Source organism: Eschscholzia californica, unplaced genomic scaffold (assembly GCF_041429995.1).
Source record: "Eschscholzia californica isolate CP2 unplaced genomic scaffold, dmEscCali1.0.p SCAF_1, whole genome shotgun sequence".
Taxonomy (NCBI): domain Eukaryota; kingdom Viridiplantae; phylum Streptophyta; class Magnoliopsida; order Ranunculales; family Papaveraceae; genus Eschscholzia; species Eschscholzia californica.
In genome coordinates, this window is record NW_028238198.1 from 74,760,004 (window position 1) to 74,832,092 (window position 72,089).

A 72,089-nucleotide genomic window follows, 5' to 3' on the forward strand; every position below is an offset into this window, starting at 1 on the left:
GGCCGCCCTCCATATTGCTGATAATCCCGTCTTCCACGAACGTACAAAACACATTGAGATAGATTGCCACATCGTTCGTGAAAAGATTAAAGACAACGTCATTGCCACACGCTTCACCAGTACAGAAAATCAGTTAGCGGATATCTTCACAAAGCCACTTGGGGCAGAACCGTTCAAGAACATTATTGGCAAGTTAGGCGTTACTTCCATTCCCGCTCTAACTTGAGGGGGAGTGTTGGAAGGTCCACTCCACTCGGCCAAACCGAGTGGACTTGGTCCGAATAGGAGTCCTACTACAACTAGGATTCCTTAGGTATTAGGATTGTAATTTAGATTAGTTTAGGATTAGTTTTAGTTTTAGATAAGTTTTGGTAACTTAAAACTCTTCATCATGTAAACCTATATAAGGAGATCATACACAATGTAATTAACAAGTTGTAGTGTAATAAAGCAAGGTATTTACCTATCTCTCTATCTCTCTCACACAACAACAACAACAAGCTCATCATCTTCATCTCTCGGCTTCAACCGAGATTGTCATCATCATCCCTCGGTTATAACCGAGAGCTCAGCTCATCTCTCTCTCTCTCGGTTATACCCGAGCTTCATCACTCTCGGCCTCACCGAGAGTTGACATACACCTCTCGGTTATAGCCGAGAGTGCCTCATTCTCTTCCTCTCACTCGGTCATCAACCGAGATAAAGATCTCCTTCGTCTCCACTCGTTCATACTCGAGTGTGTCCATCTCTCAAAGGTTTAACCTTTTCACAAGTTTGACCTCTTACAAAATTAGAATAGTAGTCTAGCTTGAAGTTATTGTCAGCAAAAGCAAAAGGGTAAGAGTTCAGAGAAAATAAACATCCTAGCTTACCAATATGCAATGATGAAAGTTGAGAACTGAAATCTTCTAGGGGTGGTGATCTGGATGTTCTAGTTCCCAGGAAATGTAGAATGGGCCACTCCATAAGAATTTCTTGAATCATTGGAACTAATTCTAGTTGTATCCTGGAGATATCATCTTGTGCCATTTGGATCTGCAATGGAGAAAATGTTGACATTTCAAGTGCAGCAATCCTCAAGTTGGTAAAGTATATAAGCTTCCTCTCAGTTTCTATACAGCTGCAGGAACCTTGACAAATACTTAATGCATATAAACTTAAAATAATGTCACTCCTTGTTAGCATTAGCTGTACTTGCGAACTTGTGGAAGGGAAACTAGTACCTGTCCGTTGATGTTTATCAAATAGCGTAATAGCAAAATTATGTCCAAGGCAGACTTGAACATCATTTTTGCAACTTGAGATGTAGACTGAACCACAATGCATGTATTGATATTAATATTCAATTGTGAATCCAATCTTTGTATGCTTTTACACGGAACAAGGAACTTTAGATAATTTTCTATCACATTCAGAACTTTGCTCCACTTGCCAGCTTTATTGCATAGAGAATGAAGAGATAAGAGCATCTCAGTTGAGAATTTTCTGATTTTTGTGATCTGTTAATTCCTTCTTCCAGGCAGTATCAACTCCAAGTTGTGATACATGGATTGCTGCTACTGACGAACTATATCCAGTTTCCAATATCTTCAGCAAGCGAGGGACGACTTCTTCGAACGAAATCATTGGCACACCAACAAGATTTTCTTAGAAAATTGCCAAAGAAGACCTGCCAAGTTTCTGATTGATACTACTAATGCATCTTAACACTTCAAAAAGTATCTCACAATCATAATTCGACAAATCCAAGCCAGAGCTAGCAAATTCATCGAATACGCCACAAGATCCTAACAAAGAGAAAAACCCGAGTACTTGTAGGGTTTGCTATATACCCTTCTCCTATAGGAACCACATCAGTATTCCCTAGCTTTACAGCAAGACAAACTCTGAAAAGCTTTACGTTCCCATTTAAGGAAATAAAATGCAGATTTACTAGTCAAAATTTTGTTTCATGCTGCTGTAATTGAGCTGAATATATTTCTCAACGGTTTACTCAGGTTGAGCATTACTAGAATATATCTAACCTCACAATGTTAAGCCACAATAACTACCTCGGAAATTGAATAGACTGTTAGTAATATCATTGCATTTGTCACCACACAATTTAGGAATATCAGTCCACCGACTAGCTGAGGTGAAATAGGCTCACTCCCGGCTTCTATCAATAGCTCTACAAGAGGAAACTTCACATGAAGAATGACAAAATAATGAAAGTAGGTGGATTGAACAAAATGCCATTTTTCATTGTTTCCTTCTATGTATTGTAATTTTTCTAAATTTGTCCTGAGAAGTTAATCTTACACTCAAAAGTTTTTCGTCTAACGTTTTGCACTACCTAAAAGAAAAAGAAAAAAAAAAGACAAGAAGAGGAAGGGTAACTGCTAAACTATGCACGTTATAGTTTGTACTTTTCTAAATTTGTCGTGACCAGTTAATCTATACTAACTCCGCCGGTGCTTGTACTTCTTCCATTTGTTGTAAAGGTTGTTCTGCAAGAATTCGCTGCCTCTCTTCTCTCCACAATCCCCATTGGACTAGTGAAAAGCCCAATATGATCAGTAATGATGCCAAGAAGCTGTAAACAATAATTTATATACATTTAGTACTTAATTTTAGATAAAGAAAAATATATAATGAGATGTTAAGTCTTATTAACTTACTTGCCAAAAAATATTAGATGGTTCTGGAGTAACCATTGGCCAATTGCTACAAAAATATGCATCAACGGAGTGAAGCTGGATACATAGAGTGTGCCTCTTGCTATAATGCACTGAGTCGTAAAAAAAGAGGCTAAAGAAGATCCAATGAGTCCCTACATTTATTTAAATAAGTATCATCAATTTCTGGACAGTAATAAGTAATTAGATATTTATTATTAAAATATAAGTAAGAAAACTTACACCATAAACCGCTGGAATCCATCGTAAGAGAGACAAATATCGAATGGGAGACGACAAAGACCAGTCGTCCGCATGGCGCTCCACACTCACCGCAATTATCCCACTAATGAATACTCCAAAAAATCCCGTCACAGCAGTCGTCGTGAACGGTTGGTTAAACGTGGTGGTTCCCATCTTCCGCTAAAACCAACAACAAGTTAAAGTTTAGTACCCATAGGCGTCGGAGCCAGGCCTGCATCCCACCCCTAGTGATGGAGACCATCAACATGGGCCTCACGACCGAACTAGTTAGAGGGCCTCATGGTCGAGTCCATTAGGGTTAGAGGTTAGAAGTTTCCATGTTTTAGTATTTCCTACTAAGTCTAGGTTTAGAAGTTTCTATGTTTGAGTATCTTTGATATTTAGGAATCCTAGTTTGAGTCTATCTAGAAGTGTCTAAGTTCCTATACAAGGAAGTCAGGTTTGTCCTTGTTATTCAGATTAGAAAATATTATCAACCAAGTTTATTATTAATCAGGTTTAACGTTTTGTTCTTTACTTTATCAGTTTATTTACGTATTTTATCAGTTTATTTACGTATTTTATCAGCTTATTTGTTGTAAATCTGAACACTTCATTCATTGAAAAACTGCTGCCTTTATAGGCTTACAGACTCCACTTTCTTCTCAACCACTCACCCACTCTCAACTACTCACAAGACACTACCACTTATCCACTAACTACGTACTTGACCAAAAGAATAGGACTAGACTAAAACAGAATAAGACTTCTTCAACTCACAACTGAATTACTTAATTGACCTTAACAACTAAATATGATTTTGAATCACTTCTCAACACTCCCCCTTGATTCAAAATCTAGGACACCAAGACGACTCATAAAGTAATTATGTTTTCCTTGAGGTAGTGCTTTAGTTAGAATATCTGCAACTTGTTCTTCCGTGCTGCAATGCGTTAGCTTGACTAATTCCTTACCAACCAGTTCCCGAATGAAGTGATGTCGCAAGTCTATGTGTTTCGATCTCCCATGAAATACTGGATTTTTGGTCATTGCAATTGCAGATAGATTATCACAGAAAATCTCAGTTGCATCTTCTTGCTTTTGATGAAGATCATCAAGCAATTTTCTCAGCCATAATGCTTGACATGCTGAAGCTGCTGCAGCAACATACTCTGCTTCTGATGATGACAATGCAACGGACGATTGTTTCTTTGAGCTCCACGTAATAGCAGCTGATCCAAGAGTAAAAAAGTTTCCAGAGATACTCTTTCTATTATCCAAAGATCCAGCCCAATCACTATCTGAAAAACCACATAGTGTGAAATTAATATTATGTGTGTACCATAACCCATAGGTCGTAGTTCCAGAAATGTAGCGCAAGACTCTTTTGGCTGCTCCAAGATGATGCTTTGTAGGAGTATGCATGAATCTCGAAATGACCCCAACACAGTAGGCAATATCTGGGCGAGTTTGAGTCAAATAAATCAAACCCCCAACTAAGCTCCTAAAATAACTCCCATCTGCTTCTTCAGTACCGTCAACAAGTTGAAACTTCTCATTCACATTCATAGGAGTACTCACTGTTTTGCAATTGGTCATGTTGAATCGTTTGAGAAGATCAGCAGTATACTTGCGTTGTGAAATGAAAATTCCATTTTTTTCCTGTTTCACTTCAATTCCAAGAAAATAGTGGAGTAGGCCTAAGTCTGTCATTTCAAACTTATGCATCATGCAAGATCTAAACTCATTTATAAGAGAGTTAGAGGAACCCATATATATCATATCATCAACATATAGGCAAACTACCAAGAAATCAGATTGATGTTTCTTCACATATAAAGTAGGTTCATTCTTACTTCTCTCATACCCATTTTCTCTGAAATATGAGTCGATTTTGCTGTACCATGCTCGTGGAGCTTGTTTGAGCCCATAAAGTGCTTTGTTTGGCCTATAAACTTTGTTTTCTGCTCCTTTTACTATGAAACCATCTGGCTGGTCTACATACACTTCTTCTTCCAAGTCGCCATTGAGAAATGCGGACTTTACATCGAACTGATAAACCTCCCATTTGAGTTGTGCAGCCAATGCCAATATAGTTCTCACTGTTTCGAAACGAGCAACAGGTGAAAAAGTTTCTTCAAAGTCAATTCCTTCTTTTTGTGAGTATCCTTTCGCTACTAATCTGGCTTTATACTTTTGCACACTACCATCGGCATCATACTTTGTTTTGAATACCCATTTCAAGCCAATAATGTTCCTGCCTTTTGGTAAATCCACCATGTTCCATGTTCCATTCTTCCATATAGCTGCCAACTCCTCTTGCATTGCATCTCTCCATTCCTTTTTCTTCACTGCCTCCTGAAAGCAAGTTGGATCTGCACCAAATAAAGCAAAAGTACAAGTTTCATAGATTTCTGCAAGTGACCTGAACTTTCGTGGAGGAGTCTCATCTGAATCCTCTTAGTCAGGTACTATTGGGCTACTACTGCCGCTGGTATTATTGTTATTTGAGTGCTCTGCTGCAACAATTGATGGTTGATCCACTGCTTCATTTTGAGTTTCTTCTTCTAAGAATTCAGCTGACTTGTTGTCACTTTTCCATTGCCAACACGAGGTTTCGTCAAACTGCACATCTCTTCTAATAATGAGCTTGCAAGTTGTGGGATTATACAAACGAAAAGCTTTCGATTGTGAGCAATAACCAACAAAAATGCATTTTTCAGATTTCCCATCAAGCTTATGACGTAAGTGAGGATTCACTAGTGCATATGCTATAGAACCAAAAATTCTCAGATGAGTCACCGATGGTTTTCTACCTTTCCACGCCTGAAATGGTGTCTGATTCATAACTGCTCTAGTAGGAGAAATATTCAGCAAGTAGACAGCAGTACTAACCGCTTCAGCCCAAAATTCATTTGGAAGATTTTGACACTTCAACATGCTTCTTGCCATCTCTACTACTGTTCGGTTCTTCCTCTCCGCAATCCCGTTCTGTTCTGGAGTATAGGGTGTTGTCAATTCCCTCTGAATGCCATGAGTTTCACAGAATACATTAAACTCTTGAGATAGAAATTCTCCCCCTCTATCTGTACGAAGAACCTTTATTTTGCTACCACTCTGATTTTCAACCAAAGCTTTAAATTTCTTGAAACTTTCAAATGTTTCTGATTTGAACTTCAAAAAATATACCCAACTCATGCGGCTATAATCATCAGTAAACAGTAGAAAATATCGACTTCCACTAAGGGACTCTGTATGCATAGGTCCACACAAGTCTGCATGAATGAGTTCAAGACAGCTAGAGGCTCTCCAAGACTTTCCTACCAGAAAAGAACGTCTATGTTGTTTTCCATATATGCAACCTTCACATACATTATCAACTGATTCTAATTTTGGCAGACCAACAACCATCTCATTTTGACACAACAACCTTAACCCAGACATGTTTAAGTGCCCATATCGCAAATGCCACAACTTAGATTCGTCCTCATGTTTTTGTCTAACAATTAAAGCATGATTAATATCAGAAGTTTTAAGAGGAAACATCCTATTTGCTGTCATGTGAATTTTGGCTAAAACATGACCAGATTTTTTGCAAGTAATGACACACATTCCATCATCAAATAAGACAGAGAATCCACTATCCATCATTTGACCAACACTTAACAGGTTATGAGCCAAACTAGGAGCAAACAAGACATTTTGAATTAGTTTTGTTTTACCTTGACTAGTGTGAACAGCAACATTGCCTTTACCTTCTACTTGTATTTGTTTGTTGTCACCAAGCCAAATCTGTTTTTTGTTAGTCTCATCTAACTCTTTAAAAGATGACTTTTTCCCAGTCATATGATGAGAGCATCCACTATCCACAAACCACACACTTGATTCTTCTTCGGTTGAAGAAGAATGAGCCATAAAAAGCATACCTTCTTCCTCTTCCTGCTCTGCATACTGAGCTTGTTGATTGTTCTGCCAACAGTTGGCAGTGTAATGGCCAAATTTTAAACATTTGAAACATTGCACTTCCCTGTTCCAACCTGTCCGGCCTCTGCCTCTGCCTCTACCTCCTCGGCCTCTGCCTCTAAAGCCTCCTCTACCACTTCTTTGTGCTCCTTGTTCTACTGGTTGCTCTTGTTGTGTTAAGTTTTCTTTCGCTTGAAAAGCTTGATCTTCATTTTTCTCCAATGACTTATTGATTCTTGATTCATGAGCTTGCAGTGAGCCCATTAATTCATCAAAAGAAAATACGGATAAGTCTTTTGATTCCTCGATTGCTGCGACCACATGATCAAACTTAGATGACAAACTCCTTAAGACTTTTTCGACAATGATTTTGTCACTAACTTCTTCTCCATATGCTTTCATCTGACTTACAATTCCAGTAACTCTTGAAAGATACTCTTGCACCAATTCATTATTTTTCATTAGCAACGTCTCAAACTCTCCGCGAAGAGTTTGCAATTTCACAATAATCACCTTAGAACTGCCTTGAAATTCCTTTTTTAATGTCTCCCATGCCTCTTTCGAAGTGTTTGCTGAGACAATGCGAGAAAAGATCGTGTCATTCACTGCATGTTGAATGAAAAACAATGCTTTAGCGTCCTTCCTTTTATTTTGTCGCAATCTCTCATCTTCTTCTTGATCTGGATCTTCCACATCAGGAAATCCATATTCAACCAAATCCCATAAATCTTGTGACTTGAATAAGGTTTTCATTTTGATACTCCAAAACTCATACTTCTCCCCAGTGAAAATAGGAATAAGTGGAGATGATGACGAACCAGATCCAGATTGTGCAAATGCCATAGCTTAATACTCTCTCTTTCTTAGTTTTATTTTCTCACACTTACGATTTCAAACCCAGCTGAAGGAACCTGCTCTGATACCACAATGTTGTAAATCTGAATACTTCATTCATTGAAAAACTGCTGCCTTTATAGGCTTACAGACTCCACTTTCTTCTCAACCACTCACCCACTCTCAACTACTCACAAGACACTACCACTTATCCACTAACTACGTACTTGACCAAAAGAATAGGACTAGACTAAAACAGAATAAGACTTCTTCAACTCACAACTGAATTACTTAATTGACCTTAACAACTAAATATGATTTTGAATCACTTCTCAACATTATTTACATATCTTATCATTGTTATAATGGTGGGTTCCATTACTTTTACGCTTCCGCAACAATCTACATCAGCTGGTATTTAGAGCTTAAAGAATCTGGGAACAAAAGATGATATTTTTTTTCATGGATACATCTCTCCTTAAATGCTGGAAATATTTTCCACGTTTAGGTTGAGACCTCTTTCGAGATTCAAAACAATTCTATGTTGATTGAAACGATCAAGAAAAAATTAATATTGTTTCCAAAATTCCTCTATTCGACGGTCAATATCATATAGATTTTTGGATTCAACGGATAGAGGATTGGTTCATAAATCGAGATGTACATGTCGAAAATTAGGTTTTTGTCATGGAACAACATATGTCCCAAAGAATTCATGAACAATTCAATGCAATGCAATGAAGACAGAAAACGGTTGAAAATATAATAGCTACTGGTTTTGATAGTGATGGTAATCTATTTCCATTATCGTTTGGGGTAGAAAAACTGATATTTGGATGTGGTCGTTATCTGAACTTCATAAAGTTATTCTTGGACCTGGTGATAAACCCATGACTGTCGTCAACTACAAAGGAGAAAAGAAGCAATTCGCATCTAAGGAGATTTCGTTAATGGTTAAGATGCGTGAAATTGTAGAGGCCTTTCTTGGTATATCAATAAAGAATGTTGTTGTCAGTGTCCATGCTTACTTCAATGATTCTAAGCAACAAGAGACAAAAGATGTTGGCGTGATTGCTGGTCTTAATGTATTGAGAATCATCAATGAACCCACAACTGTTGTTATTGCTTATGGTCTTGATAAGAAAGCATCAACTGTTGGCGAGAAGCAGGTTTTGATCTTTGATCTTGGTGGTACTTTTGATGTCTCTTTGCTCACCATTGAAGAAGGTATTTTCGAAGTGAAAGCAACTGCTAGAGATAACCATCTTAGAGGAGAAGATTTTGATAACATGATGGTGAATCTTCTTCTGCAGGAATTTAAGAGGAAGCACAAGAAAGATATAAGTGAAAATTCTAGTGCTTCCGAAGATTGAGAACAACTTGTGAGAGGGCAAAAAGAATGCTATCATCAACTGCCCAAGCCACAATCGAGTTTGATTCTTTATATCTGGGTGTTGATGTTTGTAACACCATTACCCGTGCTAGGTACGAGGAATTGACCATTGATCTCTTTAGGAAGTGTATGGATCCACTTGAGAAGTGTTTGAGAATTTCTAAGATGGATAAAAATATTGTTCATAATATTGTTCTAACGGGTGCTTTTGTCGCGAAGGACTTAGAGATTTTCATGGCTATGACAGATAACAACTTAGTTGCGTTAGCTGAAGAGCATTTCTCTTTTGTTATCGATCTCTTTTGTCGTTCGATGAGAATTACAAAGGCATATGATCTTATGCAAGAGATTGGTGTAGACGTTGATACCTGTCATATGTTCGATAAATTGATCCTTCGAGTTCTTGACACGACAACTTATGTTAGAGTTTTATTTTATACGCTTCACGAAGATGAATGTGGAAAGATAATTCAAGTTGTTCTTAGGTGGGAAGAAACAGAGAGAGTGATGAAGTGGATGAAGAAATTCAAGGTTGATTTTTCCATACAATGTTATGTGGTGTTTGTAATCTTCTTCATCAAACTAAAAAATGACGGGAGATGTCACAATTTGTTTTTGCAATATGGGATTGAAGCTAGTGATTAGTCCAAGTGGGTGTCCTTCGAACACAATGTAAATTTTGTGCGAAGTGGAAATTAAGGATCGCATTGTTGAGTCTCACTGGAGGGCAAGTTTGTTCTCGGACGAGGGGTATGATGGAGACCATCAACATGGGCCTCACGGCGGAACTAGTTAGAGGGTCTCATGATCGAGTTCATTAGGGTTAGAGTTTAGAAGTTTCCATGTTTTAGTATTTCCTACTAAGTCTAGGTTTAGAAGTTTTTATGTTTAAGTATCTTTGATATTTAGGAATCCTAGTTTGAGTTTATCTAGAAGTGTCTAAGTTCCTGTAAAAGGAAGTCAGGTTTGTCCTTGTTATTATTAATCAGGTATATCGTTTTGTTCTTTATTTTATCAGTTTATTTACATATTTTATCATTGTTATAATGGTGGATTCTATTACTTTTACGCTTCCGCAACAATCTATATCACTTAATAATAACGAAAAAAAAAGTAAAACTCTTACCAAAATAATAATCCATGCGGCCTGGGAGATGCAACTGCCAATTACTAATATGGTGCCCTCCCAACTTTGCTTATCTAGGTTCGTCAAACTTTTTACGAAGTACGGCCATATGATGCCTGACCGGATGTTGATTTGAGGGCCCTTATATAATGTGGTAATCGTGCCTCCAACAATGACTACCACAGTCCCCACTATTTTTGCTACCCCACTTCTAGTAGTATATTCGAACTTCTCTTGCCTAAGTATAAAAAGAAAAATAATTAGATACTAAACATAATTATTTAATGAAAAAGAATATGTAGATAACTATTTAACCTGAATATCACGCTCATCACAAAGGTGACTCCAGGCAACATGTTCGCTATAGCAGACGCGATAGTCGGGGTGGTATACATTAGACCAAGTGTATATAGACACTGGTTGCCTGCAACCCTACATATCAATCAAGTATTCAACCGTAAATGATTTTGCAACTTGAAAATACAATATAGGAATGGTTTTCAACTTGAAGGACAAACTAAAAAATATCTCACTTATGTAGTGAGCTCATTACAAAAAGTGGCGACAAACAAAAAATGTTTGTTAAACGGAATCCCATCGTACAAAGTAACAATTGCTAACACTTGACTTACACTTCACTTTCTTTCTACACTAATTTTGTGAAAAGTAAACACCTTACACCATCACCATCAGTTTTCTAGTACTTTCCTTCAAAGTGATGCAGGTGGGAAAATTACATTAGTTTATTGTAGAGAAAAGAAAACGGACTGTTAAGTTTATGGCCATCCAACTCAAAACCAATTGGCAATGAGTGGAGAGGACCTTGACCTTATATTCTTGGTTACTAGAATCCCATTGTCCAATGTGGGACTATTCTCACACGCCCCCTCACGTGTAGGGTTCTTTCACCCTAACACGTGTATTTCTTCGGGCGACGTGGAGCACGTGTGGCTTTTTACCTATCACGTGTGGACCTAGCTCTGATACCATGTTAAGTTTGTGGCCATCCAACTCAAAACCAATTGGCAATGAGTGGAGAGGACCTTGACCTTATATTCTTGGTTACTAGAATCCCATTGTCCAATGTGGGACTATTCTCACACGGACTAGGCGCCAAACCATTCCTAAACACTTGTTGATAAGTTGACACAAATTGGGGAAGAATCATCCCTGAGCAACGATATCTTGAACAAAGTGAAATTCAACCTTAGTGTGCTTTGCTCTTGCATGGAAGACAAGATTAGAAGCCAATTGATCGGCATCCGTATTATCACAAAAGAGGATAAATGCTGTAGAGGGAATAATCTCAAGCTCATTTAGCAAATAGGTCAGCCATAAGACCTCTGAGGTCCCAGACCACAGAGGCTTATACTCTGCGTCACCAGCAGACTTGGCTACTATATGTTGTTATTTGGACGACCATGAAACGAAGGTATCTCCAAGAAAAATGCAAAAATTTGAGTAAAGCATCCATCCTAACTGGAATCTGAATGTGTTGTGAGGAGCTCAAACCTCCCTTAACAATAGTGTACTAGATCCAAAAGTCTCACATAAGTTAGAAATGTATCACTAGTTGAAAATGGGTGGAGTGAGAAGAATAAATTAATTGGGCAACATAGTTACCCCAAAGGATATATCTAGTCGAGCAAGGTTTAATATTATAAAGACCCAACTAAGATGCGATACTCAAAGAGGTTAAAGTCGAGTACAAGTAGGTACTAGAGTAGCACATTTTTCATTTGAAACTAGAGTAGCACATGATTTGCTAACAAGTAAACTAACCTTGTCCAAAAGTTTCAGGGTGTATTTCTTTTGTGTCGACTCCAAGGGAAAGTTAGCGGTTTGCACCTCAATGCCTAAGAAGAAGCTCAACTTGCCCAAATTCTAGACAAATAGCATCAATGATGGAGGCTAGAAGCAACGAAGAAGTACAATCATGTGTTCCCATTTGTGAATAAAACATGGAGGGATCAACATCACTTTTTTAAAAACCAGATTGAAGAAGAAACTCACTAGAAACTAGGCAATGTGTGCCTGCTTGAAACATAGAGTGACCACTTTAAATGAAAGACATGATCAGTAAGAATGGGACCAGATGATTGCTGCTTAAGAAGTCATCCATTTCTAACAACCATGGTAAGAACCTCCCTAATTGTTATAGCCTTCACGACCGGAATGAAAATTTCATGAAAATCAAGTCCTCTTGTTGATGAAACACCTTTGCCATTAGCCAAGCATAATGCCTCCCAGTCGAGCCATTCGCTTTCTGTTTAAGTTTGTACACTCATTTAGATGCTACAATATTCATAGAAGTGTCAAAAGGAACCAAGTCCCACGTATGGTTCTTCTGTAATGCTTCAAATTTAGACTCCACTAATGATATTAGTAGGTCCTTTGTAAGAAGAAGGTTCCTTAGGCAGGTGTTTATGGATATATAGGCAGCAGGAAGAGGATGGAAAATTCAAAAGTGACGTACAAAGTCTGAAAGATACATAGGCCGAGAGTCCCCATTAGAGATCTAGTGACCACTCTTGTAGCAGGTACCAAGAGAACAGATTTAGCATCAGGTGTATAGAAGGTACAGTAGATGACTCAGTGGAGTGTGTTGGAGTTTCAATTTGAGTATCTAGTGGTAGACTCTTAAAAGAAGAGTTGTTGTTCCTTGATGGTAATAATATAAGCAGTTTCAGAAACAACAAGTATGGATCAAAACATCTAACTCCTTATGATGAACAGTAAAAACTGAAGATACAGACTTAGCTGATGTGGGGCTCAATTTGTTTTCCTTGTAAGCTCCGAAATAGAGATGAAACAAGCAACCAATAACTCTGTGAGCAGAGTAGTCAGGTGGAACACCATATAAAATCTCATAAGGTGTTTTATGTTCCAATGCAGTCTAACATTATCTTCTTTGGCACATTGGCCTGAAATAATAAGCTGATGCAGGGGCTTAATTTGTTTTCCTTATAAGCTATGTTCTGTTTAGGAGTTGATGACATTAGTAGTTATGATGAATGTCACATTCATCAAAAAATCGCGTGAAGGTTCCTTCGGATATTTCGCAAGCACCATCAATCTGAATGCCCTGATTTTAAAGATATGAAGGCAAAGAATTGTTTGTTTCAGGCTATCGATCGATCAATTCTGGAAACTATTTTAAACAAAGATACATCCAAAAGTATTTGGGATTCTTTGAAGCAGAAATATCAAGGGACAACACGAGTTCAACGAGCACAACGACAAGTTCTTCAAAAGGAGTTCGAGTTGCTAAACATGAAAGTAGGTGAGTCTGCGAATGAATACTTTGCTCCTACACTTGCCGTCGTTAATAAGTTGCGAGCAAATAAAGGCAAGATGGATGATGTAGCAGTTATTGATAAGATCTTGAGGTCTATGACACCCAAATACGATTATGTGGTGTGTTCTATTGAGGAATCAAATGACTTGGATGCACTTACAATTGATGAGTTACAAAGTAGCTTGTTAGTACATGAGCAACGTATGAAATCTCATGTGATTGAAGAGCAAGAATTGAAGGCTAATGCCGGGGAATCTTTTGGAGTAAGGGGACGAGGTCGTGGCGGAATACGAGGACAAGGTCGTGGAAGAGGAGGCAGACACAATTTTGACAAATCCACCATTAAATGCTTTGGCTGCCATAAGTTTCGACTATGCCCAAGCAAGGAGACTGAAACAAGAGCCCACTATGCTGAAAATAATGAAGAAATGTTGCTCAGGCCATACGTAAATAATGACAAAGAAGAAATGTTGCTCATGCAGACTGAAACAAGAGCACACTATACTGAAACAAGAACACACTATGCTGAAAATGACGAAGAAATGATGCTCATGGCGTACGTAAACAATTACAAAGAAAATGATGTAGAGTTGTGGTTCCTCAACTCTGGTTGCAGCAATCACATGTGTGGCAAACGAGAGCTTTCCTCAGACTTCGATGGAAATTTCAGGGAGAAAGTGAAACTTGGAGATGATTCCAGCATGGATGTTATGGGTAAAGGCAATGTACGAATGCTAGTGAATGGATTTGTACATATTATCACCGGTATGTTTTATATTCCAGGATTGAAGAACAACTTGCTAAGCATTGGCCAATTAGCGGAGGAGAGACTTGCAATCCTTATACAACAAGGAATGTGTAAAATATATCACCCAGAGATAGGACTAATAATAGAGATCACAATTTCCTCAAATTGGATGGTCAAACTGTTTGCTCGAACACAAGTGAAGAAAGAAGCTTGTTTTAGCTCTTTCACAGAAAATCCAGCTTGGCTTTGGCATTGCAGGCACGGTCATCTAAGTTTTAGTGGTCTGAAGACTCTTCAAGAAAAGGGAATGGTGCAAGGTCTGCGACATCTTGAAACATCGCCAAGTATATGCAAAGATTGCTTAGTAGGTAAGCAACGAAGAGATCTGTTTCCTAAAGAAAGCACATGGAGAGCCTCCCAAATTCTTGAACTCATCCACGCAGATATATGTGGGCCAATCAGTCCTATGTCCAACAGTAACAAAAGGTATGTACACAGCTTTATTGATGACTATAGTCGTAAACTTTGGGTATATATGTTGGTTGAAAAATCAGAAGCATTTCTCACTTTCAAGAAATTCAGGAGTCGTGTTGAAAAAGAAGCATATTTGAGTATAAAAGGGCTTCGGATAGATCATGGAGGTGAATTCACATCAATTGAATTCACTGGGTTCGGTAAAGATAATGGTATCCGAAGGCAACTAACGACCGCATACAGTTCACATCAATTGAATTCACTGGGTTCGGTAAAGATAATGGTATCCGAAGGCAACTAACGACCGCATACAGTCCACAACAAAATGGCATTGCAGAAAGGAAGAACCTGACCATTATGAATATGGTCCGTTGTATGCTTTCAGAGAAGAAAATTCCCAAGACATTTTGGCCTGAAGTTGTAAATTGGGCGGTTCATGTTCTCAATAGAAGCCTGACACTTGCAGTGAAGAACAAAACTCCAGAAGAAGCATGGCGTGGAATCAAACCTTCTGTTGATCACTTCAGAGTGTTTGGGTGTATATCTCATGCTCATGTTCCTGACTGCAAACGGGCAAAACTTGATGATAATAGTGTCAAATGCGTTCTACTTGGAGTCAGTGAGGAATCAAAAGCATATAGATTATTTGATCCTGTCTCTCTAAAAATAATAATAAGTAGAGATGTGGTATTTGAAGAAGATAACAACTGGGAATGGGATCAAAGACATAAGAATGTTTTTACAAACCCTAAACTTGAGGGACGATGGCGAGTTAACTGTTGGAGATGAGGAAAAAGTGTTGGAATCGGAGCCTATTTATGATCAGTTTTATTAGTCAAAGTCAGAAGATGGACACACCATTGTATTCGTCTCGTCGAGCTCTTCAATTTAGAGTCCAGAATCACTCAAATCCGATTTCGGATGAATGAGATATGCTTGATCAAAATTTTGATGGGGTTATGACTTGATTTAGGCGATTGGTGGGAACACTTCAGGATCATCCAAGGGATGACGTTTAGTCCGCCCTTTGCACACAAGATCTAACAGATCTTATTGCAACCGTCGCCTCCCTTAAGCCAACTGTCACCAATAGTGTCCTAAATCCAACAGACACGTCCCTAAAGCATGTATCCGTTCAATTCCTATTTATTTGACTCAAAACATCTCCGAATTAAGATCTGTTTTTTTCATTACATTGGTACTTGTTAAAGAGTCCATTCCAGAGCACTTAGAAAAGATAGTCAGTTCAAGTTAATGGGTCAATCTCTTCCAAGAAGTTCATATTACTTATAAGAGTTCGCCAGATTTTCGATAACAAGACGTACCATCTATACTTCGAAAGTGTACTCCGTTTTATCCTGGGAGACAAACGCCATTACTGTTGGTACTATATACAGGGTGTATATTGTCTTAAGGTAAGCGGTATCCTCGACTCGGAGTTAGTAAATCTTCTTACTATTTTCTTTATTTATTTATTTTTCTTTCAGTTTTGCTTGATCCAAAGACATAAATCTAGTATCTGGACAACCAGAATACATTAATATGATTTTCTCTAAGAATATATTCTTAACGATAAATTTTATGGTCTATCTCTCATTGATAGAATGAATAACCAAGTCTATCAAGACAAGATTATTGTGTTATAATGGAGCACCGTAAACAACAAAAAGAAGCTGAAGTCGATGAACATTCTGGAGTTGAAGAAAATGATGCTGCTGATCTTAGTATAGATGATGTTGCTGATCCTGACATTGAATAAAATGATGTTGCTGATTCGAATGAAGAAACTTCATCAAACTCAACTGAAAATTCTTCAATTGAACCTCGTGAAACAAGGCTGAGAAGACAACCTATTTGGATGAGGGATTATGTAAGTGGAGAAAGTTTATCGGAATAAGACATGGCACACTTTGCCATGTTTGTATCTGATGGCCCGATAATGTTTGAAGAAGCAGTAAAAGAAGCAAAATGGAGGAAAGCAATGGATACAGAGATTGAGTCTATAACTAAAAATGACACATGGGAATTGGCGAATCTACCTAACGGAGCAAAAAAGGTTGGAGTGAAATGGGTATACAAAACAAAACTTAACGGAAATGGTGAAGTTGAAAAGTACAAGGCACGCTTGGTTGCTAAAGGGTACACACAGAGACATGGTGTGGACTATACTGAAGTCTTTGCACCTGTGGCACGTTTGGAAACCATTCGTCTTGTTGTTTCTCTTGCAGCTCAAAAAGGGTGGACAATCTTTCAACTTGATGTAAAATTAGCCTTTCTCCATGGAGAACTAAATGAAGAAGTATTCGTTGAGCAACCGCCTGCCTATGTGAAGAAAGGAAATGAAGGAAAAGTATACAGGTTAAAAAAAGGCTTTATACGGGCTGAAACAAGCTCCACGAGCTTGGTATAGCCGAAGGAGGCTTTGTAAGATGTCCACATGGCATACACCTTGTTCGTCAAAACAGGAAAAGGAGGTAAAATTCTTATTGTTTGTCTCTATTGATGACTTAATATTTACATGCAACAATGAACTGATGTTTGCTCAGTTTAAAGATTCGATGATTCATGAATTCGACATGACAGACCTAAGAAAAATGAGTTATTTCCTCGGTATAGAAGTAGTGTAGAATTCAGAGAGTATTTTCATTTGTCAGAAGCGGTACACACATGAGGTGTTGAAAAGATTTAACATGGAGAACTGTAATTCAGTCCATAATCCAATTGTTCCAGGTTGCAAACTCATTAAAGATGAAAATGAGGTAAAAGTAGACAGCAATCGCTACAAACAAATAGTTGGTAGTCTAATGTATTTGACATTTTGACTGCTACCCGGCCTGACGTTATGTTTGTTCTAAGTTATTAGGATCCAACGGATCCTCCAAGGCCCGGCTATACTCGGCCACCCGAGTACCCGGTTGATTTAGTCATAGATAGTTATATAGTTAAGATTTAGTTTAGATCTTATAATTCAAATTTCAAATACTTGTATCCATCTATATATACTGTAATCACTTAACCAAATAATACAAGAGAAATCAGATTCAAATCTCTCTCTAACTCTATCTCTATCTCTCTCTCTCGGCTAACTATCTCTCTCTCCCTTCTCGGTTTTCTCTCTTAATTACAGAGGTACTAACCTCTTCACATGGTATAAGAGCTACCATTTTTTTTCATTGATTCATAATGACTAATCCTGGTGATACAACTTCTGAAACTAATCCAATCTCTGCTCAATCCAGTGTGGGTTTCGATGTCCATCATTCCGATTCTCCTACAACGGTTCTCATCACTCCACCTCTCTCTGGAGATAATTATTCATCATGGGCTCGTGCCATGAAAATGGCACTTCGAGCCAAAGATAAGTTGGGTTTCGTGGACGGTTCCATTCCCAAGCCATCTTCTCCAACCGACATTCATTCATGGGAACGATGCAACGACCTCGTTGCTAGTTGGATCATGAATTCGGTTGCTACTGATATTCGTTCTTCAATACTTTATGATGAAAGTGCTGCGGACATTTGGAGAAACTTGCATGATCGCTTTTTCCAAACTAATGCTCCGAAAATCTACCAACTCAAACGCGCCATTTCTAACCTCAAACAAGATGGTTCGGACGTTTCTTCATACTTTACTCAATTGAAATCTCTCCAAGATGAGCTACACTCTCTATTAGCTATTGAACCATGCGTTTGTGGCCACGGTAAGTCAATATTGGAACGCTCAAATCAAGAACGAGCAATGGAGTTCCTTGAAGGACTCCATGATCGTTTTTCGGCCATTAGGAGCCAAATTCTCTTGATGGATCCTTTCCCTTCCATTTTAAGAATCCATTCCCTCGTAAAGCAAGAGGAGGTTCAACAACATATTATTTCATCTCCTCTTCCCGGCGTAGAATCAGCTGCTCTTGCCGTCGGTCATTCCAATAGCAACTCTCGGGTTGACAAACCAAGAGGTAAGAGGCCTCGTCCTTACTGTGAACATTGCAAGAATCATGGTCACACCATCTCCACTTGCTATCAATTACATGGGTATCCTTCTCGCAATGGTCCACGTCCTCGACCTCAAGAACACTCCGGTCCACTTGCTGCCTCCATCGACACCATGGGAAGTTCATCTTCGGTGCCTTTAGCGACTTCTCTAAGTCCAGAACAGTACCAATCACTGCTTAACTTACTGGCCCAGCAACGATCTACTGAAGGCAACCATTCTGCAGGCACCTCATCGAATAGAAATGCTTCTGTTGGAACTCCGTCTACAGGCACCCCTGAGCCGAACATCAACCTAACAGGTATGAACTTCTCTTTTAACCCGTGGGTGATTGATTCGGGGGCAGCAAAGCATATTTGCTCGTCCCTCTCTCGTTTTTCTACATATGTTCCGGCTCCACCGGATTATTTTGTCCGTTTGCCCGACGGAACCCGTGTTCGAGTCCTCCACATCGGTTCGGTCCATTTCTCAAAAACATTTTATTTATCAAATGTATTACATATACCTTCATTTCAGTTCAATCTAATATCCGTATCTGAAATCTCATTATCTCTTTATTGTCGCGTTTCGTTTGATTCCGATTCTTGTGTTTTTCAGGACCGAGTAACGAAAGCGACGATTGGACTTGGTGATCCTCGAGATGGACTCTATTTCCTTCGCACGGAGCCTCGAATTTCTTTAGTTTTCCCTTTGATTAATAATTGTGCTAGTAATGTTAATTTTGATGTATGGCACTACAGATTAGGTCACCCTTCTATTTCTCGCTTCAAGTACTTTCGTAATAAACTTCCATGTATGAAATCAATTTCGTTTAATAATGTTAATAAAGCTCCGTGTTTCGTATGTCCACAATCTAAACATACCCGATTACCATTTCCTATTAGCACATCTTTATCGTCTCGTCCGTTCCAACTTATTCATGTTGACTTATGGGGACCCTTCTCGGTCCCCTCCCTATCCGGTTGTCGTTATTTCTTGACAATCGTAGATGACTTCTCACGTTGCACTTGGCTTTTTCTTCTCCATTGTAAATCGGAGACTACCAAGTGTGTTATACGTTTCTTTCATTATGTATACAATCAATTTAATTCAAAAATCTCAACTTTAACGTCACAAAATGGAACTCCCATTTTATCTCAAATTCAAACATTCCGATCGGATAATGGATCGGAATTTCTCAACAATGAACTTCAACAATTTTTTCATCATCATGGCGTTATTCATCAACGTACATGTGTATACACCCCTCAACAAAATGGGGTGGTTGAACGGAAACACCGTCATATCTTAGAGGTGGCCCGTTCCCTTCGTATTCAAGCAAATTTGCCTCTCTCCTTTTGGGGAGAGTGTGTTCTTACGGCGGTTTACCTAATAAACAAGCTTCCGACACCAATTCTCAATGGTATCTCACCTCATGAGAAACTTTTAGGTTCACCTCCAAATTTTAATCACTTACGAGTTTTCGGATGTTTATCTTTTGCTCGTAATCCATTAGTAAAAACTAAATTGGACTTCCGTGCTACTTCGGGAATCTTCATTGGCTATCCCCAAGGCCAAAAGGGATATCGTATTTACGATCCCATTTCTCGTCGTTGTTTCACGTCTCGTGATGTCACATTCCATGAAGACGTTTTTCCCATGAAATCTAACAATAATACTTCTTCATCATCTCGTCCTTTTATCTCCATTTCGGATGACACCTCGTTTCAATATCCATCACCATTACACACTTCCGCCACCACTCCTTCTACTCGGCTTCTGGAAACTCACTCATCCCAGCCGATGGTGCCTATAGTGCCTAACTCTCCTGTTGCACGTAGGGCGCCTTCAGAATCTTCCAACTTTACTGTTCCCACGCGCCCAGCTCTAATACGCTGGTCCAACCTGCTTCTGGGGACACTCCTCCAACTCTTGTTTCTATTTCGGGCCCTGCTAATGACATTGACATGTCTGCAGGCACCCCCGACACCTCTAATGTTGATCTTCTGTCTGCAGACACCGCTGAAGCTCCTGTCCAGCAACTTGTTCGTTCTCAAAGAACCCGAAGACCTCCATCTCATCTCTCGGATTACATCTGTTCCGTTCCCTATCCTCTTGAACGACATTTCTCTATTAATTCTTTGTCCACATCTCATCGAATCTTCTTGTCATCGGTTTTTTCTACATCTGAACCCACGTCCTTTGCCCATGCAATGAAATTTCCTCATTGGCGTGAGGCCATGGCCAAAGAAATCAAGGCTCTCGAATCAAACAACACATGGTCTATTGTTCCTCTTCCGCCTAATAAACGTCCCATAGGATGCAAATGGGTTTATAAAGTAAAATTTAAATCTGACGGTTCGATCGAACGTTATAAAGCCCGCCTCGTCGCGAAAGGCTATACCCAAATAGAGGGTTTAGACTATCATGACACTTTCGCTCCCGTTGCAAAATTGGTAACGGTAAGAGTCCTCCTTTCTATTGCGGCTATTAAAGGATGGTCCTTACATCAACTTGATGTAAATAACGCCTTTCTTCAAGGCGATCTCAATGAAGAAGTTTTTATGAAACTTCCTCCTGGCTTTTCCGTTCAGGGGGAGTCTCGTGTGTGTCGTCTAAATAAATCATTGTATGGCCTCAAACAGGCCTCTCGTCAATGGTTCTCTAAATTCTCCTCTGTTCTGATTTCAAAGGGTTTTCTTCAATCTAAATCCGACTATTCTTTATTCACCCTCATTAATGGTTCTACATCTATTTTCGTCCTTGTCTATGTCGATGATATAATCATCACTGGAAACAATGATTCTGCGATCTCCAGGTTTAAGCAATTCCTTGATCAAACATTTTCTCTCAAGGATCTTGGTCGCCTTCAATACTTCTTAGGTATTGAAGTTTCTCGTTCTTCTAAAGGAATTTTCTTATGCCAACGCAAATATGCGCTTGACATCTTAAAAGAGTCTGGCCTCACTGCCTCTAAATCATCCTCTTTTCCGATGGAACAAAAGTCACATCTCCGCCCTTCCGATGGAGATCCTTTGCCTGACCCCACCATCTATCGTCGTCTGATAGGTCGTCTATTATATCTTACTGTCACACGTCCCGACATCACATACTCAGTCAATAATTTAAGTCAGTTTATGCAGTCTCCTAGTCAAATTCATCTTGACGCAGCTCATAGAATCCTCCGCTATCTTAAGGGTTCTCTCGATAAAGGCATTTTTTTATCTGCTTCCAGTTCCCTTCATCTTTCGGGCTACTGTGACTCAGACTGGGCTGGTTGTCCAACCACTAGAAGGTCCACCACTGGATATTTCACGATGATTGGTTCCAGTCCCCTTTTTTGGAAATCCAAGAAACAACCAACGGTAGCTAAATCATCGGCTGAAGCCGAATATAGAGCACTTGCTACTGTTACATGTGAGCTTCAGTGGTTAAAATATCTTCTCAAAGATCTGGGATTTGACCACTCTTCCCCAATGACAATTCATTGCGATAATAAGGCAGCTCTCCACATTGCTGATAACCCGGTGTTTCACGGAAGAACAAAACATATCGAAATCGATTGCCATTTTGTTCGCGAGAAACTAAAAGACAACACCATTGAAACAAAGTTTACTCCGTCAACCGATCAACTTGCAGACATCTTCACTAAACCGTTGGGAGCTGATCCGTTTCAGAAGTTAATTGGCAAGTTGGGCGTCCTCTCCATTTCCGCTCCAACTTGAGGGGGAGTATTAGGATCCAACGGATCCTCCAAGGCCCGGCTATACTCGGCCACCCGAGTACCCGGTTGATTTAGTCATAGATAGTTATATAGTTAAGATTTAGTTTAGATCTTATAATTCAAATTTCAGATACTTGTATCCATCTATATATACTGTAATCACTTAACCAAATAATACAAGAGAAATCAGATTCAAATCTCTCTCTAACTCTATCTCTATCTCTCTCTCTCTCGGCTAACTATCTCTCTCTCCCTTCTCGGTTTTCTCTCTTAATTACAGAGGTACTAACCTCTTCACATAAGTCTTCTAAGTAGGTATATGGATCATCCTACTGAACTTCATCTTCAAGCAGCCAAAAGAGTGTTGAGATATCTCAAAGGAAGTTCAAACTTTGGGATACTCTATAAAAGGGGAGGAGATGAGAAATTGGCTGTCTACACAGGTAGTGACTATGCAGAGGATTTAGATGACAGGAGTACTTATGGGTATGAGTTCTTACTTAGCTCAGACGCCATTTCTTGGTCATCAAAGAAACAGCCAATTGTGACATTGTCTACCACTGAAGCTGAGTTCGTTGCAGCTGCTTCATGTGCTTGTCAGGCACTTAGGGTAAGGAGGATTCTGAAGGAGTTTAACCACAACCAAATTAACGGTACAATGATCTTTTGTGACAATAGCTCGGCTATTGAACTTTCGAAACATCTGTGCTACATGGTCGTAGCAAACATATAAATAAGGGTTCCATTTTCTCCGTGAGCTTACTAAAGATGGAGTTGTAACGCTGGTACATTGCCACAGCCAAGAACAAGTTGCACACATCATGACTAAGCCACTAAAGCTTGATGTATTCTTGAAGCTGAGAAGTTCATTAGGAGTCTATCCAGTACCAAGTATTAACTGAAATGACTATCTTTCAATTGAAGGATGTTGAAAGTAGTTCACCTACTATCTAGGATATACTAACTCAAATAGAAATTGTGTATTTAAATTATATCACGTCTAACCAGTAAAATAGAATGATATGCAACTTACCCAAATATCCCACATAAGCTTAAATATCCGATTATGGGCCATGTAATAGGTGGTAGATTATTCCTGTTTAATTCACATACATAAAATTAGAAGATATAAGAACTAATATCAATAAATTAGTAAAACAGAAAGGAAATTACTTACCATTCCTTGTAATACGCAAGTGGGGCTATAGACAGTGTCGCGAAGACCTGCCTATAGAAAAGCAAGACAAAGGGGTGTAGGCCCTGGTTGACCGCCACCTTGTTAAAGATCTGCATCAAACCTTGCAGCACTTGCACGAACACCATCGTGGCGAACGGCTCTCTCAATGCACTGAGACCCTGTAGAATGAGGGTCATCAGCTGAGTGAGCCGTTGTACAATAAGCGTCTTCATCGCACTGAGACGCTGTAGAATAGCAGTCATCAGCGCAATGAAAAGCTGGTGACACGTGACCACCAGTGCACTAAGATGCTGCTGAATGGTGGTCACCCGTGCAACAAGAAACTGGAGGAAGGTGGCCCCCAGAGCAGTGAGATGTTGCAATATCGCCATAACTGCATTATCAAACAAAAACTCATATAAATAATTGTTACACATATTTTTTTGAAAAATTACAATGAATATATTGAAGAAAACGAAAAATTACAAGGAAACTAAAAGTTGAAAACTTGGGGAACTTGTTACATCATCCCAGTTAACAACCATGTCAAAGAAAGAAACATCCTTAAAATCTTAGACCAAGTGAAAATGGTTCCCTTGATATCTTCTATGTCAGTTTTTTAGTTGATTGTCATATTTCTCGGAGATGATCTTAGTCCAAAGTTTGCCTTGTTCCGTCTCGAACCTCCACAGCCATTTAGAGAGGAGTGCTTGATTCATCTCCTTGAGATCTTTCACATCTACTCCCCCCTCATTCATGTTGTGATAGATGATGAACCATGATACCCGGCGCATTCTTTTCACTTCCACCCCACTATCCCAAAGGAAATTACTTATCTTTCTTTCCAAGTCTTTGAGTGTGCCCAGAGGAATGGAGAAAAGAGACATAAAGTACAGAGGTAACGCTTGGAGTACTAACTTCAAGAGGGTAAGTTTGCTTCCTCGAGACGGTGATTTTCCTTTCCAGGCAGCAAACTTTTTGTTGAACCTTTCAATCATGGGATCCGATAAGCTCTTAGCCTTGTAATTTGTTTGTAATGGCAGACCCAGGTAGGAGGTTGGGAGAGAACTTGACTGACAACAAAAGTCCTTTGGCTGAGCTGGGTTCAGTCTGCCATCTGCTCGGTGGTTTATGCGATAAAAGAGGGATTTTGAAAGATTGACCTTAAGATCAGAGGCCAGTTCATACCACACAAGAATGCCCCTAAGCCTCCTGAGCTGATGGTTGTCATCATTTAGAAAGAAACGAAGTGTCCTCTGCAACCTGTAGGTGGTTGATTGTCGAGCCATTCTCCGAAACTTTAAAGCCTTGAACCCAGTTCAACTCCTCTGCTTTTTGTAGATAATGACTGAGAACTTCTCCTACCAAGAGGAAAAGTATGGGAGAGATTGGATCTCCTTGTCGAAGGCCGCGGAAACTCTGAACATTTAGGAAGGTCTGCCATTGATGAGAATAGAGAAAGTAGCTGAATAAATACAACCATAAATCCAGCTCCTCCATTTATATTCAAACCCCATCTTTTCCATGAAGAAAATCCCAGCTTACCCTATCATACGCTTTTCCAGATCAACTTTAACCATTACACTCAGTTTGTTTTCCTCCATTCTAGAATCCAGCAGCTCATTGGCAATTAGAACACCATCTAGTAGTTGTCTTCCTTCCACAAAAGCTCTTTGATAGGGGGACATAATGTCTTCTAAAACAGGTGCCAACCTCATGGAGAGTATTTTGGTAACAATCTTATAAGGGCCCCCCACAAGGCTGATGGGGCGATCGTCAACGAAGTTTGCTGCTTTATTCTTGTGAGAGTCAGTTTGGGTTTCCAAATTGTGGTATTGTCGGTGGAATTTGGGTTTCCAAATTGGTTACCAAAAATTGGATAGGCGGTTTTGAATTGATTAATGGCAGTTTCTTGTTTCCAAAATTGTGAACAAGGGCGGTTCCAAATTGAGGCAATTTCTAATCTTGGGACTTCCTATGCCGGCTTATAATAATATAAATAGGGGTCTTGAGTTCTTTGTAACACATCAACCAACACAAGCAACAACAACTCTTCTTTAGAGAGCTAGAGAGAGAGCAAGAGTGAGAGAAATTTTTCATAGTTTTTGAGCGGTGTTAAATTTCTCGGTCGTCGAAGATTTAGTATAGGAGGTTATTACTATACGGTACCATCTTGGGACGAACTTGCGGGTTGTGTTAGTCGTCTTCATCTATCCTTCAATAAAGATTTCTTGTTCGCCCGAGGACGTAGGCTTTAAAGCCGAACCTCGTTAAATTCTGTTCGCATATTTGATTTTGACTTAGCTTTTCGATTAATCTTCGTAATCGGATCAATTTCTAGGATAGGTTCGATAGCTTCCGCGACTTATAGTTATAACAATTGGTACCAGAGCCTTGTTGAGATTGAACGAATAAGAAGATGGGATCGAGAAGTGGCACAGTCAAATCAGGGAAATATGAGATAGAGAAGTTCAATGGGAAAAACGATTTTTCTTATTGGCGGATGCAGATGAAGAATCTGCTAATCTCGCAGAAATTACACAAGACGTTGACGGGAAAGAAACCAGGAGATATGTCAGATGAGGATTGGGAAGAGTTAGATCTCGAAGCACGGGCTACCATTATGTTGTGTCTTGAGAGGGACGTGGCGTTCCTAGTAGATGGAGAAACAACGGCGGCGGGTGTGTGGTTAAAGCTAGAAAGCAGTTTCATGACGAAAACTTTAACGAATCGGGTCTACTTAAAATCCAAATTATTCACATGTAGAATGGAAGAGGGTTCTTCTATTCAGGAATATGTGAATAGGTTTGACAGGATTATCTCAGATTTGAAGGATATTGATGTTAAGGTTGAGGATGAGGACCAAGCCCTCATATTGTTACTTTCATTGCCTAAATCCTATGAGAACCTTGTTCAAACTTTGATGCTTGTTGGTGATAGTCTAAGCATGGAAGAGACGAGAAATTCGCTATTAGCGGATGACCTTCGTAAGGTTGCTACTAGCAGTATGGCGTCGGGTGGAGTAGACAAAGAACAAGCACAAGGGTTGTTTGTAACGAGGGGGAGGAGTAATGAAAGGGGAAAGGGAAAGGGCGGGAAATCTAGATCCAAATCTAGAGGCTCTTTCAAGAAAACGTGCTTTAGTTGTGGTGAGCTTGGCCACTTTAAAGCAGCTTGTCCAAAGAGAAAGTTGAAGCAAAAGAACGAAGGCTACAAGGAGAAACAAGAGATGCAAGAGGCGGGATATGTGTCAGAAGAGGCGGATGAATGTTTCTCGGTGACAGAGGTGTCTGAGAAAATCTTCGATAAGTGGATGCTTGATTCAGGGGCGTCACACCATATGTGTCCAAATAGGGAGTTGTTTACTACCTATAGGAGTATAGATGGTGGTACAGTTATACTGGGTGATGATAGTATATGTAAAACTGTGGGACTCGGAACAATACGTATCAAGATGCACGATGGAGTGGTGAGAACATTGACGGACGTAAGACACATACCCGATTTGCGGAAAAATCTAATTTCCCTTGGTGTGTTGGAGCGGAACGGCTGTAAGATAATTATAGAGAATGGCTCCATAAAAATCGTTAAGGGTTCTTTGGTGGTAATGAGAGGTACTCGTTACGGTAATTTGTACAAACTTTTGGGGACAACAGTTACTGGAGATGTAGCAGTAGGAATCAGTGGAAGGGATCCAACGGCTAGTACGAGGCTTTGGCATATGCGCCTTGGGCATATGTCAGAAAAGGGTCTATCTCTGATGTGCGGGAAAGGATTGTTGAAGGACATGAAGAAGCCTTGCATGGAGTTTTGTGAGCATTGTGTGTTCGGGAAGGCACACAGAGTGACGTTCTCTACAAGCAAGCACAGGAGCAAAGAGGTGTTAGACTACGTACACACCGATGTCTGGGGACCGGCAAAGTTACCTTCCAAGGGTGGTTCCAGGTATTTTGTTACATTCGTTGATGATCATTCGAGATTTGTCTGGCTTTATTTTCTGAAGCATAAGAATGAGGTATTCAACACATTCCTGGTGTGGAAAGCAATGGTTGAGAACAAAACTGGTCGAAAGCTGAAGACGTTAAGATCGGATAATGGGACCGAGTACACGGATGGGGCATTCAAGGAGTTTTGTAATCAGGAAGGCATTGTGAGGCACTGGACAGTAGTAAACACACCTCAGCAGAATGGAGTCGCAGAGAGATTGAACCGTACACTACTTGAGAAGGCTAGATGTATGCGCTCCAATTCGGGACTAGGCGTAGAATGGTGGGCAGAATCTATTGCTACAGCTTGTTATATTGTGAACAGGTCTCCACATTCTTCTTTAGATGGCGGCATACCTTACGAGGTGTGGTCAGGTGAACATGCAGATTACGGGAGACTTAAGGTTTTCGGTTGTACGGCCTATTACCATGTTAAAGGTAACAAACTTGACAATAGAGCAAAGAAGGCAATTTTCTTAGGATATGCTACAGGAGTCAAGGGTTATCGGCTATGGTGTACGGAAGACAAGAAGTTTGTAATCAGCAGAGATGTGGTGTTTGATGAGTCATCTATTGTAGCTATGGCGGAAGCTACGGTGCCTAGTTGTGGTGATGTTGGGTCTACTAAAGCTCAAGTAGTGGAAGTAGAAGCCGAAGACCAACGGGTTTCTAGGAATCATGATCAGGTGGAGCATCAGGATAATACTCAGGATGAGAAAATTGATGAACCCGATCATGAGGAGGTTCAAGGGGAAGGTACACAAGTTTTACAACAACAACAGCAGGATGTTTCGGTACACACTAGGCCGAAACGGTTATATAAGCCGGTACAGAGGTTAGGGTCAGACAAACCTCTTAGGCATTATGGGCAGGCAAATCTTGTTGAATATGCACTCTCGGTGGAAGACGACGAGCCGGTCACCTTCAAACAAGCTGTTACCGCGGAGGATAGAGAGAGTTGGTTGGTTGCTATGCAAGAAGAGATGGAGTCTCTTCACAAGAACAAGACATGGGAGGTTGTCCCATTGCCCGAAGGTAAGTCTGTTATTGGTTGTAAATGGGTGTACAAGAAGAAAGAGGATTCTTCCGAGATCATAGGTACAAGGTATAAGGCAAGACTAGTGGCCAAGGGTTATGCACAGAAAGAAGGGGTCGACTACAATGAGATTTTCTCACCGGTCGTGAAACATACTTCTATTCGGGTGCTATTGAGTATTGTTGCTCATAGTGATCTTGAGCTGGAACAACTCGATGTTAAAACCGCCTTCTTGCACGGAGATTTGGAAGAAGAAATTTATATGGCTCAACCAGAGGGATACAAGGTTGAGGGCAAAGAAAATCAAGTATGTCGTTTGAGGAAATCTCTTTACGGATTGAAACAATCCCCTCGCCAATGGTACAAACGATTTGATTTTTTCATGCTAAAGCATGGTTTTCGCAGAAGTGACTATGATTGTTGTGTATACATCAAGAAACTTCGCGAAGGTGACTTTATTTATCTCCTTTTGTATGTGGATGACATGCTTATTGCTTCTCGAAGCATGGTGGAGATAGATAAGTTGAAATCTCAACTCAGTCAAGAGTTTGAGATGAAAGACATGGGCGCTGCAAAGAAGATACTGGGAATGGAGATTAAGAGAGAGCGGTCAAGTAAGAAACTGTACTTGAATCAGAAAGGTTACATCGAACGAGTAGTTTCTCGATTCGGGATGCAGAATGCGAAGGCGGTGTCAACACCTTTGGCACCACACTTCAGGCTCTCGGGAAAACAATCTCCCACTACTACGGTGGAGAAGGATCATATGGATCGTGTACCGTATGCTAGTGCAGTTGGCAGTTTGATGTACGCTATGGTGTGTACTCGTCCAGATATTTCACAGGCGGTCAGTGTGGTTAGCAGGTTTATGGCAAATCCGGGGAAGACACATTGGGAAGCTGTGAAGTGGGTCTTGAGGTACTTGAAGGGTACTATTGATACGGGTTTGTGCTTTGGTGGAGACACATGTCAAGTAAGCGGTTATGTTGACTCGGATTATGCTGGCGATCTAGATAGAAGACGATCTACTACTGGTTATGTATTTAGGGTACATGGTGCTCCAGTTAGTTGGCGATCGATGTTACAATCTACAGTTGCGTTATCTACTACGGAGGCCGAGTATATGGCTATGGCCGAGGGTGTGAAGGAAGCACTGTGGTTGTGGGGTCTTCTGGATGATCTAGGGATTAAGCAGGAGTGCGTAGAGGTATGGTGTGATAGTCAAAGTGCGATCCACTTGGCGAAGAATCAGGTCCATCATGCTCGTACTAAGCATATCGATGTCATGTATCACTTTGTACGAGATGTCATAGAGGAAGGTGATGTTTCTCTCATGAAGGTACACACAGATGAGAATCCCGCGGACATGTTGACTAAAGTGGTGACATGTAGCAAGTTTCAGCATTGCCTGGAATTGCTACAAATCGGCTCGTGTTAAGTTGCCCGAAAGGGCGTAATGGCGACAAGGTAATCTTTATGTGAAGGGTTGGTAGAACTACGGTAGGCTTGATCCTGTAAAAGGGTACGTAGGCAACCATGGTCATATGGTGCAGTCGGATGAAGTTACAAGAAGCAGATATATCTTACAAGGAGTATCCTGGTGTTCGTCCAAAATTTGAAGAGTATCAAATTGTGTACGAGGTGGAGAATTGTGAGAGTCAGTTTGGGTTTCCAAATTGTGGTATTGTCGGTGGAATTTGGGTTTCCAAATTGGTTACCAAAAATTGGATAGGCGGTTTTGAATTGATTAATGGCAGTTTCTTGTTTCCAAAATTGTGAACAAGGGCGGTTCCAAATTGAGGCAATTTCTAATCTTGGGACTTCCTATGCCGGCTTATAATAATATAAATAGGGGTCTTGAGTTCTTTGTAACACATCAACCAACACAAGCAACAACAACTCTTCTTTAGAGAGCTAGAGAGAGAGCAAGAGTGAGAGAAATTTTTCATAGTTTTTGAGCGGTGTTAAATTTCTCGGTCGTCGAAGATTTAGTATAGGAGGTTATTACTATACGGTACCATCTTGGGACGAACTTGCGGGTTGTGTTAGTCGTCTTCATCTATCCTTCAATAAAGATTTCTTGTTCGCCCGAGGACGTAGGCTTTAAAGCCGAACCTCGTTAAATTCTGTTCGCATATTTGATTTTGACTTAGCTTTTCGATTAATCTTCGTAATCGGATCAATTTCTAGGATAGGTTCGATAGCTTCCGCGACTTATAGTTATAACAATTCTTCTTAGGAATGAGAACAATATAAGTCTGGTTTAGCCTTCAATGAAAAGAAGCAGTGTCCCAAAACTCTCGGATCATGTTAATCATATCTACTTTGATAACGTCCCAGCATACCTTAAAGAAAGATATAGGAAATCTGTCCGGACCCGGAGCTTTATCGACGGCTAACTCACCCACCGCACCTAAGATTTCCTCCTCCGAAACTGCCCTCTCTAAAGAGGATGCTGTAGAGGAAGAGATCCTTTTCAGTTGCATACTAACAATACCTGGTCTCCACCAGTTCGGTTCCTTATATAGTTTGCTACAATGATTGTTACACATATTTCCATCGTTTTTGTTGTACCCATATATCTTTTTCAGAAATTTGAGGGAATTCTTTTATGACGGTTCATTGGCCATATGGGTATGACCAAACCGTAATAATAGTGGAATATAAGCATAGTAAATTTAGGACCGAAAATTTGGCAAATTTTTCCCCAAATTTGACTTCTTATTTCTACCCCCATCATCTTCTTCTTCTCATAGTACAGCGATCTCATAGAGATGACTATTTTTCACTTCCAGCGTGTATTTTGATTACCAATTTTGTAGCATCTTTGGTTGGAGAATCTGGTTATCCTGTAATACCTATATCAATGTTTGTGGTTAAATCTGATTTTTCTTTTCTCCCAAAAGTCCAAATTAGTTTTCGTTTTCCTTTATTCTTTTTTTTATATTGATAAGCGGAGTAAGAGCCCGGCCCAATACAATGAAAAGGAAAAGAGACGAAATAAATAAACAACTAAAAAACAATCGAAAAAAACTCAAAATTACTGGGTTATTAGCCCCATCCCTTTCTCATTCTCACCGAGCCCCTAGTGTCCATGTTTAGAATGTCTTGCAAGTTTCAACTCTATCGTTAACTGATTATTATCTAGGGATGTCGTATTAAGCAGCTTTCGAACTAAGCCAGTAACCTCTTTACACGTGTCCAGATTCGTTTGGCCTTCCAAGGTACCTTCTAATTTGGTTTCGTGAGAAGGTCTTTAATATTCATTGAATCCAACCTTATTTCAATGTGATGGACTCCCTTCTCAAGAGCCAGCCTGAGCCCCATTTCTACGGCTTGGAGTTCATGAACAAAAATCAATTCTTTCGCCACTATAGTTGTGCCTACCCCCACCACTTCACCCTCTGAGTTTCTTAAGATTGCACCATATCCCGCTCTCTCGCTATTAAGTGCTCCATCCGTTGTTGAGTAGATATGTCCTGGGCTTGGACTAGACCACTGGCACATGATAAATGCAGGCCGAGTTAGAGAGATTCCCAGATTCCAAAGATCAATGGTACGCCTGTTGTCAATCTTTTCCTCAATCCATCTCGTCCCAAATGTTATCTTAATTCTGACTCTTCTTTGATGGATCCAATAATGCTAGCAAAAGATTTGGTAGAAGATTCCCCCATTGCATTCCTTCCATATGTGATAAATGTATGCATTCATGACTAACCGGCCTAAAGAGGCTTGTAGTGTGGTACCTTGAAAGTGATTCAAGCACCACTGGATTTCCTCCTCACAGCTAGTGTCACTCCCTGTCGTCTAAATCCCATTGACTCAAGAAGTATCACCCATATTTTCTTAGAAAGAAGGCAGTCAAACAAGAGGTGGTAGTCTGTTTCAGTTTCATTTCTACAGAATACACAGTTAGAGTCTTCTATAATCCCCCACTGGGTCAGTCGTGCTTTAGTTTTGAGTTTCCGACGAAGAGCAATCCACGAGATAAAGTTGTGTCTCAGTATACAGCCTGAAAACTACAGAAGGCCAGCCTATTCCACGTTTGGTCCACGATTTTGTCAACTTTCAGCCTGAAACTTTCAGCCTACCTTCAGCCCCCACTGGGCCACTCGTGCTTTAGTTTTAAGTTTCCCATGAAGAGCAATCCACGAGACAAAGCTGTGTCTCGGTATACAGCCTGAAAACCAGAGAAGGCCAGCCTATTCCACGATGTTGTCAACTTTCAGCCTGAAACTTTCAGCCTGAAACTTTCAGCCTGAAACTTTCAGCCTACCTTCAGCCAGACACAAAGGTAGGCTCTGGTTTCCACGTCTACCGTACGGGTCGGACCAGTCCCAAGTCGACTTGGCCCGATAAGCAAAACTACCTACCTTCAACATAAGTAGCCGAGGAATTTGGCAATTAACCCAATGCCTCCACATTGAGCCCCCGATATTAAAGAGCAATCAAAATAAATTTTGATGGTTTGAAGTGGAGTTGTTTACCATTTATTAGTGATATTTTCCTTAAGTCATGTTCTGGGAGGTAAGTTTCTACTAAATTTCCTAATGATCTATGAAGCAACTTCCATTCACAGAGATATTGAAGGAGATGAAGTGGCAATTGAGTTATCTAGAGATACTCATAGGAATAGCAAATAGAAAGATTCATCTACTACTTCCAAAATTAAAATCTAAAGACACCCATAAATTTCCTAGAGTGTTTGGCTGTGTCGGATATGCAAGAACAGAGGTTGTTGGGAGAAGAAAGCTAGACGACAGGTCAAGAAAGCTGGTACATCTGGGAACAGAACCCGGTTCGAAGGCTTATCGCTTGTATGATCCTATGACTAAGAAGATAATAGTCAGTCGGTACGTGATCTTTGATGAAAAGAAAAACTGGAGCTGGAACAATACCGATAGAGAAACAAGTAGAGATTTTGGAACATTTGTTATTAATTTGGGAGAATTTGGTAATAAAAGCATCAGAGGGATCGAAACTTATGAATAAACAGAGGAGAATAATCTTGATACTCGGGCAGTCAGTGAGGATGTGTTAAATAAAGAAGAGGACGAAGTAGTTGAAGAAAACCGTGGGGATGGAGATGAAGGTGGAGATAATAGTGTGGCTGAACCAGCCCAAGCACAACCACAACCACAGCTAAGGAGATCAACAACGACACGTATTAAGCCAGCTTACTTTTTTTTTTTTGATGAAAGAAGCCAGCTTACTTAAATGATTATGTTCACATCACAGAATATGAAGGTGAGCGTCTATTGTTGACAATGAACGAGGAACCGTGGAATTTTAATGAAGCAAAAGAGTTAAAAGTCTGGATAGAAGCGTGTGAGGATGAACTTTCTTCAATAGAAAGAAATAAGACGTGGTGTTGGAGTCAAGCCTATCGGACTAAAATGGGTATTCAAGATAAAACATAATTCTGATGGGAGTGTCAACAATTACAAAGCACGATTAGTGGCGAAAGGATATGTTCAACGACATGGCATTGATCATGATGAAGTATTCGCTCTCGTTGCACGTATTGAGACAATTCGTTTCATCATTGCTCTAGCAGCCTACATCGTCTTGATGTAAAAACCGCGTATCTCCACGGTGAATTGAAGGAAGACATTTATGTCACTCAACCAGAAGGATTTATAAGCTTGGGAAACAAAGATAAGGTCTACAAGTTGAATAAAGCTCTTTATGGTTTAAAACAAGCACCTAGAGGTTAGAATGATAAGCTAAACAAGATCTTTAGAGAGTTGAAGTTTCATAGATGTTTAAAAGAGCCATCGTTATATCAAAAGGAAGAAAAGGATCATCTTCTTATCGTGGTTGTGTATGTCGACGATCTACTTGTCACAGGTTCATCGTTGAAATTGATACATGAGTTTAAAAAGGAGATGGCAACCAAGTTTGAGATGAGTGATCTTGGAAAGCTGACCTTTTATCTTGGGATTGAAGTACATCAGTTTGAAGGAGGTATCGTATTAAAGCAAGAGAGGTATGCAAAGAAAATACTAAGTGAAATTAGGATGGAAAGTTGTAATTTGTGCCATGTACCGATGGATCAAAATCTGAAGTTGTCAAAGTCTTAAGAGGAGAAAATCATCGATAAAAAGGAATATAAAAGAAGCATTGGATCGATGTCTACGATATTTACTCCACAAACGTCCAGATTTATCTTATAGTGTTGGTTTTGAGTAGATATATGCATGAGCCGGAAGAATCCCGTGGAAAAGCGGTAAAGCAAGTCCCGAGGTATCTACGAGGAACACCCTTTTTTGGTCTTGTGTTTGCACGTTCGGATGGTGTAAAACTCATAGGGTATAGTGACAGTTCACATAACGTTAATGAGGATGATGGTAATAGCACAACAGGACATATATTCAATCTCGTTGATTGTCCAATAACTTGGTGTACACAAAAGCAAGAAATTGTGGTTGTCATCCTGTGAGGCTGAATTCATGGCAGCTACAGAAGCGGCAAAACAAGCTATTTGGCTTCAAGAGCTCTTTGCTGAGTTAATAGGGAAGGATTGTGAGACGGTTACTATATTTGACAATAAGTCGGCAATCGCGATAACTAAGAATCCGGTATTCCATGGTCGAAGCAAACATATACACAAGAGATATCACTTTATACTTGAGTTTGTCGGGAATGAACAAGTGGTGGTCCAGCATGTTCCGGGAAATGAGCAGAAGGTAGATATAATGACGAAGGCACTTGGAAGAACCAAGTTCAAAGAAATGAGAAGCCTTATTGGAGTTCAAGATGTGGGTGAAGATGTTTTTCAAGCTTAAGGGGGAGAATGTTGTTATAAGCTTGAAAATATCTTGGGGTTCAAGCTAAAGTATATTTAGGAGAATCTAAATATACATAGTTTTGTGGAATTTTCCTTTTCTTTAGAAGTTACCTAAAGTTAGTTCTCCTTTTATTCATGCTATCTAAAATAGGGTTTTCGAGTTATGGTTCCCTATATAAGGAGGTGTTGAGATGTGGCACTATTAATATAAGAGAGCTTAAGGTTTTTGAGTGATTTTTCCTTACGATTAATAAGAGAGTAATTCTTGTTGAATTATTGAGTTCTATTACGTCTAAATATACGAAGTTGTTGAAAGACGTAATAGAACTAACGACTTTGCCTGAATCAGCAATGTGGCATCCAAGAATTGGTCATGTTAACTTGGAGACAATGAAGATGATGATCAATGAAGAGCTAGTGAGTGGTATACCAACAAAGATGACAGTAAAGAAGGAGATGTGTGTGTCATCTCTTTTCGATAAACAGACAAGGAGATCTTTTCCACAAGCAACCACATATCGAGCCTCTCAACCACATATCAGAGCTTTAGGAAGATACAACAATGGCAGACGGAGACAAGAAGGAAGAGACATCGAGGATGTCAAAGACGAAAGAGGAAGGAGGTTTTCTTTCCATTAATTGTCCCATGTTAAATTCAAGTAATTATACGGTGTGGACCATGAGGATGAAGATCCTACTCAAAGTTCATAAAGCTTGGCAAGTTGTTGAAAGGGGAAACATCGATGAGACAAAGAATGATATGGCTATAGCTTTAATGTTTCAATCGATCCTCGAAGCTCTTATTCTTCAAGTCGGTGACCTAGAGACAGCCAAGGAAGTGTCGGAAGCTATAAAAACTAGATATTTAGGAGCAATAGGGTCAAAGAAGCAAGACTGCAGACCCTAATGGCAGAATTCGATCGGCTTAAGATGAAAGACACGGAGAAGATTGGTGACTTTGTCGGAAAATTATCAGCAATTTCATCAAAATCAGCTGCACTAGGGGAGGGAATAGAATAACCTAAGATGGTCAAGAAATTTATGTCAAGTCATCCTCAAAAAAATTATATACATATCGTAGCATCGCTCGAGCAAGTGCTAGATCTCAATAACACAAGCTTTGAAGACATCATAGGTCTAATAAAAGCCTACGAAGAAAGGATCAGTGAAGAAGAAGAGCAACATGAAGATCATGGTAAGCTTATATATGCCGATGGTGATTCATCACGACAACCGTTTCAGTATAATTATGGAGGCAATAGAGGAAGAGGACGTGGGACGTCGCTCTTCCTGGAAAAGTAGAGGACGTGGTCGGTTCGGGTTTCAACAGGAACGAGACAAGGAGTATGAGTCAAAGATAACTTGTTATCGGTGTGATAAGAAAGGACACTATGCGTCAGATTTTCCTGATAGACTACTTAAGCTTCAAGAGGCAATGGAAAGGAAAGATGAAGATACTCAATCTGCTGATGAGTTAATGATGCACTAAGTGGTTTTTCTAAAATGAGAAGAATGCAAACCCTGAAATATTTGAAGCCAATTCAGACACACGTAATGTGTGGTATCTGGGCAATGGAGCCACCAATCACATGTGTGGAAATCGAAGCTTCTTCATGGACCTTTATGAGACAATTATGGGGAAAGGGAGATTTGGTGATGACTCTCGTATAGATATACGAGGGAAAGGGTCAATTCGTTTTGTTTTCGACAATGGTGACAAGAAAGTACTAAAGAATGTTTACTTTATTCCGGAGCTGAGAAGTAACATTATAAGTTTGGGTCAGGCCACGGGAGCAGGGTGTGAGGTTCGAATGAAAGAAGACTTGCTGATGTTATATGATCGTTTGGGACAATTGCTGGTGAGAACTACCAGATCAAGAAATCGTTTATACAAAGTTGCCTTGGAAGTCGAAGATACTAAATGCTTACAACTAACGACTTTGCCTGAATCAGCAATGTGGCATGCAAGAATGGGTCATGTTGACTTGGAGACAATGAAGAAGATGATCAATGAAGAGCTAGTCAGTGGTATACCAAAGATCACAATAGAGAAGGAGATGTTTGTGTCATGTCTCTTCGGGAAACAGACAAGGAGATATATTCCACAAGCAATCACATATCGAGCCTCTCAACTTCTCGAGCTCATTCATGGAGATCTCTGTGGACCTATCACACCTCCCACTGCGACTCATAAGAGGTACCTTTTTTTCTCATTGATGATTGATCACGATATATGTGGACTATCTTGTTGAAGGAGAAGAGAGCAGCATTTGAAAATTTCAAAATTTTCAGAATACTTGTTGAACAAGAAACAAGGGTTGTGATAAAGACATTCCGAACAGATCGAGGTGGAGAGTTTATGTCTCATGAGTTTGAAGCTTACTGTGATAAATATGGAATCAAGAGACATTTATCAGCTTCGTACTCTCCTCAACAAAACGGAGTTGTTCAAAGACGTAATAGAACTCTCTTGGAGATGACTAGGAGTATCTTGAAACATATGAAAGTACCAAACTATCTGTGAGGAGAGGCTGTGAGACATGCTACATATTTGATAAACATAATAGAAACAAGATCGCTGACTAAATCAACTCCGTATGCGATGCTTAAAGGGAAGAAACCAAATCTCGAGCATCTTAGAGTGTTTGGCTGTGTCGGATATGCAAGAACAGAGGTTGTTGGGAGAAGAAAGCTAGACGACAGGTCAAGAACGCTGGTATATCTAGGAACAGAACCCGGTTCGAAGGCTTATCTCTTGTATGATCCTATGAATAAGGAGATAATAGTCAGCCGGGACGTGATCTTTGATGACAAGAAAAACTGAAGCTGGAACAATATCGAGAGAGAAACAATTAGAGATTCTGGAACATTTGTTATTAATTTGGGAGAATTTGGTAATAAAGGCATCAAAGGGATCGAAACTTATAAAGAAACAGAGGACAATAATCTTGATACTCGGGCAGTCAGTGAGGATGTGTTAAATAAAGAAAAGGACGAAGTAGTTGAAGAAAACCGTGGAGAGAGATGAAGAAGGTGGAGATAATAGTGTGGATGAATCAGCACAAGCACAACCACAGCTAAGGAGATCAACAAGGCCACGTACTAAGCCAGCTTACTTAAATGATTATGTTCATATTGCAGAATATGAAGGTGAGCGTCTGTTGTTGACAATGAACGAGGAACCGTGGAATTTTAATGAAGCAAAAGAGTTAAAGGTCTGGATAGATGCGTGTGAGGATGAACTTTCTTCAATAGAAAGAAATAAGACGTGGAATTTGGTAGACCTTCTTGTTGGAGTCAATCCTATCGGACTAAAATGGGTATTCAAGACAAAACATAATTCTGATGGGAGTGTCAACAAATACAAAGCACGATTAGTGGCGAAAGGATATGTTCAACGACATGGCATTGATTATGATGAAGTATTCGCTCCCGTTGCACGTATTAGGATGAACTTTCTTCAATAGAAAGAAATAAGACGTGGAATTTGGTAGACCTTCTTGTTGGAGTCAATCCTATCGGACTAAAATGGGTATTCAAGACAAAACATAATTCTGATGGGAGTGTCAACAAATACAAAGCACGATTAGTGGCGAAAGGATATGTTCAACGACATGGCATTGATTATGATGAAGTATTCGCTCCCGTTGCACGTATTGAGACAATTCGTTTCATCATTGCTCTAGCAGCCTCAAGTAGTTGAGAAATACATCCTCTCAATGTAAAAACCGCGTTTTTTCCACGGTGAATTGAAGGAAGACATTTATGTCACTCAACCGGAATGATTTATAAGCTTAGGAAACAAAAATAAGGTCTACAAGTTGAATAAAGCTCTTTATGGTTTAAAACAAGCACCTAGAGCTTGGAATGACAAGCTAAAAAAGATCCTTAGAAAGTTGAAGTTTCATAGATGTTTAAAAGAGCCATCGTTATATCAAAAGGAAGAAAAGGATCATCTTCTTATCGTGGTTGTGTATGTCGACGAACTACTTGTCACGGGTTCATCGTTGAAATTGATACTTCAGTTTAAAAAGGAGATGGCAACCAAGCTTGAGATGAGTGATCTTGGAAAATTGACCTTTTATCTTGGGATTGAAGTACATCAGTTTGAAGGAGGTATCGTATTAAAGCAAGAGAGATATGCAAAGAAAATACTAAGTGAAATTGGGATGGAAAGTTGTAATTTGTGCCATGTACCGATGGATCAGAATCTGAAGTTGTGAAAACCTCAAGAAGAGAAAACCATCGATGAAAAGAATATAGAAGAAGCAGTGGATGTCTACGATATTTACTCCACACACGTCCAGATTTATCTCATAGTGTTGGGGTTTTGAGTAGATATATGCATGAGCCGGAAGAATCCCATGGAGCAGCGCTAAAGCAAGTCTTGAGGTATCTACAAGGAACAACCTCTTTTGGTCTTGTGTTTGCACGTTCGGATGGTGTAAAACTCATAGGGTATAGTGACAGTTCACATAACGTTGATGACGATGATGGTGAGAGCACAACAGGACATATACTCTATCTCGTTGATTGTCGATAACTTGGTGTACACAAAAGCAAGAAATTGTGGCTTTGTCATCCTGTGAGGCTGAATTCATGGTAGCTACAGAAGCGGCAAAACAAGCTATTTGGCTTCAAGAGCTCTTTGCTGAGTTAATAGGGAAGGAGTGTGAGACGGTTACTATATTTGACAATAAGTCGGCAATCGCGCTAACTAGGAATCCGGTATTCCATGGTCGAAGCCAACATATACACAAGAGATATCACTTTATACTTGAGTTTGTCGGGAATGAACAACTGGTGGTCCAGCATGTTCCAGGAAATGAGCAGAAGGTAGATATAATGACGAAGGCACTTGGAAGAGCCAAGTTCAAAGAAATGAGAAGCCTTATTGGAATTCAAGATGTGGGTGAAGATGTTTTTCAAGCCTAAGGGGTAAAATGTTGTTATAAGCTTGAAAATATCTTGGGGTTCAAGCTAAAGTATATTTAGGAGAATCTAAATATACATAGTTTTGTGTAATTTTCCTTTTCTTTAGAAGTTACCTAAAGTTAGTTTTCCTTTTATTCATGCTATCTAAAATAGGGTTTTCGAGTTATGGTTCCCTATATAAGGAGGTGTTGAGATGTGGCACTATTAATGTAAGAGAGCTTAAGGTTTTTTGAGTGATTTTTTCCTTACGATTAATAAGAGAGTTATTCTTGTTGAATCATTGAGTTCTATTACATCAGTTTCAAGGAGGTATTGTATTAAAGAAAGAGAGATATGCGAAGAAAATACTAAGTGAAACTGGGATGGAAAGTTGTAATTTGTGTCATGTACCGATGGATCAGAATCTGAAGTTGTCAAAGCCTCAAGAGGAGAAAACCATCGATGAAAAGGAACATAGAAGAAGCATTGGATGTCTATAATAGGATACGTTACATAAGACGGATCGAAAATAGGAGATCCGGCGGTCAAGATAAGTTGCAGAAATAATATACGTGTATGTACGTAACGGATCGAGAAGATGAGATCCGACGATCAAGAAGAATTCAGAATATTGAAGATATTTGAAGATATATTGAAGATATATAAAGAATTAGTTTCTTATATTCAGAATATCTCTTGTAACTATCTAATGGTAATATTAGATAGATTTTGTATTATTTCCTAGTTTAGTAATCAGAAAATAGGAAACCCTAAACCCTAAGTCATCTATCAATAGGAGATGGTTCTAGGATTCAAACTCATCGAGTTATTAAGTTATGTAACCGATCAAGCCCACATACAATTGTATGTGGTGATTATTAATAATGAAATATTTCTTCGTGGATGTAGGTCTTGACCTTGAGTATTCGACCGAACCACGTTAAACATTATGTCTTTCATTTTATGTTTAGATATCTGATTCTTATATAATAGTGACTTTATCATATCTCCGATTATTATATAATCGTGAATTTAACAGTCTACGATATTTACTCCACACACGTCCAGATTTATCTTATAGTGTTAGGGTTTTGAGTAGATATATGCATGAGCCGGAAGAATCCCATGGAGCAGCGCTAATGCAAGTCTTGAAGTATTTACGAGGAACACCCTATTTTGGTTTTGTGTTTGCACGTTCGGATGGTGTAAAACTCATAGAGTATAGTGACAGTTCACATACCATTGATGAGGATGATGGTAAGAGCACAACAGGACATATATTCTATCTCGTTGATTGTCCAATAACTTGGTGTACACAAAAGCAAGAAACTGTGTCTTTGTCATCCTGTGAGGCTGAGTTCATGGCAGCTACAGAAGCGGCAAAACAAGCTATTTGGCTTCAAGAGCTTTTTGCTGAGTTAATAGGGAAGGAGTGTGAGACGCTTACTATACGGATTGACAATAAGTCGGCAAGCGCGTTAACTAAGAATCTGGTATTCTATGGTCGAAGCAAACATATACACAAGAGATATCACTTTATACGTGAGTGTGTCGGGAATGAACAAGTGGTGGTTGAGCATGTTCTGGGAAATGAGCAGAAGGCAGATATATTGACGAAGGCACTTGGAAGAATCAAGTTCAAAGAAATGAGAAGCCTTATTGTAGTTCAAGATGTGAGTGAAGATGTTTTTCAAACTTAAGGGGGAGAATGTTGTTATAAGCTTGAAAATATCTTGGGGTTCAAGCTAAAATATATTTAGGAGAATCTAAATATACATAGTTTTGTGAAATTTTCTTTTTTTTTAAAGTTACTTAAATTAGTTTTCCTTTTATTGATGCTATCTAAAATAGGGTTTTCGAGTTATGGTTCCCTATATAAGGAGTTGCTGAGATGTGGAACTATTAATATAAGAGAGCTTAAGGGTTTTGAGTGATTTTTCCTTACGATTAATAAGAGAGTTATTCTTGTTAAATCATTGAGTTCATATTGAGATTCTATACAAAACATGTCGGCATGGGTCGTCTACCGTACGGGTCGGGCTAGTCCCAAGTGGACATGGCGTGATAAGCAACACTACCTACCTTCAACATTAGTAGCCGAGGAGTTTGGCAATTAACTCAATTCCTCCACATTGACCCCCCCGATTTAAAAGAGCAATTACCATTTATTAGTGATATTTTTTTGAAGTCTGTGTTTAAGTTTCTACTAAATTTTCTTACTATGATTTATAAAGCAACTTCCATCCACAGAGATATTGGAGGAGATGAAGTGGCAATTATATTCTATCAATTGGGTCATTTAGAGATCGATACTCATACGTATAGCGAACAGAGATAGATTTATCTACTACTTTCAAAATTAGAATCTAAAGACACCATAAATCTCCTAGTTGTATTTAAATAACGGAAATGCTAGGATTCCGAAAGAAATTGACGAAAATTTAAATATTTAAGTAGTTGAGTAAAATAAAATGTTGAAAGAAGTACTAATGGGGTGAGGATGAAAAATACAGTACGTACTTTTCTGCTTCTTCTTCTTTGTTACGTATCTTCCACTTGTAAGTAAGATAGTAGTGGGGTATTTCTTCAACTTAGATACCTGCCATAATAACACATTCCTTCCTTAATATTTATATAAAAGGGTATTTGACAAACCAGAAAATGAAAAAGAAAATAATATTTTCATGAAATTTTTCATATAAGAAATTGATGAGGAATTCTTTTTACCTCCCAGATTGGACTCTGATCAGTAATGCTTCTGGTGGGAAAGAAAGAATCGGAGGGAGGGACAAAATGTAATTCTTCTTCTCTTTATACTTTCTCTCTCCCTCTAAAACTCCCATGAAAACAACATAAATCATAACAACTTGAGGAAGAAAGTAAATATCAACAACATTAACAGATGCTTGTAGAGAGAGAGAAAGAGCTGGAGGGGGTGAAAAGAAAAGGTAATTCTTCTTCTCTTTCTACTACTTATCTCTCTCACTTTCTCTCTCTATAAAACTCCCTTAAACAACATAAATCCTAATGCACCAAATTGTTAATACTTGGGTACAATACTTTATTTCCTTCTTATTACTAGACTAGTAGAGGGAGAGAGGGTCAAATCCCATAATTGTGATTCAGTTGTAAGATAAAGTGAGGGGTCCACTTTTTGGATGAAAGTTTATACAAAGAAAATCACTCATTCTATCTCTAAGCTAGCAAAACATCCAGCACTTGAGAATACCAATCAATAACATGATTTTTGGTTGCCATTTCCTAGTCCGTATAGGACGATTTCGAAAGAATATATTTGTACGAGAATATATTTCTGTGAAGAATTGTCACCTTTGAAGATGATAATGAGCTAATTTAAAACTAGAGTTTGTGATTTGTTTTTCTTCCATGAACATAAATAAAATTTAATTCTGTTACTACATAGACGTAACTCAATTGACCCTATTGCCATTATATATATATATATATATATATAGTAGTTGTATTAAAATTATACTAGTAGTATATTATAGTAATAATTGATCTACTGACTTAAAGTAAATATTATCCTATGTAGTTTAATGTAAAAAGATTTCCGCTCGTTAATAACGGTTCAGCTATTTAATTAATCTTCAACTGCCCACTTCTAAAAGTTGGACTTCCAGTGAGTTGTTAATCTCTACTTATTCCATTTTTGGTACTATCACGGTTTCTTCTTGGAACTATTTTTGGAAAGGGATATTATGACTTACATGTACTCTTCTTTTAGTATTATTTTTTTATTACAAGGAGAGGGACTGAGGGACTGAGGGAGAGGGACCACCTCTCAAAACCCACCTAGTGTTAGAAGTCCTTGATGATATTCCCCTGTTTGTCTATTTTATTCGAAATTCTCAAGAAAACATGAAAAGACTTTCATCTTTTAAAACACAAGGGTTCAGAGATGTGGAGACGCGAGATTCAATGATATAATGTAAAATCATTAAGTTTCAAACCAGAGGGATGTACTTTTGTAGACTTGTAAATAAGGGAAGAGAAAGTATGTGGAGGAGATATATACATTATTTAATTAATTATTGTCAAATATATAGCCTTTACCTCTGTGTACCAAAAATCCAAGAAATGACTTTTTTTTTTTTTTGTGATGAGATCCAAGAAAAGACTTGAGTTAAAGTTATTATTGTTGCAGCCATTTCTAATAAAAAGGACTAAACATTTTTGTTTTATTTTTTAACTCTTTTCGAAACAGAAAGACCAAACATTTGGGAGTCAAAAATAATTAAGAAAAATGATATATATATAAATGAAGAGTGAAATTACCAGCAAAATCAGTGACTTAATCGATCTTAAGAAGAGTTGTGATTATAAAGAACAAGAAATGATACCCAACCTGTATTAATAAGTAAAGAATGGGAGCATTAGTAACTTACAAATCAAAAGATTAGAGAGAGAGAGAGAGAGAGTAACTCACTGATTCAGCACAAATGAATGACTAAATCATTTGAGTGATTGCCCTATCTGCCTCCGTTATATCTAGTAAATAATCAAAACAGTAAATAAATAGGGATCAAGACATTGGAAACGTTATTTATTGAAAACCCAGCTAGTACTTACTCACCAGAAATCTGATTATTGGCAATGTTGAAAGTTCAGCTGAATCCTCCGGTGAACAAATGAGATGCTCAAAATAATGAAACACTTTTGTAGCTGTCTAGACTTGAGATAACAAAAAACACTAACAGCTCTTCATTTTGAAATTTGAGCAGAAACAGTGTATAGGCTAGTTACAGAGAAAGAAGGAAAAAAAAAAGAAGTGGAAGACAGTCTAGACAGAGATGTGAAATTTGAGATGGGTTAGAGAGATAAAGAAGAAAAAAAGAGTAGAAGAAGTAGAAGATACTATGATTATCTGAACTGGAGAGAGGGAGAGAGTGAAGAACTAGAGAGAGAGAGAGAGTGAAGAACTAGAGAGAGAGAGAGAGTAAAGAACTAGAGAGAGAGAGAGAGAGAGAGAGAGAGAGAGAGAGAGAGAGAGAGAGAGTGTGTGAAGAACTGAACTAGTCCGAACCATTTTCTGTATTAGCCATGTGATTCAAAACAAGAAATGAAACCATTTTATGTTTTTTGGTAGTCACTAGTTCATCTATCTTTTGCCAAAAAGATGGAAAATGGATCATTAAGTTCAAACAAGAAGGATGTACTTTTTGATGGTGACTTCTAAAGAAGGGATGGAAAATGGATCATTAATTAATTATTGTCAAATAGCCTTTATCAATGTCTACTCGTGTTTTTCTTTTTTTTTTTTTTTAAATGTCTACTCATGTACCAGAAAACCCAAAAAAGACTTGAGTTGGAGTTATTATCGTTGCACCTATTTCTAATAAGAAGGAAGAAACCTTTTTTATATATTTTTTTGTTCAAACAAAAGGGGGAAACATTTGGGAGTCAAAAGCAACTCACGGCTTCAGCATAACTGAATACTAGATAATTCGACAGATTGCCCCATCTGCAAATACTAATCCAAATAAAAATAAATTTGTAAGGGTCTAGGGGCAGTGGATTGGGACTTTCGTGAACATTTGAGAGTCCGCGAAAGTCCGAGACATTTCAATCCAGATATTTGAGAGTTCACGAAGTGAAACATTCAAATCCAGACATTTGAGAGTCCACGAAAGTCTGGCATTCAAATCCAGACATTTGAGAGTCTACCAAATGTCCACAAATATTCACAGATGTCTACGAAAGTCGAAAAATATATATTTGAAATGCTAGTATAAATATATAACAATCCAAATATATTATTTCATCTGATTAAACAATGATAATAATAATATGAAAATAATAAATGTCTACCAAATGTCCATCAATGTCCACAAATATTCATAGATGTCTACGAAAGTCGAAAAATATATTTTTGATTAGCACAATATAATATGCATTACACATTTTGTCAATGGACTCGAGATCTTAAAATGTCCCCTGAAATTTGCCTATTGATCAAATGTCTTGAAATGTCTATAAAGACATTTTGTCTACAAACTCAATGTCTTGAAAATGTCTATGAAGACATGTTGTCTATAATAAGTCATCTGAAATGTCTTGAAATGTCTACGGGACATTTTGTCTATGAAAGTCTGTGAAAGTCCCAATCCACTACCCCCTAATATTACTATAAATACGATATATAAAAATTGTAGTTCTCCCATATGCAACCCTTCTTCGGCGTCATTATTCTTTTGTAATTGTGTTCCCAATAATTGTGATTGACGTACAAACATGTAGTAGCAAATACTTCATATTGTCAAACACAAGATTTTAATTTTCAGACAACAAAAAATTTATCAAACGTTTTACATTCAACGAATTAAGTAAGATCTTGCTCAGATGTGCCTTTAGTTTTGACAAAATGTGAATCCAAATATAAAACCATTGGTATTTATTTGATTTTCAGAAGCCTTCCAGAAAGCAGGTGTTTTAGGAACAGCATCAACCATTACAGACTGGCACCAAAACTAAGACTTCTCCTTTAATAGATTCTCACGTAGAATAGAAAACAAAACTGAATGCAACTTAAATCGAGGGGGCATTTTCTTTTCCCTATATTTATTCTTTTGTGGAGATGAGAAGATATACGAACGTAAAAGAAACGTGTTCTTTCAAACCCAAATTTGATAACGAAAGAAATACGCCATTACTTAGACGATCGTGTTTCGTTAAAAATAACTGCATTACTAACTAGGCGTACAAATAGACGCATCTCAATTGACCTTATTGCCATTATATCTAGTTGTGTTAAAATTATACTAGTATATTACAGTAATAAATTGATATATTGACTTAAAGTAAATATTACTAATATACAAATCTTAAGTACATCCATTAATTACGGTTTAACCGTCTAAATGATCTCCAACTCCCACTTCTACAAGTTGGACTTCCAGTGAGTTGTTAATCTCTACTTATTCCATTTTTGGTACTATCACGGTTTCTTCTTGGAACTATTTTTGGAAAGGGATATTATGACTTACATGTACTTTTTTTTTTATTACAAAGGGAGGGAGAGGGACCAGTCCACCTCTCAAAACCCACCTAGCGGTTCCCGCGTTAGAAGTCTTTGTTGTCTTATTTGCCATTTGCCCCTATTTGTCATATAGGTCCGATCACGTTTCAGTTTGAGTCGACAGTTATTGAGCTTATCACATCTTTAATGTAGCAATGTCAAATGTAACGACATACGTAGATTGCAGTCGACTTTCAGAGAAAAAAACAGAGACGTGGAGACGCGAGATTCAATGTGGGAGAGAGAATGTAAAATCTGAAAAGGAGCAACTAAAAGCACCCGTTCAACCTGTTGTTAGCACCTGCCCTCTATTAGTCTCTGTTACCGATGCGCAAGAGCCGCCCGCAAGCCCCCCGCAAGCCCCCCGCCAGTGACTATCTAATCTCGCACCCAAATCTCCAACCATTCCCATTCTGCCTTAATTTTGAAACCAAGAGCGGTTGAGATCAAGAGAGAGAGAGAGAGGGCAACCGTTTCAAACTCGATTTCTTCATCTTCTTCCCAAATTTCTTGCTCGAACAAGAAATTCTTCCACCTCTCGGTTTTTCTCTGCCACACCTTGCTTCGTTTGTGGTGTAGAAGGGACAGATCCAGGACATTCAATCTTCATTTTAGGTAAGATTATAATTATTTAGTTTTTTTCGATTCATCTCAGTCAAGGAAGCTTATTTGTGATTTACATGTTAATTATACTAGGAAGTACTTGTATGATGTTTGTTTATGGAAAATTTGTAGTGATTTGGGTTAAATACTTTCGACTTTAAATCTGTGTACGATCGGACTCGAGTCAGCCCGAACTGTTTCGGACAAGTCAGTCTGAACTGTTTTGGACAGGTCAGTCCAAACAGAGTGTGTCTTGCTCATTCCCTTATTTGTGTTTATTCTCCACCATAGGTTATCCTTTGTTTCCATGGCTGAGCGTGTTTATCTTACCGGTAGTGAGAGGACTCGTAGAGTTCAGTCGAATACAAATGACGTCATAGATTTTTAGTTACCATTTCTTAGTCGATGTGCGAAGATTTTGAAAGAAGATTTGTACAAGAATAGAATTTTTCTAAAGATTCGTCACCTTTGGGACTGATATTGAGCCGATTCAAAGTTTTTGAATTCTTTTTAGGAAAAATAAAAGTTCTCGTATAGGAGGAGTATTACTAGTACTACTATACTCTTTTCTTCTTGGAACTATGTTTGGGAAAGGGTAATTTTGGCATACTCCTCTTTATTATACGGGGAGGGAGAGGAGGGACCATCTGCCCACCTCTCAGAACCCATCATGTCATACCTAAACCTAGTATGACTAGGGGAAAAGGTTGTGGTCCCCAGGTTGGAAGCCTTTGTTTCCATTGCTTAAAATCTCTAACAAACACATGAAAACACCCTCCTTTAAAACATGAGGGTCACACACTCACACTTGATGCGAGTGGGGGAGAAACCTGAGAGAAGCTGGAACACATACCATCCTCTGTTGCGGCCACTTTGACCGTCTCACTAGTTTTAGGGCACAAATAAACTGGGACCCCCCCAGAAATAAAAGTGTTTTGAAGTTTTTGTGTTTTGGGTATCCATGTCATCAGTGCAACACAAGGTCGGGAATGACGTAATTAAGTGTTTAGGACCTCCCAAAAACCAGACTGCTGTAGAGGCTTCATTTCTCTAGAGGCCTCTCAAAATTGTTCAGGACCTGTCGACTGCTCTTTTTTTTTTCTTTAATCTATTTTTCACAATTTTGTTAAAAATTATCAGTGGGTCCAATCGTTTACAACCAAATCAATTTTAATTCGAAAAACAAAATCAATACAATGTTCAATGTGTTTTATGTGACATTTTATTCTTCGATCTGTTACCTATCCTGAAAAAATAAATTTAGTTAACTCATTCACTAGATATACTGTACAAACCCATAGTACATTGTTATCGTGTGATTCCCCATCATTAAATCCCAGATTTTGATTCTCAATATCATCATAAAATCTATTAATTGGTGTTAGCTAGGACATAGGTAGAGTCAGGATTTGAAATCATACACAGCTAGCTTTTAATTTTCTATTGTTAAGGCTTGCAACTTAAGTTAAGATGCCAAATAACCAAAGTAGAAGAACAGATAAAGCAAAATTCTGTGATAAAAAGAAAATTGAAAGTTTACAGAGTTGATCTTTAAAAGGTCGCGGCTTTGAGGAATAAAGAAAATTCTCTGGGGAATAAAGACTTTTTTTAAAACTAGTCAAATAAGATTGACTTTTATGTTTATTTTTTATTGCTAAGGGGCTTCTAATTTTAAAAGATGCTATAACTCATCACCTCTCTACCACCTCATCTTCTCGCCACCTTATCATCTTCTCCGGCGAAGGTCGCCGGCCGACCAGTTTTTCGGTCTGCGACCTCCAAACATAAAAAAAAAACCTTTTTTTTCTCTCTCTTCCTCTCTCTCTCTAACACTCCGGCGAAGGGAGACCTTCGCCGGAGGTCCGGTCTGTCCACAAACAGATCTGGTCTGTTCGTGGACAGATCTTGAAGGTCTGTCCATGGACAGACAAGATCTCCGGCGAATGTCTCCCTTCGTCGGAGTGTTAGAGAGAGAGAGAGGAAGAGAGAAAAAAAATGTATTTTGCATTCCCCATAAAAATTTATTCCCCGGAGAATTTTTAAAAAAATCTGAATTCCCTCGAGAATTTATTCACCGGAGAATTTTCTTTATTCCCCAAAGCCGCGGCCCTTTAAAACTCTATCTACAAAATTTACTACGGTAATAATATTTATGGTTCAATTTAGGATTAATTCTATTTTGCCCCCTAAAGATGACCGACTCACCAAAACAACCCCCTAAAGATGACCAGCTTCTAAAATAGCCCCCTAAATTTGTTTTCCGTCTGTTTCTCCGTTTGTGATTAACTACTATGTACTTTTACTACTAATCTTACCCTTCTCAACATTTACTTTTTGCTAGGTATGAGAGAGAAATTTCTTCACTTTTCCCAAATGAGATTAGGTTTTATAATGATTTGACCTCACGTCAGTCGAGGTGCGTCAAAGAAAGTTGAAATAATTTACTCATTTTTAAATTAAATCACACCACTAAAATCTTTGATCCCAAGGTTTCCTCTAATGTTACCACATTTTTTTCTCTCTAAAAGTTTAGAAAATATGTTCAATTTCACCTTTGGAGAATACTTAGAGAGGGAAAGGTATAATGGACCAAACATCAGTCAGTATAATGGATCAAACATGTTCCTACTTCTGAAGATAAAGATGATGATTGGATGCTTGTTGGTGATGTTCCATGGGAGTAACTTTTTTTTTCTCTCTCTCTCTCTAAAATCACATATTTATCTCTCTAAACCATCTCTTTATGTTTTTGTGTCTCTTGGTCCAACATTGGTATATGTTATTTTTGCAGTATGTTTGTTTCTTCATGCAAGAGATTAGAAATCTTGAAGGATCAGAAACTAGGTGTTTGGTTCTAGTTGTTAAAATCTACAAATCTAAAAATAACTCACGTTGAAGATGAATTGGCGACAGTGATTGATACCTGTCATTAACAAAAAAAAAATCATGTTGGATTCTAGAAGGAGATGAAGAAAATGTCATGGCAGATTTAAAGGTTGTTCAAAGAGAGGAAGGAAAAAAAAAAAGATCGTCTTTGGGACCAGAAACGGTTATGATTGGCTTGTGATGCTTTCATGAACTTTGGAATGAACTATATTACGGGTACACAAGAGAGAGAAACAAGTGGATCATTTGATGATCTTTTGAAGAACAAGAAGCCATTAAAGCTTATGAACTATGAAGTAAGAAGGAGTTATGGAGTTCTCACCCTACTTTGAAAAATGAAAAAGAATTTATTGATTAGACAAAACCTCGGGACCTTAAAAGATTTTTGGACAGACAAAAAAATATTGCAAGAGGGGTAAATTGGGTAAAAGAATGCTGCATCACTAACGCCTAACGGAGATGAAGACAGAAAAATAAAAAAGTAGGTCAAATTAGAAGCTGGTCAACTTTTATCAATTTCAAAATTTTGTCGGGCGGGCACTGGTTATACCTTATTCGCACTCAGGTGAAGAAATTGACCGAAGTCAATCTCCTTTGACCTCAAACACCTATTTACACTCGAATATAAAAGACACTCATCAATCGGTCCGAAAGTCAAAGCAAAGGCTCACACTCGAACCAATCTCAAAAGTCTCAGACTAGTCCAGTCCGAACCCTTACTTTAGATCTCAGAGTGGTCAGACTGGACCCCTGGTTAAGGTCTTATAATTTCAACACTATACCGAATCAGGTAGAAGTCTTAAAATTAATTGAAAAGGTTTATGTACTTGTTAGACTTTCTAACACTTCGTTGGTTATCTCTTTGTTATTATCTCTCTTGTTATTAAAAATTGTCTTCTTTTTTTTTTGTTGAAGGAAAACCAAAAAGAACACAAGCAACCCACACCACTTACAACGCTAACTCCCTCGTTAGCTCCCCCCAGGAGTTCCACACCCTATTACACTTATTGTGCCTACCCCACTTAGCTAATTTATCCGCCCAATTGTTAAGATCTCTGGGAATGTGGACGAATCTGATAGAGACGAAGTGGTCTGATATCTCACGGATGTTGTCCATTAATTTCTCTGTCTGCCATTCAATAGCCGAGCTACATTTGTTCAGGTACCGAATGATATTAAGATTATCACTTTCCAAAATAAGATGAGTAATCTGTAGCTGATGCGCCCACTGTAAAATCTTGAGAATGCCTATGCCTTCACATTCTTCTGCCGATTGGCCTCTGATGACACCCGCTAAAGCGATAATAAAATCCGCCTTATCATTGTGAATGATGCCGCCATATCCTGCCGCCTCTGTAAGCGTCTTAAATGAAGCATCCACGTTGCATTTCAGGTAAGGGGATTCAGGAGGTCGCCAGACCGGCGAGTCCTTTCTGTTGGTTGCTGGTTTGGTTTTCTTAAGGGCAAAAGCCGATCCTTTAATGTTATTGATAACCTGGACCGGATTTTGTTCCTTCGAAGAAAAACATTGTTCACGTCTAGCTTTCCATATGAACCACAAAATATTAGCGTAAAGGGACTGCAATTCTGGTTCCAAAGATTTCCATTTCAAGATCCAGTCCTGCAAATTGTCAATACTGTCCACCTTGATATTAAAGAAGAACCAGATAGTACGGGTAAAAGCACAATGGAGCATGATATGAGATAACGATTCAACCTTGTCGCAAAAACCACACTTAAATACATTGCCTATATACTGACCAATTTGTCCACGAACTGGAAGACTGTTGGTACAACATTTCCACAAGAACAGTTTTATCCGAGGTATCGTTTGTATTTCCCATATATAGTTCCACTCTGGAAGATTGCAGTCCAAAGTTTTAGTTGTCTTGTATATGTAGTATTACTCTACTTTTTCTTCTTTGAACACTGTTTTGGAAATGGAAATCATTAACTGTCGTCCCTTTCATTTCTTAATATTGTATTAATTTATTATAAGGAGAGGGAGAGGGACCACCTCTCAAATCTCATCATTGTGATCCTCCAACAACTAGTAAATAACTAAATACTAGGTGAGAAATTGTGGTCCCGAGGTTGGAAGTCCTTGTTCTCTTGTACGCGGCTATTGGTCTGCTCCGTCTGAAATTCTCACTAAAAGCATGAAAAGGACCTTTTCTTTTAAAACAGGAGGGTCACACAGGTGGAGATGTGAGTTTCAATGTAGTAGAGAGAATGTAAAACGTGAGAGTCAATGTAGGTGAGAGAATATAAATTTTGAAGAGGAGTTATAAGATAAATTGATAGAAATTGCTATAGACTTTTGGCAGTTAAGTAGGATTCTTATTAAAATTGAGTTTGGTCAAAATTATGATTCATTAGTAAGTTTAGCTACAGAAAATCTTAAAATTTTTTAATCACAAGGATTCTCAAACCTAAAGTTTGTATAGGATAAAAATCTCACAATACTCTATAAATTTTGGTAAAATTTTGAATTAATAAACTAAAATTCAAATAAAAAAAAATGTCTTCAAATATTTTTCTACTACATAATTTTTATTAATATATTTTCTTCATAATTCGTTATTTCCTAAAAATCATTATTTCTGATTTTCTTTTATTTTTTTCACGGAAATTGTTTTTTTCCAAAATTGATTTTTTTGACTACCACTTTCCTCTGAAAATCTTCCCCTAGAAAATCTTTTTTTTCGAAAACCTTTTCACTCGAAGATCCATTTCTTTTCAAATCCATCCTCCAAAACAATTTTTTCTGAAAAATACAGTTTTAAGAGGGGGAAGATTTTTCGAGGAATAAAAGTTTTCCATGAAAAAATAGTTTACGAAAAAAAACAGTTCCCGAGAAAAGTTGTTATCCAGAAAAAAAAAAACGATTTACACAAAAAATGAATCATTTTCGAAGAAAAAAAATCTGAAAAAAAAATGTGAAAAGTTTAGAAAAAACAAAACAGTTTTTGAAAAAAAATTTTAATGAAGAAACACCTTTTGAAAACAATAGACGGTTTTTCGAAGAAAATGATATTTGAAAAGAAAAGACTTGAAAAAAAAAGATTTCTTCAAATATTTTTTAAATGAATGTTAAAAATAAAATTCAATATTTGAAATCCTAGAATTCTTATTAGTTTACTAAAAAAAATAAGTTGCACTCATGAATTCGTGGGATCATGAATCAAAAAGACTCGTGTATACACGTATTGATGATTCCCTTCATAATAACACACCATAAATGATTTTATTGTTTTAGCACTACAAAAACTCAACCATTTTATTTGGATCTGGCAATTTCATTTTACAAATTTTGGGTTTCTAGTCCAAAAATCTACCCCTAAACACCCATTTAGTCCACCCTAATATTAATAAGGTTTTTAAGCCAAAATAATAATTATAATGGATATTTAGTCCAACTTAGTTAAAGTATGTTTATAGGTCAAGATTACAGTATTTTTCTGTTTATAGATTCTTGTTTTGTTTCATAAATTACCTGTTATTTATTGTTAAAGTTTCATATTTTATTTCATTTTTTTCATACTTTAATTCATTTTTTTTTTATGTGTTATACATTACAGATTATGTATCAACAATGTTTCTTCAAAACAGAAAAGGACTAAAAACCTATTTTTTGAGAAGATTGGACCTTAAACCCTTTTTGAACTTTATTTTGGACTTAAAACCCATTAATATGGACTGTCAATCAACGTTCTAAATAAAAACCAAATCTATAAATCCTCGCATAATGAAATCACTCATCTCTCTCTAAGCTAGCAAAACACCAAGCACTTGAAGAACGAGAAATCGTTTCTTAGTTTTGTTATAATTAATTTCTAACAAAACTTCCTTTAGTCAAAGCCTTCACATGAAAATGAAGCAAAAAAACAAATGTTAACAAGTACATGATTTTTTTTGTTGAAACAGTACATGATTTTCTAGTCAAAAACAACTTTGATGAATTAATCAAATTCAATTTCATTTGAATCATTTTCAACAACTTTTCTCATTTGAGTCATATGAAAATAATGAAATGGTACATTAAATCTGGATTTGACATCAAAGGAACTATAAGTAGCTAAAATGTACAATGCACCAGTTATAACATATCAACTTGACTTTTCATTGTTTACAATGTAGAAACTATAAAATCAAGCACTACGGAAATACACATAAATTTGTAAAGTACGTGTGTTGTTTAGGATATAGATTATTCATCTCTAGTAAATAAACTTTAACTTTCTCGATATAAAACATGATTGCTTACTTTTAGCCTGTAACAAATTATTATTTGGCATACATTTGGAGTCAACAATACAAACCTACAAACATTTCCAACATTAAAGTAGTAAATTTGATAAAAAAAAATTATGTTGTATTGAGCCAATGCAATTAATTAATTATATGCAATGAATAAAGTGCACCTAAGATTACAGATAATTTTCTCTCAACAAAAAAAAAAAGAAACACATTACAGAGACTTTTATAACAATCCGTAACATAATGTTCCATCAACTACAACACGATCTTGTATTGTTTACTTCTCATCATTGCTTTAATGTGACTCCTTTGAATTGTCAAATTCGAATGGATCAAACCCAAATTTGATAACAAAAGAAATACGCCATTACTTAGAGGATCGTGTTTCGTTAAAAATAACTGCATTACTAACTAGATGTACAAATAGAGGCATCTCAATTGACCTTATTGCCATTAATTATATCTAGTTGTGTTAAAATTATACTAGTATATTACAGTAATAAATTGATATATTGACTTAAAGTAAATATTACTAATATACAAATCTTAAGTACATCCATTAATTACGGTTTAACCGTCTAAATGATCTCCAACTCCCACTTCTACAAGTTGGACTTCCAGTGAGTTGTTAATCTCTACTTATTCCATTTTTGGTACTATCACGGTTTCTTTTCTTGGAACTATTTTTGGAAAGGTATATTATGACTTACATGTACTTTTCTTTTGCTTTTTTTTTTTTTTTTTTCTATTACAAAGACAGGGAGAGGGACCACCTCTCAAAACCCTCCTAGTGGTCCCCAGGTTAGAAGTTTATATGCCCCTATTTGTCTCCTTTATTCGAAATTCCCAAGAAAACATGAAAAGACCTTCTACTTTTAAAAGACAAGGGTCAGATATGTGGAGACGCGAGATCCAATGTCGGAGAGAGAATGTAAAATCTCAAAGGAAGCAACTAAAAGCACCTGCCCTCTATTAGCCTCCGGTATGGGATGTGCAGGAGGCACCCGCAAGCACCCACCAGTCACTATCCAATCTCGCGCACAAATCTCCACCCATTTTCATTATGCCCTAATTTTAAAACTGAAAACTGTTGAGACCGAGAGAGAGAGAGGGCAACCGTTTCAACTCGATTTCTTCACCTTCTTCCCAAATTTCTTGCTCGAACAAGAAGTTCTTCCACCTCTCGACTTTTCTCTTGCACACCTTGCTTCGTTCGTAGTGCAGAAGGACCGATCCAGGACCTTCAATCTTCATTTTAGGTAAGATTATAAATTTTTAGTTTTTTTCCGATTCATCTCAGTCAAGAAAACTTATTTGTGATTTACATGTTAATAATACTAGGAAGTACTTGTATGATGTCTGTTCATGGAAAATTTGTAGTGATTTGAGTTGAATCTTTCGACTTCAAATCTGTGCACGATCGGACCCGAGCCAGTCCAAACTGTTTCGGACAAGTCAGTCTGAACTGTTTCGGACAGGTCAGTCCAAACAGAGTGTGTCTTGCTCATTCCCTAATTTGTGTTTATTCTCCACCATAGGTTATCCTTTATTTCCATGGTTGAGCGTGTTTATCCTACGGTTCCGGCTGAAGAACCAGTTGTTACACAACAGAGAAAGACGATGAAGAAGATATAGTTTTGGTGACCGAAATTCAAAGAGTAAGAAGAGGAAGACGATGAAGCGTAGGAAACTGGGTTAATTTTTTTTTTCGGTTGGATGTTGATATTTTGGATCATATTTAGGATGACATTTTAGATGGATGTTGTGGTTGAATGATATGGTAATTTAAGTTGATGTAATTATTTTTTGGGTTAATTCTGTTTTGGCCCCCGATTTGTGACCAACTGGCTGTTTTAGCCCCCATAAGTGACCGACAGTTTGTTTTGGCCCCAAAATTTTTTTAATTGGCCCCAAATTTTTTCCAACCTCCCAATTCTACCCCCATGACATTTCTGTAATTTATTTTTTTTCTTTTTCTTTGTCCACCTCATCTAAGAATTACCACATCACCTCTGTCCACCTCACCCTTCTTCTCCGGTGAAAACTTGCCGGCCGATAAATTTTTTTTAATCGGCCGGACAGTAGGTAGAGAGAGAGGGAGAGAGCAAAAGAGGAAGAGAAGAGAGAGAAAGAAGAAGAAGAGAAGAGAGAGGAAGAAGAAGAAGAAGAAGAAGAAGAAGAAGAAGAGAGAAAGAAGAAGAAGAAGAAGAAGAGAGAAAGAAGAAGAAGAGGAGAGAGAGAAAGAAGAAGGAGATAATTTTTTTTTTAATGTTAAAGGTGACCGACCGGAATAAATTTCCGGCAGGTCACCATCCGCCGGAGAAGAAAGGTGAGGTGGAGAGAAGGTGGTTTTTATTCCGGCCGGTCACCATCCGCCGGAGAAGAAAGGTGAGGTGGAGAGAAGGTGGTTTTTATTCCGGCCGGTCACCATCCGCCGGAGAAGAAAGGTGAGGTGGAGAGAAGGTGGTGTGGTGGAGGAGAGATAAGGTGAAGTGGAGGAGAAAGAGATAGGTGATGTGGCTTTTGTATATTTATTATTTTTTTCAGAAATATTTCCATTTTGGCCCCCGAGGATAATTTGGTAAAAAATTGGCCCTTGAGGCCAAAACGAACTGCCGGACACAATTGGGGGCCAAAATGGCCAGTTGGTCACAAATCGGGGGCCAAAACGGAATTAACCCTTATTTTTTTATATTTGTGGAACGAGTCGGAGGGGACAGTCCGAAGACTCCGAACAGGAAAACACTAAAACCCGGGCTCCCTGTTTTGGGTCGGAAGGGACAACCCGAACAGGATTAGACTGACCCAACCCGAACAGGATTAGACTGACCCAGTCCGAACAGGAAAACCACTAAAACTGGGGACTTCCTATTTTGGATCGGAGGAGACGGTCCGAACAGGGAAAATATCCCAAAAGTCAACGGGTGTTGACAAAATTTTTAAGTCAAACGATATTGACCAAGTCAATTTCTTATTGCGGGTACTAATAGCAGGTTGAACGAGTGCTTTTAGCCGCTCCCAATCCGAATAGGAGTTATATGACAAGGGATTGAAAAAGGGCTAAAAGCACCCGGTCAAATTGCTCTAAGTCCCGGTCAAAACATAAATTGTAAGATGTCTTAACTGCAATTCAGGAGCTTACAACACTTTGAGCATGGTCCTTTAGTCCCTCCAGTTGAAAAATGTTATAGACGGCCAAAGAAAGAACTTAAAACATACTTACGTCTACGTGGCACGCTATGTTTATCAACAAAACTACCCTTGTTCTTATTGTTTTTTTTTTTCTTCGATATCTTATATCTCTTCGATGCTATGCTTATCTACTTATTTTAGTTTCTCATAATTTTTTTCTCGTATCTATCTTTTTTTTAATTTACTAACAAAATTTATCAAAAATTTAAAAATTGATAAATCACAACAATTCGAAATAAAAATTGGAAATTCTAAGAAAAAATTTAACTTTCCATTTGTTTTTTCTTTTACGATAAAATTGATGTACGTTACCCATTTGAAGAAGACCTCTCGATATTTATTGTTCTTTTTATTAATTATAACTCGTATCATTCAAAAAATACAAATGGAAATTGAGATTATGGATCGAACAAAAAGTAAAAACAAAAAATTAAAATGAAATTACTCAATGAACTTGCAAATGAGATTTCAAAATTCTTAGAACGGGCTAAATTAGAGTGTTATGTTAGTCGTGAATTTACAAACTAGATAGAAAAATTCACGAGAAGACCAAAGTTAGAATGTTATGTTGGTCGTAATGATAGGGAAGAAAATAAAATACAATATGTCGGTCGTTGTGATTTAACAATTTTAAGTTTTCGATAAATGTTGTTGGTAAATTAAAAAAAAGATAGATAAGAGAAAAGAAAATTATGATAAACAAAAATAAGTTGATAAACATAACATCGAAGAGGTATAAGATATCAAACAAAAAAATAAACAATAAGAACATGGGTAGTTTTGTACTTTTAAATACAAAAAAGGGACATACCTAATATCCAACTAAAAAAGGGGCATCCCTAATGGGACATTAGGGATGAGGGGTACCGCTAAATACCCTTTAAAATCTATAACAAAAACATGAAAAAATCTTCTTTAAAACATGAGGGGTCGCACTTGAAGTGAGTGGGGGCGAAACCTGAGAGGAAGCTTGTACACATACCGTCCTCTGTTGCCGCCACTTTGACCGTCTCATTAGTTTAGGGCCAAATAAACTGGGACCCACCAAAATAAAGTTAGGCCAGCGCTTTGGGGAAAGCTAAATAGTTTTCGGGGTGTGAAGACTTGGTAAAAAATTGGTCAATTTTGTTTGACAATTTTATTTACGGGGAAAGGAAAATAGCTTCTCCACCTCAACTCTCTCTCTCTCCACCTCACCTCTCTGTCTTCTCTGATTAGGTTCCGGTCTGTTCTTCAACATACCGAACTCCGGCGAAGGGAAACCCCTTCGCCGGAGTTTCTAGAGAGAGATAGAGAGTGTGATTTTTTTTTTCATGGTCGTCACCCGGAAAATTTTCCGGCCGGCGACCTAATCGGAGAAGACAGAGAGGTGAGGTGGACAGAGAGTGAGGTGAGGTGGAGTGTTTTTTTATTTCCCCTTAAAATTTATTTCTCCGGAAATTTTCTAAAATTATACATATTCCCTTTAAAATTTCACACCCCGGAAACTATTTAGCTTTCCCCAAAGCGCTGGCCTAAAGTTATTTTGTGTTTTGGGTATCCATGTCATAAGTGCAACACAAGGTCGTGAAGGACATCATTAAGTGTTGAGGACCTCCTAAGAGCCTTCCGAGACTGTTGTAGAGGCTTCGTTTTTGTAGAGGCCTCCCAAAATTATTCAGGACCTGTCGACCACTATTTTTTCCATATATTTTTAACAATTTTATTAAAAATTATCAGTGGGTTCAATCCTTTACAACCAAATCAATTTTAGTTCGAAAAACAAAATCACTACAACGTTCGATGAGTTTTATGTAATATTTTACTCTTCGATCTGTTGCCTACCTTAAACAAATAAATTTAGTTAACTCACTCACTGATATACTGTACAAACCCATAATACATTATTATCGTGTAACTCCCCATCGTTAAATCCCAGATTTTGATTCTCAATGGCATCATAAAATCTATTAATTGATGTTAATGAAGACAAAGGCAAAGTCAGGATTTGAAATCATATATAGCTAGCTTTTGATTCTTCATTGTCAAGGCATGCAACTTAAGTTAAGACGCAAAATAACCAAAATAGAAGAACAAATAAAGCCAAACTCTGAGATAAAAATAAAATTGAAAGCTTACAGAATTGATCTTTACAACTCTATGTACAGAATTTACTGCGAATCGGGTAATAACATTTACGGTTCAATTTACTAAGAATTGAGACCTGGACGTGGGTTTGACCTAGTCGGACAAGTTGGCTCACTGACGGGTCAAACCAATTGGGGTAATAACATTTAGGGTTCACTTGCTCTCAAGCGGTGGTCTAATAAAAACTTTTATGAAGGACTAGTAGATGGTAGAGAATATGTTTCTATTAGCGGTTACAGATTTTCGATAGTCTACAGGATTGTGTTGATGGTCTTTAGAACCTTGGATTTTATCTGATTAGACAGAAAATAGAATCACAAAAAGTTGACCGAGGAGAAAAATAGTAAGACAATTAAAGATCTATGCGAAGAAGAATTTGTGGAATAACTTGCGAGATTAACTACTGATTATACTTCAAAACCTTATATTTGAATTCACACAAAAATATATCTCTAGTTTTTTTTTGATGAAGAAATATATCTCTAGTTGTTTCCACAAATCTCTCCAAAACTCAATCATCTCACATCTAGTTTTCAATTTCGAAATTTTGTCGGGTGAGCACTAGTTACACCCGATACGCACTCGGGTGCAGAAAATGATCTTAGTCAATCTCCTTTGACTTCCAACACCTATTCGCACTCGGATATAAAAGACACCAATCGATCGGTCCAAAAGCTAAAACAAGGGCTTCATACTCGAACCAATCCGGAAAGTCCGAGACTAGTCTTGTCCAAACCCTTACTTTGGAAGAGTGATCACACTGAACCTTTGATTGAGGTCTAATAATTCGGACACTATACCCAATCCTCTACAAGTCTTACATTTAATTTTTTTTTTTTTTTTTGTTGTTGAAGTAAGTCTTACATTTAATTGAAAAGGTTTATAGGTGTTAGACTTCATTTATTTCTTATTATTAATAGGAGAGGGAGAGGGACCATCTCTGAAATCCCATCATTGAGAATCTGAGATTACTGTCATACCTAGTAATACTACTGAAGAAAAATTGTGGTCCCGAGGTTGGAAGCGCTTGTTCTCTTTGTTGAGAATAAGAACAAGTAAATAACTCAAACACTGAACTGGATTCGATAATCTGAATACTTTTATTGAATAATAATAGCTATTTATAGAGTATTAGTGACTGAACTGAATTGCTAGAAAATAGCCTCTACTTAGTACGTGCAAAGAAGAATTCAAAAACAGAAATCCCTGAAGACTAGGGACTTTATTAACTGAAGCTAAGACTAAATCAAAACTAATCCTAAGACTAAGTGACACCCTTCATTCCTTCCCTTAAACTTACTGCAAATTGCAGTCAGTTTACATCAGGAACTCTTCCAACACCCAACAGCTCTCTTAACTTCGAAAAAACGTCAAGCTTCAGAGGCTTGGTCATCAAATCTGCCACCTGATCCTGACTTCTACAAGGAACCAAAGAAATCATACCTTCCTGAGAAAGATTTCTTAAAAAATGGTATCTTACGTCAATGTGTTTGCTACGCCCGTGCATCACTTGATTCCTAGACAATTTGATAGTTGAACTGTTGTCACAACTCACATGGGTGCACTCTCCAGCCGAATACCCCAGTTCATTCAAAATCCTTTTAATCCAAAGAACTTGGCATGCACACATTGCAGCTGCCACAAATTCTGCCTCAGTGGTAGATAAGGTCACTATTGGTTGCTTCTTTGAACTCCACGAAACTGCTCCAGAGCTTAACAAAAACACATACCCACTTGTACTCTTTCTGTCGTCCATATCTCCAGCATAGTCACTATCCGTGAATGCAAGTAATTTACCACTTTCTCCTTTCTTGTAATGAATTCCGAAGTCTACAGTCCCTCTCAAATATCGAAGTGCTCTTTTTGCTACTTGTAGATGAAGCTCTGTTGGTTTAGACATGTACCTACTGATGAGACAGGTGACAAACATCATATCTGGTCTTGTAGCCGTGAGATACATTAAACTGCCCACTATTTGCTTGTAGTACGTTTCATCTACTGCAGTGCCATCTTTATCTTTGTTGATTTTGCATCCAGGAACTATTGGATTATTCACTGAGTTGCTCGCCGTCATACCAAATCTCTTCAATACTTCTAATGCGTATTTCTTTTGACATATGTAAATACCATCTGACCTTTGTAACACTTCAATCCCAAGAAAAAAACGCATCTTCCCCAAGTCTGACATGTCGAATTCTCTCATCATTGAATTTTTGAACTTAGATAGCATAGGTTCATCATCACCAGTAAATATTAAGTCGTCGACGTAAATACTTACAATGATGATCTTTCCTTCCCTGCTTTTCTTAGTGAATAGTGTCTGTTCGCTATCACACTTTTGGAAGCCTTCGCTGATGAAATGTGCTTCGATCCGACTAAACCAAGCTCGTGGAGCTTGTTTTAGTCCATACAAAGCTTTATGTAACTTATAAACCAGATGTTCCTTGTCCTTTTGTTCATACCCTTGTGGTTGTTCAACATAAACATCCTCGTGCAACTCACCATGAAGAAAGGCTGATTTGACGTCCAACTGAAATATTTTCCAGTCTCTTTGTGCCGCTAAAGCAATAATCATCCTCACGGTATCCAACCTGGCCACCGGTGCAAACACTTCTGTGTAATCAATGCCATGCTTTTGTGAGTATCCTTTAGCAACGAGCCTTGCCTTGTACTTATCAATGTCCCCATGCTCATTGTACTTTGTTTTGTAAACCCACTTCACCCCTATTTTTTTTGCTCCGAGTGGCAGCTCCGTAAGTGACCATGTCTTGTTCTTCTCTATGGAATTGATTTCACAATCCATAGCGCGCCTCCAAGTCTCATTCTGGACTGCCTCATTGAAATCAATAGGATCAGTTGACCCAACCAATGCCATATTTGCTTCATCATCGGATAAGCCTTCCCCAACAACATAATCTTGCATCCACACCGGAGGACCCCGTACTCTACCTTCATTTTCTATTTCCCCTTCTACCACACTGTTTCGGTCTTCACCCTCATTGATATTTTCACTATCATCGTCACTCGTTCTATCGTCCATACTGTTTTCTTCATTTTCACCCCAATCTAAGTCTAAAATGATTTCCCTTTCATAAGACACATCCCAATCCCATTGTTTTTCTTCTTCAAAAACTACATCTCGACTGACCACAATCTTCTTATTGATAGGATCAAACAATCTATACCCCTTGGACTCTTCACTAACTCCAAAAAAAACACACAGAGAACTTTTACTATCAAGCTTACCTCTTCTCACATCTGGAATGTGTACATGAGCCAAACAGCCAAAGACACGGAAATGATCAACAGAAGGTTTTATCCCGCTCCACGCTTCTTGCGGTGTGATATCTTTAACTGCTAATGTTGGGCACCTATTTAAAATATAAAAGGTCCAATTTACTGCCTCTGGCCAGAAAATCTTTGGAATTTGTTTCTCAGAAAGCATCGATCGAACCATGTTCATTACGGTTCTGTTTTTCCGTTCAGCTACGCCATTGTGTTGTGGAGTATACGCTGTGGTCAGCTGCCTCTTGATTCCCTGTTGTGTGCAGAACTCTTTGAACTCATTCGAATTAAATTCGCCTCCCCTATCAGTTCGTAAACATTTCACAAACACCCCTGTCTCCTTTTCCACCATAGTTTTAAAGCTTTTAAAACAATCCAGAGCTGCTGATTTCTCAACTAGCAAAAATACCCATGATTTCCGACTGAAGTCATCAATGAAACACAATACATACCTCTTTCCACTGGTAGACTCAGGTGATATAGGACCGCAAATGTCAGCATGAATCAGCTCCAACTTCTGAGTTGCTCTCCAAGTGCTTTTCTTTGGCATAACATCTCTATGTTGCTTGCCATTTATACAGTCTGGGCATGTCATACTTGAGTCAGCAAGGTGAGGAAGTCCACGTACCATCATCTTTGATTGCAGAATTCTTAGACCCTTATAGCTCAAATGGCCATATCGTCGGTGCCAAAGGTGGGAGAGGTCTTGAGAGCTCATGTGTAAACATCTTTCTGGTTCAGCTTGTGTATGTGCTTGAGCTTGAGTTTGTGCTTGCAAGATGAACATTCTATTGGCGCTCATCCCAGTTTGAAATATTAAACCCCTTTCCGGATGATATATCTTACAGACTCCTCTCTTAAATAAGATTTCCAGACCTCGCTCTTGAAGTTGTCCTATGCTCAAGAGATTATTTTTCAGCTCAGGAACATAGTACACTTCATTTATAATATGATTAACTCCATTCACCAGTAGTTTCACAATCCCTTTTCCAACTACACTCATTTTACAATTGTTACCCAATTTTACTGAATGTTTAAAATTTTCATCTAAATTAGTGAACATTCGTCGGTATCCACACATATGATTTGAGCAGCCTGAATCAAGAAACCATGCATCATTTTGTTTTACCTCATGTAGTTCAGCATATGACATCAACACCATGTCATTCTCTTCATTCATCTCAGCATAGTTTGCTTCCTTGTTCAAACTTGGGCATTCATATTGAAAATGTCCAAGTCTGTGACACTTGAAGCATTCTACTGTATCTCTATTGGATACTTGTCCTCTTCCACGACCTCTACCTCGATAATTGTTTCTTCCTCGACCCCGTCCTCCTGCTCTGTCATCATAAACCCGCAATGCTTGATCATCTCTATCATCTTTTCTGAACTTTTGTTCATGAACAAGTAAAGAGCTTTGCAACTCATCCACTGAAAGGCAATTGATGTCATTCGACTCTTCGATTGAACATACTATATAATTGAACTTCTCAGTGAGTGTGCGCAGGATCTTCTCAACAATCTTGACATCAGTCATGTTCTCTCCAAGATTCCTCATGTCATTTGCCACCAGCATCACTCTTGCAAAGTAATCTGTGACAGATTCTCCAAGCTTCATCTCCAATACTTCAAAATTCCTACGAAGAATTTGAAGTTGAGCACGCTGCACCCTCGCATTTCCTTGGTACTTAACTTTCATTGAATCCCATAGCTGCTTTGCTGTCTCCTTCTGAGCAATGGTCTTCAGAATGGACTTGTCAATGGATTGAAAAAGGTAGTTCTTTGCCTTTAGATCCTTCAACTTCACTTCCTCCAAGGTTTTTTGCTGTGCACCGGTTAAAGCTTCTCCAAGTGCAGGCTCTACATACCCCTTTTCTATAACACTCCAATACTCTTTTGAGCGTAAGAGATTCTCCATTAGCAGACTCCAGTACTCATAATCCCCATCAAACTTTGGGATACAAGGTTGTGCAAAGTTACTTGACTCTGCTGCCATTTTTCTCTTTCTCACTCTGTGTTTTAGAAATCACCCAAAAGAAAAAAACTGCAGTTTTTCTATCTGGCTCTGGTACCACTTTGTTGAGAATAAGAACAAGTAAATAACTCAAACACTGAACTGGATTCGATAATCTGAATACTTTTATTGAATAATAATAGCTATTTATAGAGTATTAGTGACTGAACTGAATTGCTAGAAAATAGCCTCTACTTAGTACGTGCAAAGAAGAATTCAAAAACAGAAATCCCTGAAGACTAGGGACTTTATTAACTGAAGCTAAGACTAAATCAAAACTAATCCTAAGACTAAGTGACACCCTTCATGAACAAGTAAAGAGCTTTGCAACTCATCCACTGAAAGGCAATTGATGTCATTCGACTCTTCGATTGAACATACTATATAATTGAACTTCTCAGTGAGTGTGCGCAGGATCTTCTCAACAATCTTGACATCAGTCATGTTCTCTCCAAGATTCCTCATGTCATTTGCCACCAGCATCACTCTTGCAAAGTAATCTGTGACAGATTCTCCAAGCTTCATCTCCAATACTTCAAAATTCCTACGAAGAATTTGAAGTTGAGCACGCTGCACCCTCGCATTTCCTTGGTACTTAACTTTCATTGAATCCCATAGCTGCTTTGCTGTCTCCTTCTGAGCAATGGTCTTCAGAATGGACTTGTCAATGGATTGAAAAAGGTAGTTCTTTGCCTTTAGATCCTTCAACTTCACTTCCTCCAAGGTTTTTTGCTGTGCACCGGTTAAAGCTTCTCCAAGTGCAGGCTCTACATACCCCTTTTCTATAACACTCCAATACTCTTTTGAGCGTAAGAGATTCTCCATTAGCAGACTCCAGTACTCATAATCCCCATCAAACTTTGGGATACAAGGTTGTGCAAAGTTACTTGACTCTGCTGCCATTTTTCTCTTTCTCACTCTGTGTTTTAGAAATCACCCAAAAGAAAAAAACTGCAGTTTTTCTATCTGGCTCTGGTACCACTTTGTTGAGAATAAGAACAAGTAAATAACTCAAACACTGAACTGGATTCGATAATCTGAATACTTTTATTGAATAATAATAGCTATTTATAGAGTATTAGTGACTGAACTGAATTTCTAGAAAATAGCCTCTACTTAGTACGTGCAAAGAAGAATTCAAAAACAGAAATCCCTGAAGACTAGGGACTTTATTAACTGAAGCTAAGACTAAATCAAAACTAATCCTAAGACTAAGGGGGGGGGGGGGGGGGGGGGGGGGTGGGGGGGGGTAGTGGTTCAGGACATTGGAGGACACTCAGAGACAAAATGTTCCAGAGACATTTCGGGACATTTGTCCGTAGACAAAATGTCTTTATGGACATTTCAGGACATTTGATTCATAGACAAAATGTCTCAGAGACATTTCAAGACATTTGGTTCATGGACAAAATGTCCTAGGGACATTTCAACATATTGAATCCATGGACAAAATGTGTAGTGGATATTATTATTATTATTATTTATTATCATTATTATTATTATTATTATTATTATTATTATTATTATTATTATTATTATTATTATTATTATCTCATCATTGAAGGATAATTGGTAGACATTTATTATTTGAATATTATCATTATTGTCAAACCATATAAAATAATATATTTGTACTCCTGTTTCAATAATATATTTTTCGACTTTTGTGGACATCTGTGGATATCTGAGGACATTGATTGCAGTTGGTAGACATTTATTATTTTAATGTAATCATTATTGTCTAATCATACGAAATAAATTTGGCCTACTACTTTGAAAATATATTTTTCGACTTTCGTAGACATCCGTGAATATCTGTGGACATTGATAGATATTTAGTTGATATTTATTATTTTTAATATTATTACTGTCTTACCATATGAAATAAAAAAAATTAATTAATATTTCCAAATATATATTTTTCGACTTTGACATCTGTAGATATCTGTGGACATTGATAGACAATTAGTAAATATTTTTATTATTTAATATAGTTAAATATTAATATAATAATAATAATAATATAATAATAATATAATAATAATAATATAATATAATATAATATAATATAATATAATATAATATAATATAATATAATATAATATAATATAATATAATATAATATAATATAATATAATATAATATAATATAATATAATATAATATAATATAATATAATATAATATAATATAATATAATATAATATAATATAATGTAATGTAATATAATATAATATAATATAATGTAATAATAATACAATAATATAATAATATAATAATAAGATAATATTATAATAATATGATTTGATAATAATAATAATAATATAATAATAATAATATTAATAATATAATAGTAATAATAATAATAATAATACAATAATGTAGTAATATAATAATAAGATAATATTATTATAATATGATTTGATAATAATATAATAATAATAATAATAATAATAATAATAATAATAATAATAATAATAATAATAGTAATAGTAATAATAATAATAATACAATAATGTTGTAATATAATAATAAGATAATATTATTATAATATGATTTGGTAATGATAATTATTTTTATTATCTTCCTTACTCAAATGTCCCCAAGTGTCTTCCATATTTTGAGAGACATTTTCTCTCCAAAAGCTCTCCAAATTTACACTAAAATGTCTCCAAATGTCCCCAAAAACAATTTGTCTTGAAATGTCCCTAATTTCGTGTCCCGAACGAATAACACAGACATTTGGAGACATTTGAAATGTCTCCAACCAATAACACGGACATTTGGGGACATTTGGAGACATTTGAAATGTCCCCAACCAATAACACGGACATTTGGGGACATTTGAAATGTCCCCAACTAATAACACGGAAAATGTCCCCCAATGTCCCCAACCACTACCCCCTAAGTGACACCCTTCACTCTTGTAGGCCGCTATTCGTCTGCTTTGTCTGAAACTCTCACTAAAAGCATGAAAAGACCTTTTCTTTTAAAACAGGAGGGTCATACAGGTGGAGACGTGAGATTTAATGCAGGAGAGAGAATGTAAAACGTGAGACTCAATGTATGAGAGAGCATGTAAATTTTTTTTTCCATGAGATGGAGAATATAAAACTTTTTTTTTTGTTGTTGAAACTTATAAAACTTGGAATAGGAGTTTTTTTTGTTTCTTTTATTTTGTTGAACTAGGAGTTTTTTTTGTTGTTGGGAGTAATAGGGGTTTAAGATAAGTGATAGAAAATTGCTAAAGACGGCCAAAGAAAGGGCTTACAACATAATTATGCATTATGTCATTTGTTTCACGTGATTACAAATATTTGTTACTAGCACTCAAAAATTCAGATTAGGTTTTAATGGGGGACTTCTAAATAAAATTCTTATTAAAAATAAATTTGATAAAAATTTTGATCTTTTAGTTTAATTAGCTACCAAAATCATAAAAAATATTTATTTTTAAGAATTTTCAAGTTCAAATTTTGTATTAGACAAAAAACTCACCCTACTCCATAAGATATTGTAAGATTTAGTTTAATAAACCAAATTTCAAATAAAAAGAAATGTCTTCAAATTTTTTTTCTACAAAATAATTTTTAAAAGTATGTTTTCTTCATAATCCGTTATTTCTTGAAAATCATTCTTTCTGATTTTTTATTTTTATTTTTTTTTGAAAATTTTTGTTTCAAAATTGTTTTTTTTTATTTCTTTTTATTATTTTTTAATTTCTGACAACCACTTTCCCCCAAAATCGTTTTCTTTCCGAAAACTTTTTCACTCGAAAACCAATTTTTATCAAAATAAGTCTTCCAGAACAATTTTTTCATGAAAACCCGCTTCTTTTGAAAACGTTTTTTCTCGAAATCCGCTTTTCCAAGAAACTGTTTTTTTCTTTCGAAAAACATTTTTGTCCGTGAAAACTGTATTTCTTCAAAAAAAAAAAAATTCCATAAAAATTGTTTTCTCCCAAGAATAATTTTTTTTGCTTTAAAACATTTCTTCCCGAAATCTTTTTTCTCGAAAAACCATTTTTCACCGAACCCTTTGTTTTGGAAAAATGCAGATTTCAGAGGGGGAAAACAACTTTCGAGGAATAAAAGTTTTCCATGAAAAAATAAGCGATTTACGGAAAGAAAAAAGCAGTTCTCGAAATAAATTGTTTTCAAGAAAAAAACATTAACAAAAAAATAAAAATCGAAAGGAATCGTTTTCGAAAAAAATAAATGTGAAAAATGGATTTAGAAAAAAAAAGCGGTTTCTGACAAATTTTTTTATGAAGAAACACCGTTCGAAAACAATAAGCCTTTTTCAGAAAAAATGATATTTGAAAAAAGAACGAACTTGAAAAAAAAGATTTCTTCAAATATATTTTAAATGAGCGTTAAAAATAAAATTTGATGATTGAAATCCTAAAATTCTTATTAATTACTAAACAAACAAATAAATTATTCGGACTCTTAAATGGGTGAGATCATGAATCCGAAGGACTCGTATATACACAGGTTCATGATTCCTTCGTACCAACACACCGTACATGATTTTATTGTTTTACCACCCAAAAGCTCAACCATTTTATTTAAATCCCCCAATTTTATTTTAATCTAGACGGTTAATTGATGCTCCAAATTAAAAGCAAATCCATAAATTCTCCTAAAAAAATGAAATCACTCATCTCCCTTTCTGTCTAAACTAGCAAAACACCAAGCACTTGAAGACGAACGAATAAATCGATTTTTAGTTTTGTTATAATTAGTTTCTAACAATACTTCCTTTAGTCAAAGCCTTCACACGAAAATGAAGCAAAAAAACAAATGTTAACACAGTGTATGATTTTTTGTTGAAACAACACATGATTTAGTCAAAAACAACTTTGATGAATCAATCAAATTCAATTTCAGTTCAACAAAAAAAAAAAAAAAAAAATCAAATTCAATTTCAGTTGAATCATTTTCAACAAATTTTTTTTTTCATTTGAGTCATATGAAATAGTATGTTAATTGATTGAAAAGGATCACATGGAATCAACTTGACTTTGTTAATAACATATCAACTTGACTTTTCATTGTTTACAATGTAGAAACTATAAAATCAGGCGCTAGGGAAATACACATAAATTTGTAAAGTACGTGTGTTGTTTAGGATATAGATTATTCATCTCTAGTAAATAAACTTTAACTTTCTCGATATAAAACATGATTGCTTACTTTTAGCCTATAAAAAATTATTATTTGACATACATTTGGAGTCAACAATACAAACCTACAAACATTTCCAACATTAAAGCAGTAATTTTGATAAAAAAAAATTATGTTGTATTGAGCCAATGCAATTAATTATATGCAATGAATAAAGTGCACCTAAGATTACAGATAATTTTCTCTCAACAAAAAAAAAGAAAACATTACAGAGACTTTTATAACAATCCGTTACATAATGTTCCATCAACTACAACACGATCTTGTATTGCTTACTTCTCATCATTGCTTTAATGTGACTCCCTTAAATTGTCAAATTCGAATGGATCAAAACAACCTGAGTAGGCCTCAGGAACTAACAAATTCATATTTGAAATTTGACTTTGGGTCTAGTTATCTTAATAACATGAGTATATTAACTTGGGAGCCAATAAAAACACCTGAGAAGATTGTTGTTAGCACCCGTTGAAGAAATTGACCTTAGTTGATCACTTTTGACCCCAAACACGTAATCATTTGGGTATAAAAAGCACTCATCGACCCGTCCGAACCCATATATGCGTTCCAAAACTGTCGTAGACGTTTCCTTTTTGTAGAAGCTTCACAAAATTGTTTAGGCCGCGCCTCCCGAGTAGGGGTGGCAATTTGGCCCGAACTGGCGGGTTTTTTCCCAAACCCGCCCCTAATGGGACGGGTTTTACCGCCCCGTTAATTAAACGGTTCGGGTTTGGTATGAAGTTAAAAAAAAAACTAATCGGGTTCGGGGCGGGTTTGGTATTAGATAGTAAACTTCTCCCCGAGCCGATTAGTATGTTATATATTAAATATTTGTTTTATTTAAGGTTATGTTTCTAAAACTTTAATCTTATATTATCAATTTAATTATTTTATGTTTTATATTATTAAGTAGTTGTAGTGTTTATGATTGATAAACTCAAAGTCTTACAAAATTTTGTTAACAATTGTTATGTTACTTCAAACTAAAATAACTTTTGTGAAACAAAACACTTTGAACCCGACCTGACCCGACTCATTTTATATTAAACGGGGCGGGACGGGTCGGTAATGGTTTAGCAATTTTTAATTGGGACGGTTATGGTAATTGAATATCCACCCCGATTAATTATTGGGACGGTAATGGTAAAACCCGTTTACTAACGGGACGGA

At 37.5% G+C, this 72,089-nt stretch overlaps 2 protein-coding genes across 4 annotated transcripts; both read right to left on the reverse strand.

Annotated features, from left to right (window-relative positions):
• Positions 1-2,222: 2,222 nt before the first annotated feature.
• Positions 2,223-45,418, reverse strand: LOC147569107 (WAT1-related protein At1g09380-like). Of its 3 annotated transcripts, XM_086655558.1 has the most exons (13): positions 45,362-45,418; positions 44,927-45,297; positions 44,780-44,841; positions 44,629-44,698; positions 43,057-43,159; positions 42,850-42,928; positions 23,604-23,997; positions 23,460-23,522; positions 10,532-10,648; positions 10,217-10,454; positions 2,901-3,080; positions 2,661-2,812; positions 2,223-2,575 (listed from the first exon to the last, which is right to left on the reverse strand). In XM_086655558.1, the coding sequence occupies exons 7-13, from the start codon at positions 23,993-23,995 to the stop codon at positions 2,437-2,439; spliced, it is 1,281 nt and encodes a 426-aa protein (XP_086511684.1). In that variant the 5' UTR covers positions 23,996-23,997; positions 42,850-42,928; positions 43,057-43,159; positions 44,629-44,698; positions 44,780-44,841; positions 44,927-45,297; positions 45,362-45,418; the 3' UTR covers positions 2,223-2,436. The 3 variants fall into 3 exon arrangements, with proteins under 3 accessions (XP_086511684.1, XP_086511683.1, XP_086511682.1); XM_086655557.1 differs by lacking the exons at positions 42,850-42,928; positions 43,057-43,159; positions 44,629-44,698; ... (1 more) ...; positions 44,927-45,297; positions 45,362-45,418 and adding exons at positions 24,090-25,402; positions 30,853-30,955; XM_086655556.1 differs by lacking the exons at positions 42,850-42,928; positions 43,057-43,159; positions 44,629-44,698; ... (1 more) ...; positions 44,927-45,297; positions 45,362-45,418 and adding an exon at positions 30,853-30,920 and having other exon boundaries at positions 23,604-25,402.
• Positions 45,419-66,002: 20,584 nt separating this feature from the next.
• On the reverse strand, positions 66,003-66,638 carry LOC147569108 (uncharacterized). The gene has a single exon (XM_086661971.1). The coding sequence runs from the start codon at positions 66,636-66,638 to the stop codon at positions 66,003-66,005; it is 636 nt and encodes a 211-aa protein (XP_086518097.1).
• Positions 66,639-72,089: the final 5,451 nt, after the last annotated feature.

What these genes read in the sequence shown, in the direction of transcription:
- LOC147569107 (XM_086655556.1), bottom strand. Translation starts at nt 24,040, where the DNA reads ATGTGTAACAATTATTTATATGAGTTTTTGTTTGATAATGCAGTTATG. An exon ending in GTGATGAGCGTGATATTCAG is followed by an intron (nt 10,455 to 10,531) that starts GTTAAATAGTTA and finishes TTTTATACTTAG; the next exon opens with GCAAGAGAAGTTCGAATATA. An exon ending in CCGCATGGATTATTATTTTG is followed by an intron (nt 3,081 to 10,216) that starts GTAAGAGTTTTA and finishes TGTTGGTTTTAG; the next exon opens with CGGAAGATGGGAACCACCAC.
- LOC147569108 (XM_086661971.1), bottom strand. Translation starts at nt 66,638, where the DNA reads ATGGCAGCAGAGTCAAGTAACTTTGCACAACCTTGTATCCCAAAGTTT.